Raw genomic sequence first — 66,420 nt, 5'->3', positions numbered from 1 at the left:
CTTGGTGTAGGAAAACAAAATGTTCCTCAAAATGTTGATAATCAATGTTAAATTTGTACATCTCCTAAATGGTTAAAAAATAAATGTTTTTCAAATGTGCGCCCAGAATAAAGTAAACAGATGGAAATATATATCTTATCAAAAAGTTGTACAGTGTGTTTGCACATATTTGAGATATTACAGTTGAAAATGTGAAAAAAATAACATTTTTTTCCAAAATTTCCCAATTTCGGCACTTTTAATAAATATTCACAAATTCTATCAGCCTATTTTCACCACCTAAATGAAGTACAACATGTGGTAAAAAAACAAGGTCAGAATTACTTGGATATGCAAAACCTTTACGGAGTTATTCTATGTTAAAGAGACATGTCAGATTTCCAAAATTTGGATCAGTCACTCAGCCGGAAACAGGCTTCATCACTAAGGGGTTAAGCTGTGCTTGAAGATTTTGTGCTGTGAGACATCAAACATGCAAACTGTTGACTCTCAAAAACTTGTCATCTGATTTTGTAACCTGTGGTCTGCCAGATCTCTTCCTGTTAGTTTCCTCCAGTTTCCAAATGCTTTTTGATGGTATAGGAAACAACACTGACTGCCACCTTGGCTTTCTTGGCAAGTTCTCTGTAGGACAGACCTACACCTATAGGGCTGGGTTCACACAGGGCGGATTTGCTGCGGAAATTCCGTGCAGAATCCAGGGGTTAGCCAGCCATGTGGACGAGATTTGTCAAAAATCTCGTCCACACGGGACGGCCAATCCATCGTGGCAAAGCCGGCGCTTTAGCGCGGATTCCCTGGCTGCAGCATGTCTAATTTTTTTTACGTTGCCACCGTGCTATCCTCTATGGGAGCACCGTCCGCAATGGACAAGCATGCAGCCAAGCCGCTCCAAAACCCGCGGCTAAGTGCCGTGGGTTTTGAAGCTGCATTATCCCAGTGGAAATCTTGTTGTTTTTCGCTGCGGCAAAACCGCAAGATTTCCAGCGAGATTCCACCCTGAGAGAACCCAGCCTGAGGGTTATAATTGTTCATCTGTCCTCTTTAGTTAATTGCCTGTTTCTTTACTTTATGATAGAAATGTGCTCTATCCTGAAGAGCAAAACTGTCCAAATCCTGCCCTATGGCCACCTGCAGACGGCCGGGTCGGATTCTCGCAGCGGGATCTGACCCGCGCCCCTGCAGTGAGGCTCACCTTCTTCTTCTCTGTGATGTGCCAGCTGCCGCCCAGCTGGCGCGTCGGGGGTGACATTTCTGAATTCAGAAATAGAACATGCCGCGATTTGTTTTCCACGTGTGATTTCACGCGGACAAATCACGGCCGTCTGCATAGGATTGCATTTTGCAATGCAATCCTATGCAGGTGGGCACGGGTGGAAATTCTGCGGGAAATCGTGCTGCGGAATTTCCGCCCATGTGCAGGGGGCCTAAAGGTTATTGTACTGCAGTGTATTGCAACAGTGGTTATACAGAATCAGAGGGTTTGAAAATAATTTATAAAAGTTAAGACACCTGAAAGAATAGTTTGCATCCAATTTCAAACCATAATTTGCTTCATGTTCTTTCATGTTATTTACTGGACTTCAACTGTGTTAATGTCAAAAATAGCTGGAGAACTTCCAGGTTCGGGGCATCTAACACAAGCTCATTGAAGCTGGGCTCTTGCAGACAGCAACTGTTCCCGGTTACAGAGACTCACTGGACCAAGTATAACCGTAAGAGGACCCATGAGCAGAAGGCCCAGGAACTGGACTGCGCCAGGTTGAACTACAGGCGATGGTGTGCAGGCCACACCTCAAGGCTTTCAGATTATGAAGAAGCAGCAGAGCATTTGGGCCATAGTTCTGGGTCCCTGGAAAAGCTTTCTCAGCCGCAGCTAATAACTGAATGCTGGAGAAACAGTGAAATCCCAGGGCACATCTCCACCCCCAAAAAATCTTCTTCAGCTGCCCTTCTGTGTGATAGTGCTGTCTTGTTAACTACACACCACACAGAGCACGTGCTTTGGAGAGTGCAGTAGCCACAATCACCACTAGATCGTGACCCTGCCACATAGTTATCCCAAGGGACATTTTAGATGGCAATGGCACAGTGGGTACAGTAACTTCTTTGCCCAGATACTGTGCCTTGCTATTACCTCCTGTATCACTGCCCCTGAGCCAAGTTAACAGCTGATTGTTACATCCTACCTCCACTGTGAACTTTGCTATTACTAAAATTAGCTTAGCATATCACTCCTCATATCCAAAGCTCTTATATTTTTTTGTCTCCTAGCTCTTTAACAAAGACATTTATTTCACTGAATAGAAAACTTAAAGGGTTAATATTTTGTAAAGCTCTTTTTTTGCTTTGTCAGAGCCGTTGATTTCTATATACAGAGGGTACTAATGCCATAAAAGTGCCTCTCTCATAAGGTCAATATAACCTCTCTTGCTGTTTACACTTATCCACCTCCGTGGAACACTATGCCTAATTCTTGAGATGGGAGTAATATAATTAAAAGGGGCACAACTCCCATTGTATACTTTACTGTTGAGAGGTTATTCAAAAATAACTGGAAAAATTGAGGTGTTCTAAAACTTTTGACCAATAATGTCTAATTCTGACCGGTAGGGGACCAAGTTTTTATAGGACGCCTGAGTTCTATATACAGTACGCCCCTGACTATAGTAGTTTATATATGGTGGATGCATTTCTGAGATTTTGACTTTTCTTTAACGGGTTTGTCTAGTTGTAAAACTATTGATGAACTATCTTCAGAATATCCCATCACAAGTAGATTGGCAAGGATCAGTCATCCAGGACCCCCGCTATTCAGCTGTTCTCTGGGTCAGTGCACTCATACACTCAGCTGATTTCCACAGAAAGCAGACAGCTCCGTTCCCACCACAGGTGATATGTTTCCACCAAAAAGAATTGGTGTAATACCAAGTCTGGCCACTGCAGTGGGAATAGAGCTGTCTGCTACCTGCATAAATCAGCTCAGTGCATGTGCACACCAGCCCAGAGAACAGCCAAATGTTAGGGGCCCCTTGCAACAGACCCGCCAGTGACCTACTATTGATGACCTATCGTGAGGATAACCCATCTATGGTTTACAAGTGGACAACCCTTTTAACACACACAAACGTGAATGTAGACATGGGTGGTATGTATGAACTCCTCACATCTAACAGTTTTTTGCAGAGTATTTTATGTTTGCATATGGGACCTGCTTGAATCAGGGGTGAGCTGGGCAGGGGGGAGCAGGGCAGGGGGGAGCATGAGCTCCCCAGTAAGTGTCGCGTGACTTTGTAGCTCTACAAAATTGTGATATTGCCTATGGAAAATGCAGTTATGTCGCACGGACTGGCGATGCAATAATACTGCAATTTTCTCGTGGCGATGCCATGTTGCCCGTGTGAAGGAGGCCTTAAGCATTATTCACACGCGATTTTGTAGTACTAAAAAAAATTGCATGTATGTGAAGCCCATGGTCTCCAATGGGTTCATTCACATAAGAGATGTTTTGTAGCCTGAAAGAACCCATTGGAACCCATGGGCTTCACTGTATTATTGTACCTTGATGCCACCGGAAGCTAGGGGTTTGACAGGGAAAATGCCCCTGTCACACCCCTAGCTCCCTATTGGCCGAATAGGTAAAGGTCCTCCAACCTGCAGGAATGGCTGTTACCCCTGTTACCTGGCTTCATGTCACTGTTCTGCTGCTGTAGCCTTTCGTCCCTCCGGGAGCCGCAGTGCATCTGGCAGTCCCCCGACGACGTTAGGTCCCTTGTGTGCAGCACTGTCATCGGTGCTGTGGTCCTGGACGCTCCGGCCGGCGGCAGAGAGTGTCTGTGGTGGCGGCCCTGTCACCTCCCTGCAGCATCGGCAATTACAAAGTTTGCTCCAGGAGTGTGCGGCCGGCGGCTCTCAGAGTCTGTCCCTCCGGTCATGTGGCCTGCCTGCAGCAGTGCCAATGTTAAAGGTGTGGGACTGGAGCGGTGGCCGCTTGTTTGCCGACTCCGCCGTGTGGTCCCGCAATGTGCGGCTGCTGGCTCCCAGTGGGACTGCCGCTGGGCCTGTGGGCTCCCTGCACCAGGCTGAAAGTCACATTGCCTGAGAGAGGGAAGGGGGGAAATCTTGTGGGGCAGCGGCCCAGGAGTAGGCGCTTCATACTCGGGGGTTCCAGCTTTTGGGTCCCTAGCGAAGAAGACCCTTGGACCTGCTGCTGCGGGGGATGCTCAATGTGCTTTTCAGCTACTTTTAGTGGCCTTCCAGGACCTACAACCCAGCCTGCTGTCCATCCAATCAGGTACAGGGGGCGTCACCCCCTGTCAATCTTGGCTCCACCAGGACTTCCTGGTGGCATCAAGATACAATAATTACAGGCTTTACATACATGCGGGTTTTTTTAGCGCTACAAAGTCGTGCGATTTTGTAGCCTGTGTGAATAAGGCCTGAGTCACAAATGTAACCCTCTGCAGTCCAATTTTGGATTCAGATTTTCCTAGGAGATGTTCTCTTTCTGCCACTATACAATGACACCATTGGCTGACTAGAGCTAGTACTGCGGTATGGGACATGCTGGAGAGGCCCCGACAACAGAGCAGCCAGTAATATACAGTAAGATTACCCTGCCGGACGTCTTCCAACATCGGAGCTGTACAGCCTTCAATCAGAATGTCTAAAGATGTCGGACAGTGGATTGGAAAGGGTAAAACTTTGTTCAATTTTCACTTATAATCACTGTTTGATGCAAAATTGAATGAAGATCGTTGTGTGTATAATTGATTAAATTGTGTTTTTCTACATGGCATAATGTGCCCTTACAAATAATGTAGATTTTGGTAGCCTAGTAGCTGTTTGCATTGTGCAGTATACTCTATATTTTCAACATGAAACGTCACTCACCCACCGCCGGTCTGCGCATGCGCGGCAGCCGGCACATCAAACAGCCGGAGCCGCGGGCACGGGTAAGTACGCGCCGCTCTCTGCAGGCGCTTGGGTCGGGTCGAGAATGCTCGCCGCCGGATCCGACCCGCCCGTCTGCAGGCGGCCATAATTTTACATTGCGTTTGAGTGTATGCCTCTGCTTGTCTGTACGTTTTACGTGCAAATGCATTGTCAAAACCTGCTAATAAACTGCAATCGTCAAGATGTCAGCTTTTAGGAAATATTTAAGGTTTAGGGGTACATTTACTCTTCAAGTCGTATATATGAACTCTCTACACATCTTGAGCTTTAGTTTTTAGTACTGTAGGTGTGGTGAATTTACCTTTCTGCTTGGCTCACATTTTTAGCCACTGATTTCAATTTGTATGCATTTTTTATGAATAAAAATACTATGATGCAAATTTGCATGAAGAAGCCTGTGTGTATAAAGCAGTGGTGGCGAACCTATGGCACGCGTGCCAGAGGCGGCACACAGAGCCCTCCCTGCTGGCACACGCCGCCATCGGACGCTCACCACATTAGTGAATACTGGCAGAGGACGGCATTCACTCAAAAGCGCTGATCCCGGTGCACACTGTGACGTCAGTGTGCAGCCGGGATCCTCCTCCCCCCTCCCCTGATGTCTCCTACTTGGTAGAGGAGGGGGTAAAGTATATGGGTCTCGGGAGGGCAGGGGGGGGGGGGGTGCTATTACTGCTGGGCCACTGTGGGGTGCCACTATTACTACTGGGGGCCAGTGTGGGATGTCATTATTACTACTGGGGGCCAGTGTGGGATGTCATTATTACTACTGGGGGCCAGTGTGGGATGTCATTATTACTACTGGGGGCCGCTGTGGGATGTCATTATTACTACTGGGGGCCGCTGTGGGATGTCACTATTACTACTGGGGGCCGCTGTGGGATGTCACTATTACTACTGGGGGCCGCTGTGGGATGTCACTATTACTACTGGGGGCGCTGAGGGATGTCACTATTACTACTGGGGGCGCTGAGGGATGTCACTATTACTACTGGGGGCGCTGAGGGATGTCACTATTACTACTGGGGGCGCTGAGGGATGTCACTATTACTACTTGGGCCACTGTGGGATGTCACTATTACTGCTAAATGTGTGCACCCGGTCTATTTTGAAACAGCCTTGTCCTTTTAAGAACGACAGAGGTAGAAGTCATACATTGTGATAAGCCCCGCCCCCTGACATGTTGGCACTTTGCGGTAAATAAGTGGGTTTTGGGTTACAGTTTGGGCACTCGGTCTCTATAAGGTTCACCATCACTGGTATAAAGTAATGAGTGGCATTTTGGCAATGTGCCGGGTGCCTACTTTCACAAAGTATATGCATTTGTAGTTTAGGGCAGGAGTGTAACTATAGGGGATGCAGAGAATGTGGTTTCACCCAGGACCAGTAGTCTAAAGCCCCATTTACACGGGACGACTGTCAGGCAAACGATGCCCGACACTCGTCCCCGTATGTACTCGCTCCCATGCTGTTGCACAGGAGCGAGTATCATTGGCTCGCAGCAGGGCAGCTGGAGGAGATTTCACTCCTCGCTCTACCTTTTTTTGAAATTTCCTACCTGATTCCAAGACCTGGATCATCAACCCTGCTGGTAATTTAATGTCTATATACTGTAACGTCATAGCTCTCTAGAAAGGCATCTAGTCCTCTCGCGCCGGCCAGGACATCTGCAGGGTATTAGTGCAGTATGTCTCCACTGGAAGTATATGGGTTGGCCGGGCTTAGCTAAAGGTAACACCCAAAGCTCCCAATTGGCTCCTGCACACACACACCTTTGTAGAGGTTACAGCCACGCCCACCTCGGAGCTTCCAACCCGAGCTTCCGAGTGGCGAGCAGAGCAGCCGGTGGAGACAATACTACACTAATACTGGAGGACTGAGCATTATGGGAGGACTACAAGTACCAGCAGTCCTTCCCATGCCGGCAGAAGCAGACTGCAGAGCAGCACACCACCGCGCTCTGCCGCCCGAGCAGACATTTCCCTGCGTGTAGAGCCGCGCACCCCAACACCGATGTGTGAGCTGTAGCCGCCATCGCCGTTGTACTGCTTCTGCCCATCACCTCCACCGCCGTGCAAGGTACAGGCTGAGCCCAAGAACTGGCGGTCCATGCACTGGCACATTGTAACGGGCGGGAGGAGTGGTGCATACAGTTGTTATGTGTACCCCTCTGGGTATTAGTGCATCATCTCCACAAGCTGCGAGAGCCAATCGGGAGCTTGGGGTGTAACCTGGGTGTTACTTCTAGCTAAGACCAGCCCACCCATACTTTTGGTGGAGACATACTGCAATAATACCCATCCACAGCACAGATTATGAAGACTGCGGACAGGTACGCGGGATTGCCGGCAGGGCACAGGGTTGGATTCCGCTGCTGGATCTTGCATGCGGAATCCAACTCGGCCGTGTGCAGGCAACCAAAGGGCTGTTCTAGGGAGTTATATAAAGGGGGTCTGTATTAAGGAGGAGTTTTATCTGGGGTCTGTATTGTGGAAGGGTCTAGTCTGGGTTTTGTTTATGGGGAGTCTGGTCTGAGGTCCGTATTTATTTTTGCGGTCTGTATATGTTTAGCAGGTCTGGCAAGTGGGTTGTATTAATTTTTGTGAATGCTGAACAGGATTACATTTACTATTTGTGAATCAAGTGCTGCAGCCTGGGAACCTTTCCTATATAAATGGGCTTAGCATAAAGCTCAAATGTTTTTTGTGCCACTTTTTTGTTTTTGTCTTTGGAGAATTTCTGTTGAACATTAAAGGGGTTGTCCCGCGCCGAAACGGGTTTTTTTTTTTTTCAACCCCCCCCCCGTTCGGCGCGAGACAACCCCGATGCAGGGAGGTAAAGGAAGTTTACCGGAGCGCTTACCTTAATCCCCGCGCTCCGGTGACTTCAATACTTACCGCTGAAGATGGCCGCCGGGATCCTCTGTCTTCGTGGACCGCAGCTCTTCTGTGCGGTCCACTGCCGATTCCAGCCTCCTGATTGGCTGGAATCGGCACGTGACGGGGCGGAGCTACACGGAGCCGCTCTCTGGCACGAGCGGCTCCATAGAAGACTGCTGAAGACCCGGACTGCGCAAGCGCGGCTAATTTGGCCATCGGAGGCCAAAAATTAGTCGGCACCATGGAGACGAGGACGCTAGCAACGGAGCAGGTAAGTAAAAAACTTTTTATAACTTCTGTATGGCTCATAATTAATGCACAATGTATATTACAAAGTGCATTATTATGGCCATACAGAAGTGTATAGACCCACTTGCTGCCTCGGGACAACCCCTTTAATCCTTCTCAAGAGTCGGCAAGTATGAAAATGTTATTTGCTTCTCATACATTTTACATACATCCTTAAACATGAATAGTAGAATTAATAATAAATGACACTCAAAATAACGTGAAGACCCTCAGCTGCCATGCAAAGAGAGTTTTACATAGAGAGTTCAGTGTTTATTACGATGGGTCAGGGTGCAGCCTTGTAGGGGAAGGATCACATGACACCTGTAATTACGCAGTGACCTTCAAGATGTCCTTGAGGAAGCATAGAAAGGAATTCACAAACAAAGAAAGGCAAAATGAGAAGAAGGAATCCATGTATCGATGTGAGCAGCAGCATATGTGGTTTGATTTGTAATTGGGCTGTGATGTTTTGTAACTAGAAATCGGAATTACAAGAGTTAAATGTTGTTCTGCAGAGCTATGATGTTACACTGGCACATGTGAGATTACTTCAGTCCTGGCCACTGGCAGCAGAGGGATAATCTAACACAGGAGAGGCAGGATTGCTTTATGGAACATTTATGGCTTCAGTTTGAAGATGTCAGTTTTGTCTTCCTTTTTCCATGCAAGTCTATGATTGATCCCAATCAGGGATTTCTAAACTGACTGAAACAACTACATGAATCAAAATGCATTGAAGAACTAGTTAGGAGTCACAAATAAAGAACTTGTGTTGTAATTGGAATTCAGAATAAGAAGGACTAAAGGTGACAAAGAATCTTCATGGTCCTTGCTGCATGAAGTCATTTTAAACAACTAAGAAAACAAGAAGTGGACTAGTTTAATATAATAATAATCTTTATTTATATAGCGTCAACAAATTTCGCAATGCTTTTCAAATTGGGGGAAACCTACAAAAAATAGGTCATAACATCCAATAATAAACCAATGCGCAGAGCTTACAGACTACAAGGAAGTATACGTATAGGATGCTATACATATATAAATAGGGGCATACCTAAAGGCTCAGGGGCCCAGGTGCAAAAGTTCAGCGTGGGCCCCCTACCTCGTACCCATACCTAAACCGTGCTGCATACAGCTGTAAAACAAATTTACATACATGATCTAGCCCAGTGGTGGTGAGCCTATGGCACGCATGCCAGAAGCGGCACTCAGAGCCTTCCCAGCTGGCACTCGCCGCCGTCGGCCGCTCACCACATTAGTAAATACCGGCAGGGGTGCCGCAGCTCCCCTGCTGGTATGCACTCAGCAGCACTGCTAGAGGCGCTGATCCTGGCGCACACTGATGTTAGTGTGCAGCCGGGATCCTCCTCCACCCTCCTCTGACATCTCCTACTTGGTTCTGCGAGAGCAGGGAAGGGAGGTGGTGTCCGGCAGCACGTCACAGTGTGCTTCTGGGATAAGTGACAGCAACAGCGCCAAGCAGAAGAGGGGTGCGTGTGTATGTGTGTGTGTGTGGGGGGGGGGGGGGGGGATTTGGGTCTCAGAGGGTGGTGGGGGCGCTATTACTACAGGGGCCACTGTGGGATGTCACTATTACTACTGGGGATACTGTGAAGTGTCACTACTACTACTGGGGACCACTGTGGGGTGTCACTATTACCGCTGGGGCTGTTGTGGGATGTCACTATTACTACTGGGGGCTGCTGTGGGATGTCACTATTACTACTGGGGGCTGCTGTGGGATGTCACTATTACTACTGGGGGCTGCTGTGGGATGTCACTATTACTACTGGGGGCTGCTGTGGGATGTCACTATTACCACTGGGGGGCCACGATGCGGTGTCACTATTACTGCTGGGGCTGCTGTGCAGAGTCACCATAACCAGGAAAGCCGCTTTGGGGGGGTCAATATAAGCGCGGGGGCTGCTCTGGGGTTGTCACCCGTACTGCTGAGGCCGCTCTGCGGGAGGGGGGGGGGGGTCAGTATCACTGCTGGGATATGTTTACATGAGGTGGAAATGCTGCAGAATGTCCTCAGTGGAAATTTCCGTAGCAAATTCCACAGCATTTCCGCATTCAAAAGAAGTCAAAATCTGCACCCAGTCTATTTTGAAACAGCCGTGTCCTTTTAAGAACGACGGAGGTAAAAATCATACGTCGTGATAAGCCCCGCCCCCTGACATGTTGGCACTTTACAATAAATAAGTGGGTTTTGAGTTGCAGTTTGGGCACTTGGTCTCTAAAACGTTCGCCATCACTGATCTAGCCCCTTGACGTAATCTTTGCAAGCATGACTCATTTACTGCACTACATGAAAATTTGCTTGTAGCCCCATAGGCCACTCTCATACACACACCACTTTTTACCACTATTAGCACGGTACCTTGAGCACTGTGCTAACCGCGGTACAACGCTATTATTGATTTTAATGGGGTTACTCATACCTGTGCTCGAACGCAGTGTTTCTAATGCTGCGATTTTCGAGAGCTGTCTGTTCTATTTTTGATTTTTCAAGTTTTTTAAACACACCTCCTCACCCAACATAATGATGGGGTGCATTAAAAAGCGCTGTCAAAGTCTGTACCATGTGTTCAAAACCGCTGTTATGAATACATGAATACGAGTCTCACACAGACTTCCAGGGATGTGCTTCATCTTATGGAGACGCATACTCTCTGTGATCCTTGGCAAGTTACATATACGGACTCTAGGGAATATACTCAGCAGCCCATCAGAGTTTTTCCAGAATAGATTGTTTTCTTCTGAGTTATTTTTTGAAAAACTCACAGACCCCTCCATTCTCCCAATTGAGGTGTCAGACCATGCACCAATCACCTTGTCCTTCCAAGGTAAAGAAACACAGAGGAAAACTAGAATGTGGTGCTTCCCAGCATATCTCTACCACTCAGAGGATTTCGGCAATTATTTGAAAATACATTGGGCAAATTATCTTGATGATAACATTGAACATGTCATAAACACAAGCCTCTTCTGGGCAGCTTCAAAGGCGGTCATGGGGGGCCATATAATAAATTACACCTCAAACAAACGAAAGCAAATCAGACAACAATTTGTTTACAGCACAAAAAGCCTACGCTCAACTCCCATCCAGAATAAGGACATATATAACCACACAAGAAACATTTTAGAGTCTTATGTCCAAAGTCAGGCCCTATGGCTCACAAAAATGGATCAAAATAAATATTACCGGCAGGCTAACAGACTGGGTCACTTATCGGCCCACTTAACAAAAGCACAGACTAAAAACAAACCTATCTTGTCCCTCACTGATCCAATAACAAATACCACAACCTCAAACCAGGAGAAACTGGAAAATATCTTACTAGACTACTTTGAAGACCTATATAGAGCGCCCCCCATGGACATGGCCAAAATGCAGGAGTGGCAAGACTCCCTTACAGTGCCTAAACTCACAGATGTACAAACAGCTCTTCTAGAGGAACCATTTTCCGAAACACAGGTGAGAGAAGGGATCATGGCATCCCCAAACAACAAAACCCCTGGCCTGGATGGCTATGGTAATGAATATTATAAACTGCTGCAGCTGGACATAGTCCTAACCAGGTTATATGATGAGATTTATGCTCAGAACATACAAGTAGACATACTACTAGATTCAAGAACGATCCTGATACTAAAGCCAAATAAAAATCCAACTCAATCACAATCATACCATCCAATCTCCCTATTAAACAGTGACTATAAGTTCCTGACAAAACTAATAGCTAACTGACTACAAACCCTATGTCCACAACTTCTCCACCCCTCCCAGAGAGGATTTACGAATAATAGACATTCTACCAGAAACGTCAGAGTGGCGATAGCCGCAACGATCGAGGCCAAACACCCACAAGCCCTGCAAACACTATTGCTGAGCCTGGATGCGGAAAAAGCATTTGACAAAGTGTCCTGGCCCTTCCTACAGCTATCCCTACAAAAAAGACACTGTGGCTCAAACTTCTGTAATTTTATTGATTATATACACAATAATACCTCGACCACCCTGACGATAAATGGACACAATGTACAACTGATAGATATGTTCAGGGGCACTAGACAGGGCTGCCCTCTCTCGCCCCTTCTCTTTAACCTCTCTCTGGATCCCTTACTGTACCATTTTCAACCATTTCCCCCTGATATATCGTCCCGCCCACACCATCCTAATATATCTATAACTGCTTTTGCGGATGATGTGCTCCTATGCATCAAGGACCCAGCCCATACGCTCCCGGAAATTCTCCAAGACCTCCAAAATCTAGGCCCACTCTCAGGATATACTCTCAACTTAGGAAAAACTGAGGCTTTATTAACAAAAGGTTCGCAAAGGCCATGCTGGACCCATCAATACCCTTTTCAATGGTGAACACGCTTCATCACCTATTTGGGGATTCGTATACCGAAAAACCCACGTGAAATATACAATGTGAATATCAAACCATATATAAGAGCCCTAGAGCAGACTCTATTGAAGTGGAGAAGACTCCCACTCTCATATGTAGGCAGATGCCATCTGTTTAAGATGGTCGAATTTCCTTGTCTTCTATACATATTCCACACCCTCCCAGTGTACCTCACCCCTGTAGACAAAAAAAGAATAAACTACCTCATGAGAACATTCATCTGGAGGGGAGGCAGGTGTAGGATCCCCTTTAATATCCTTAGACAACCGCGGTCTAATGGAGGGCTGAATCTTCCTAATATAAGAACATACAATATAGCGGCACTAACCAGAATAATAATAGATTGGGTGCAACAGACATCGCTCTTCGCAGAAATTCAGGCAGAACAGAAACTTGTGCCCCAAATAGCCCTCCCCAACATCCTACATTTAACATTCCAAATGATCCCAGATGAGCACAGAGAAAACCCCATTGTAATGTCAATGTGGAAAGCATGGCAGAAATCCGCAAAATAACCTCACTACACCCGAATTTCTCACCTTATCCAACATTACTAAATAATCCGTATTTCCAGGCCAATTTCTCACATGGCGAATTCCGTCACTGGCATGACGGGGAATAGTCAATATCGAATCTTTATTACACCAAAACACACATAAAATGCTGTCACTGGGAGATCTGCAGGCTAAATACCCACAAATTCACTTCACCTTCTCCCCATACCTACAGGCCAAAAGCTATATAGGCAGAGTATTGCTCAAAATACCTGTAAATCAGTGGCTGGGACTGAACCAGTTGCAACTGAGGCATCCCCCTGGAGCGAGACGCCACATAACCAGAACCTACCAATTTCTAAATATCCTGATAGACCATGATATTTCAAAAACAGCGCTTTCTAAGTGGTCCATAGACATACCTGAACTAATAGTACCGCTGCTCTTAAAAGCTTTGCGGTATAGTATAGTCTCCCTCCTATCGAGTAGATATATAGAGATGACTCTGCAACTATATCACAGAGCGTATATCACCCCCCAGTGTGGCTACAAGATTGGATTATATAATGATGACAGATGCTTCAGATGCAGGGAACTGGGGGCAGGCCTCCGTCACTGTCTGTGGGACTGCGTGGTGGTCCGGGGTTTCTGGAACAGAGTATACCGCTTCACCATAACTAACCTGACTTCTGCAGCCCCACTGGACCTGGTCTGGGCAATCTTCGGGTATATAAACCCAGATAAACAAAGATGTACCCCAGCAAGCCGTAAGCTTTTGTTAATGGTAGCCATGGCAGGAAACGATCTTAGACATGGATTGACGTGAGCCCCCCCCCCTCCCCCCCCTCTCCTCTTCAAACTCTTATTGGAGGAGCTCTCCTTTATTATGCGTATGGACTGGGTGGAAGCCTCTTTCCAAAAGGAGACGCAGGTAGAGGGATTTTTCGAGATATGGGAAAGTTTTATTGATATCCTACCGCACAGAGTAAAAAGAGCAATACATGAGTCTTTCAGAACGACTGCATTGTACATGACGAGGTCTGACTGAAGACCCCCCAATTGGTGGAGTGTAACTGACATGGGGGTGCGCTGAGGGTCAACATGCGCCGCAGTGCTTATTCGTATCCAGCACGGAGAACATGGTTTTTGTTCAGAATTATATGGAGGAGGAGAGACACAATTAAAAAAGAAATAATGGTGTCAACTTGGTCCATGGTTGGTTAGGTTGTCAAAATATGTTGAAGGTTTGTTTGTTTTTTTTGTATCCCACAATGTGACCCCATGTCCACGCCCCCCCCCCCCCCCCCCCGGCTAAATTAGCATTTTGTAAATTAAAATTTATTAGCATATTTAAATTAATGATTCAAACTAGGCATACATGCATGCAGTAATAAATGGCTCTAAATAATTTGATTTGAGAGCATGAGCAAATGAAATTTAAACTTTAAACACTCCTTTACTCCTCCTCCTGCACATCACTTGAACATTATAATGTTACTGAACATAATACATTTTATTATGCAGGGGGAATAAACTTTACAGTCTTTTTTCTTTAGGGGCTTAACGGGGGTAAACAGTTGAATGTCTCTGGTATATAGAGTCTTTTCAGAACAGTTTTTAGAAAAAGAACTGAGTCCTTGGTCTCCGAATTATTTGTGAGACGTAAATCTCATCACTTTCAGAGTTTGTGGACCAGCCTGTGGGAGACGGCATACTTTCCCAGGAGCTGATTCCCAAGGATACCACAGGAGAGGGGCTATCCGAGTCCCTCATGCACCGGGTTACTGTCCTTGGCGGCGTGGCAGGGGAAAGTTCCTTCAACATAGCTGGCTTGGTAAAGGGAGGGCGCAACTCCCTCCATAGCATTAAAATAAACCTATTATCCCTGTGCACCACAATCCAGGGAAGCGGTAGTTCCTCTCTTCCACCTGGCCCCAGTCGCGGCGCTTGCCTGGGCTGCATAGTGTCCTCGGGTGGGACTGCTGTCCAGGAATTGGCAAAACCCACCACGTTGCCAGTCCGCCTAGGCCTAGCAGGCTGCAGTTTTCTTAGCTTTAGTCACCACTTCTTTTCTGACGGGGCCTCTGGCTTAGCCGGAGTGTCCTTGTCCTTCAATTCCTGAAGTCCCCCAGGATCACCCCAGAGAAATCAGAATCTGGGTGGCGGGTAGCCAGCCGCTGCTCCTTGCAACGTTTGGCCACTTGGGACAGCTCGAGAATGCATCCTAACTGCCGGTCTGTAAAAAGTGTTCTGAGCCCAGAGGTCTGCAATGGCAGATGACTCCTTCCCTTTTGGGTTTCTACAAGTCCATTTAATATATCTACAAGTCCATTTAGGAAGGGGTTCTCCACCCTACTTTGCTTCTGGCCAGAGTGTAGACCTTTTGGCGCCAAAAGCTTTTGCAGGAATTTCTTGGCGGGAGTGAGCAAGCTGGAAAGGAGCACTGTGAATTGTGCGCCATCTTGAATAGCCCCACACGCAAAAAAAAATGTAACACCAACATATACAGTCCATTAGACCTGAGTGGCACAGAGGTATTGATCCTGTTCCATGTGACGCCAGAATTTGGGGTTCTGCAGCGTCCCATAGAGAGACCCTGGACACCTAACATACGTGGGGAGCTGGGAGGGTAAAATGTTGGCTTGTCACGGCCGCACTTACCAGACTTCTTCCTGGTTGGACACGCAGCCAAGGCCAGAATATCACTGCAGGCCACCAGGGACACCCGTAGGATAGGGAGATGCCCACTAAACAGGAGAACTGGTTATAGTTGCCATGGGTGATGCCACCGTTCCTTCACACACCGATATGACACTTGGCGGAGAATAAATTCAGTCTCAGACAGTTTTTTTAGTACCATGGGTCTCTAGGAATGGTTAGAGCCCAGAAAACTTTACTTGAAAACTTTAAACAAGTAATACAAGGCAGTTCTATTAAAGACTTTACAGTGCAGGCAAATGACTTCTGAATGTAGTACCTTCACACGGCTCTTATAGGCTCAAAGACGCACATGAGTGAACAAAGCTTGTTAACCTCCACCCCGACGTGAAAATGCGTGGGTATGACAATTAAAGGGTGCACCTCTACGCGGTGATCCAGGCTCAGAGCGGCTGCGTAGGAAAACTTAGACGATTAGGTAGTACTTCTGCACTGGCCTTGAGAAAAAGTAATTACTTACAAATGCTTTCTCATTCTTGGCAGCTCACTCCACTATATCCAGAACACAAGCAGCATGGGAAATCTCTCCTCATCCTCCATCTTCATCACAGGAAGGCTGAAGGTGCCTTCATGTGGCTCTGTGTTAGATGGAACACAGGTTGAAGACCCTTTTCCTGCTCTTAGCACACCCATTTATACCTTCTCTCATACCACATGATTTGACAGACTTGATACATTTACATGCAAGCTCTGATTTTACAGACATTAACCCTTCTAGCGCTGCAGCTGTGCAACATACAGACTGAAAATAACAAGACAGATTTGCACAGTGCATCAACATAGGACAAACGTGTGACATTTATGGAGGAGACCAAGATGATGTACTGGGCCACTACATAATATGGCTATAATGGACGTTCTTAGGCCCTGCTGGTGTTTTACTATGCCAAAATTGAAGATATAGTAATACACACTAAACAGCCATAGCCACACATGCTGCAAATGACATTCAACTAAACCAGTTGCAGTGCTCATTAGGACTAAACTTCTAGAACTACTATTATTACTTCTACTCCTTCTACTATTAATACTTCTACTACTACTAACTAAACAAGTATGAAACAAGACAGACAACCACAATCCCAGCATCTCTTCCATGAAGCGGGTATATGGAGTTAACACACCATGTCAGCAGTAGGTAGCAGCAGAAAGATAGGAAGAGGATAAGTCCAGGCCACTTAGTGAAAAAGTTAAAAACAAAAAAAACTTTATTCTAGTATGTCAAGTTATCCAATTATATCTTGCAATATCCATAGTGTTTTGAGTCAGGTGTGGGATAAAGTGATGAAATGCCTAAGCAACAAATAACAGAATGCACTGCCATACACAATTTGCTTGGCATAAGTGCAGTGTCAGGCTAAAGTACCTTGGGCCCATTTGTGGAAATGATTCTGAAAGTTTACCTTCCTGCTTTACAGAACTGTAGAACAAGGGCATGTCACTATTATTTGTATTGTAAATTTAACTGTTAACACTGTACATAAAGAAAATCTGATTAATAAATACTAAGGCTAGGGTCACACAGGGCGGATTTTCGTCGGAAATCTCGCGGTTTGGCCGCTGCAAAAACCGCGAGATTTCCGCTGGGAGAACCGCCGCGGTTTAAGCCGCGGCGGCTTTGAAGCAGCCCGGCCGCGCTGAGGCCGGCGCTCCCATAGAGGAGAGCGCGGCCGCAGCGAAGAATGGACATGCTGCTTCTTTTGAAACCGCGGCTGCGGCCGCCGCAGCCGCGGTTTCAACCGGATTTACCGCAGCGGATTAGCCGTCCCGTGTGGACGATATTTCTGAGAAATCTCATCCACATGGCTGGCTAATCCCGGGATTAACGGCCGCGGGCGGTTTTGCCGCGGGCGGATCTGCTGCGGCAAAACCGCAGCAAATCCGCCCTGTGTGACCCTAGCCTAATTGTTACAATCAGCAGGAATTCTCCAGATGTTTCATTTTTTCCTGTTTTCTAGTTTGTTGTTAAGAAAGTGGCTATCCAAATATCCAGTATTATTGTATCTTGTCACCACCAGAAGCTAGGGGTTTGACGGCCCTTACATGGAGGAACGCCCCTGGCTCCCGATTGGCCGGACGGAAAGATACTTGTTCGGGCGTGGAAGATACACCTCGCCGCTGCTGCCAACACTGTCCTCCCCCATACTGTAGTGCTGAGATGACCCAGACGCCGCCGGCCACACTGTTCTCCCCCATGCTGTAGCCATGATGCGGCCGCTGAGGGCTACTCCACTCCGCATCTGCCTCTGGCAGTGCTAGCTGCTGAAGGAAGAGGAGGCAAGGCAGCAGTGTAGCCATCAACAACGCTGTAGGCTGGCAGCCCTGCCACTCTCCTCCCCGCTCCGTTGCTGTGCTCGCACCTCTGCTCACCGCTGTCATCCTCAAGCCCTCCGCGGTCTGTCCCTCCATGGTACAGCCGACAGTGAGACAGGGCGTGTGGCAGTGGCAGCCACAGTGACAGCGGGGACGGTAGCACAGGGAGCGCTGAGGGCAGGGGTAGCGGCTACACTGACACTGCGGTCAGGAGCAAGCAGAACAGCAGGGGATCTCCTGTCTCAAGGTCTGTAGATGGGAGGCAATCACTCACTTCCACGCCGAGGAGACGGAGAACTGCAGCACATCGCCGATAGGATAGCAGCGCCGGCACAGACACACAAATACCAGGGCAGGTTCAGGGACAGTGAGCAACTGCATCAGCCTGGGGGTGTCACCAGCCTGTCAAGCAGCCTAAATCTTGTCTCCACCCCTACTTCCAGTGGTGACAAGATACAATAGTACCCAACTATCCTCCAGCTAATCCATTAGAGAAGGTAAGCTGATCACACTGCCGCAGCTCAGACTCATTTTCAAAGGGGATCCTGATTAGTTAACCTCTCTTTAACTATTCCTGCCTCTTCAGTGAGTTGCTGCTTATAGCTTTGCGATGTACATTTAGGTCCAGTTTTCTTGAATGTTTAACTAGGAACAGTAGTGTCTGGTGTTAGGATCAATGCCAGGGATAGATAAGGGGACAATTTAGGGGTTAGAGTTAGGCTCATCTATTGTCAGTTTGTTATCATCTATTTCTCATCACTCCATTTTCTGACTACCATCATCTGATTACCATCACTATTCCGTTCCTGTTAATTAGCGATGAGTTCTTATTGTATTTTTGTTACCTACTAGTTTTGATACATGCTTTATATTATTAGTGATTTAACTGTTTAGTTGTACATAATTTGGCCCTACTGTAAGTCCTGAGAGTATCTTAATACTGTGAATAAGGGAGATGGAATAAATCCTCCACAGTGCCACCTACTGAAAGGCAGCATTCCTTCGAGTCAAAGTGGGACTTTTTATACAAGTCTTGCTACAATGACTGGGAATCAAAAGCAAAGCCAGACCCCATGTACATACAGCTGTTTCCGGGTTATTGCCCATCATCAGTGTACAGTAGGAGTCTGGCTTTTGCTAGTGAGAGGCCAGGGACAGGGGTCAGAAACGCTCTTTTCTCCTTAGGGAGAGCAACTATATACTATAAATAAGTGAGGAGACTCAAATGGCCACGCACGCTCCTCTGGGTATGAGGAGCGTGCGTGGCCATTTGAGTCTCCTCACTTATTTATAGTATATAGTTGCTCTCCCTAAGGAGAAAAGACCCTTAATACTGTGAGGCATCTATAATATCTGGAAAAGTAACTGGTGTAGATGAAGTACAGTCCTGCCATCTTGTGTCCAGATGACATTGTTACACTGATAGGTCATTTATAAAATAACCCCCCAAAATAGTGAAATCCCGAGTGCTGTGGGCAGGTCATATTAAATCATGGTAGTCATTTCCCTTAGGCCTTTATCACACGGGCGACAGCTATCCATTGATTGGTTGAGCAAAGTTTATAGGTTTTTTTTTTTTGGTTTTTTTTTTTTGCTGTACTACTTTTAAAAAAATATCTTTCGAAAAAATAAGATTATTTTCTAAAGCCATAACTTCTTTTTTTTTTTAATCGAAATAGTTGGGCGAGGGCTCATTTTTGATGGGACATCCTGTAGTGTCTATTGGAACACATATGACTTTTTGATCGCCGTTTGTTACATTTTTCTTGGAGACGGAGTGACCAAACAACGCAATCCTGACATTATCTTCTTTTTCTGACGACATTCGCTGTACGAGGTAAATAATGCGTTACTTAATAGATCTAGCTTTCATGGATGCAATAATTCCAAATATGTTTGGGTATTTTTTGTTTAGATTTTTTATTCTAAATATGGTGTTTTTTTTATTTTATTTTATTTTTTTATATCAATAAAACATTTTAAAACTGAGTTTTACTTATTTTTTTATTGTCCCCAGAGGGGACATGAACTTGCGATGGTTTGATCACTCCTGCAGTATGATGTAATATCTGTCATTATAATCTTGCCTGTGATGATTAGATGACTGCTGAACAGTGATTTGTACACAGCAGGAAGCAGACCATTTTTATGCTTAGTGTTTTCCCATTCTCTATCGCTTGGTGCCATTCAGTTGTGTTTATAAAGGCCCTTTTTCACACAAAGATAATCTTTCAAACAAATGAAAGATTTAGTGATCTCTTTGCATAAAGTGTTAATGGTTTAAAAGTCCATTACCATTTTATCATATTCATTTGCATGTAAAAGGACCTCTAGATGTTGTTTGCAGAGCCCAGCATGTGCTTAAACACACACCCAGCTGTGCAGAACACATTCCATTATTCTCCTCCAGCCTGCCAGTAAATTGTATTGTTCTCCTCTCCGCTAGTTTAAATATGCCACCGGTAAAACATCCTGCAATCTTTTGAAAGATGAGTGAAATACATTCAAATAGAATGTATGTCCACAGTCTTTCAGCGGCTGAACGATGGATTTTAAGTGAACTAAGATTCATCGTTCAAACAAAAAGAGCACGATGCACATGTTTACATGTAACGACTATCGCTCATTTTTGGCCATTTGGACATGTAAAAGAGCCTTAAGAATGCAATGTGTGTACACTAATGCAATGTCAAAGCAAAGACTTTGTTTGTATTTGGACTGAGATAGTGAATAGAAAGGACTAAAGGACCATTTATACAATTATCATTGAAACGAACGAAAATGAGCGATAATCGTCCCGCGTAAATGCAAAAAAATCGTTTACTATTCGTTCACTTCTTATCGCTGACTTTCAGTCAGCATAAAAAAAGCTCACTAGATGGCGGGCTTCTCGTTCCGTATAAACACTCCCTGCTCAGCGCTGTACATAGAATGTTCTCTGCCTATCTAAATGCTCTGCACGAGCGCTAACAACCTTCTGTTTCAATGGGACATAAGTAAATGGAAAATAAAGCATAGGTCACCCTCACTTATCCTGAGAACAGTTAGTTTTAGTCTCTTGTACACGAGCAACAGGGTGATTCCTGCTATCCTGCAGGCCATCCAATAAGAATAGGTGCATTAGAAATGGCTTCTCAGTATCACGGAACACATGGGTGGAGGTTCTGAGAAAGGAGTTAAAAGAACAGCAGTGGTATAACAGCATGATGTAAACACAGGATAAAAAAGTTCCAATTAACAAAATGTAATATTTACATGTTTAATTCAATCATGAGACAGCCCCTTTAAGAATTTATAGCATATAGATATAAATATAAGCGTCATTAACATTTTACAGTATATGTTGTAGGAAAAAATCATATGTCACAACTGGTCTCCTGCTTTTGCTACCTTTTTATTATTATATTAGACCATGAACCATACAGGCATTTTATTCCTGAAGAAGACCCCAACACAGAGCCAAAACGTGTTGCCTATGTTGGAGAATAAAGCTTGCTCTTTGTGAAGTAAGCCTAATGTTATAAATGCTAACGTCTCCTAAGCAGCGTCTATTCACTGGTCATGTTCTGTATGCCTCATGGTATCACCCTGTTGTGAATTCCAAGGGAAGGACATTCGCCAGTAGGACCAGAACAAGGCTTGCAGCTCTACCACTTGGTTTATATTACCAACCCCAGTGTGATGTTATGTGGTTGCACTCATCATTAGCACAACCAGACCAGATAAGAGCCATTACCTATCTGTTTCATCTTTTTATTTCCTGGATAATCTTTCTGTCTCTTCTGCAAGATTCATCTGATTATATAAGACGCAACTGTGTGACAAAACAATATTCTTCATTATCCTGCAGACTGTGTCTTCTCTGTCGATGTTCAAGGTCACACCAGTCAAATGTATTCATTAGCCAGATTTAATGATGTGAAACTGAATGAGTTGCCCTTGAATAGAGGTGTTTTCACTTCTGCGTCTTACACTTTGATCAAGAAATATCTTCAGTATACCCTTGGTATTATGTTTGTTATGCATACATCATTTTTTTGCTATAACGAAGAAACCTTTTTTCCCGGTAATCATTCTGCTCTGTAGGATACAGTTGTGGGAAAGGGCCCCAAAGCAATGATTAAAGTTGGCCCCAAACAGTTGGTCATGGGCTTTGCATTTTACCAATCATGGTACCATCTCATTGGAATAAAATGTGTCAATTACTACTCCATTTTTTTGTTAACATTAGCCCCATAACATTGCAGAGACTACCATTGGGTTGTATATGTCCCTGTAAAGTGGGGTACAACAATAATGTGACCGTGTAAACTTCCATTCAAGTTTTAAGGTGTATGCATGTATCAGTACTTGTACAACGCTACAACTTCAGCTATCAGATGAGCACATTTACAGAGGAATACACTAAAATGTGAATTACACAATCACAGAGTTGTTGGTATGAGAGAGGACAATTAGGGAGAGGCAAGGGGAAAGCTGCGGGGGTGTCATATGTTCTGAAAATAGCACCACAATGGTGGCAATGCCCAAAGGTATGTAGAATTTGGATCTGCATTTATCAGTTACATAACTCACAGAAATAAAAGCCAAATATGCATCACCTAATTTTGCAGGCCCAATCACCATGTTCCCTGATAGCATGCAGACAGACAAATTGCAATATGAGAGAGCTAAATGTTCATTGCTGACTCATGTGCAGCCACTCACCTCAACCCAAGATAAGGGGAGGGGTGACTGCAGATGACATAGTCTGCCCATATGAACTGATATCAAGGATGCCAGCCATAGATAAGTGAAACACACCAAACAGGAATGCAACCCCTACTGGCAAAGAAGTGGATTGCCCTGTATAACCACAGTGAGCTAGGAATTAATCTCTTAAAAGACCCGACACAGGCACTATTGAATGTGACAATCCCAGGTACCCCCAAAAGTGCTAGGAAATTAATGTACTTAATTTTTTAAACTGCTAACATGGCCATTGCACATGTAGTGGCCCAGAGTTAGTAGGGCCCCTCCATAATGTTACAGGTCTGTCTCGTGCCATTGTCTTGTTTGTGGAATGCATCAGATTTATGTGGATTAAATGGTTGCAGGACTGAAAGGGTTAAGGTCCGGTATATCTAGTCCGGTCTGGAAAATGTAACGGTTTGTGTGTATCATTTGTGGTCATGTGATCATGCTATGTATATGTGTTTGCTAGAATGCAAGGCAGTCAGTCTAACCTAAGTTAGTCAGTAAGTGAGTGAGCCACACAGGCACCGGACAGATCGGTCTGTGTGGAGAAATATGGAGGAAGCCGGGCGACTTCTTTGCGCTCAGCCTAGGCCTGTTCTACCCAGGAGACCTCAGTGCTGCCACTGAGCGCTGAGAGAATGACAAGCCGCTTCACAGCGAGAAGAAGAAACGAGAGTGACTGTTGACCGGTAGAGAGAGAGAGTTGCCAGGAGCAGGATTATACAGATAACTTGGACTGTGGATTAGCTGAATACCCCGAGAATCCTCCCTGTTGCACCACTCTAGCTTGTTGTATGTGTACCATCACTGTTTGTTTGGATTTGAGTTCAAGAATTTACAGTAAACGGACAAAACCGACCGTCCCCGGTTATTGTTCAGAAAGGTGCCCTGTGTGTGGACTACTTTATTACATCTGGGAGATCCGCCGCAGAGGACGGAATGGTGGCGTCACAAGTGACAATTGGACTTAACGTAACTCCTGGTTACAACCCATGTGATCTCCCCCAGCAGTAACGTGGTCGTGTCCTGAGCTTCCCCCAGGGGAGGAGATGGTAGATCCCCGCGACAAGGCCTTTCTCTACCCTGCCATCTCCTCGACTGTGAGCCCGCTCCTCGGACACTGCACACACAGTTGTAAAACTGGCTCATATCTTTAGAATTGGTTAAAATCAAATTGGGTTGGATCACGGACAATGACCGTCTGTCAAGCATGCTGAATGACGCACAAATTATTCTTGATTGTATGTGCTCTTCAAGACATGAGTTTTTATTGTTCTGGAGAATTTAATAAAAATTGTTGTGCACTCACTTTCCCAGGCTCCTCACCACTAATCTCCTCCTCCATTTCATGTATATTTACAGTCTGTTACGCTATTTGCCATCTGCTGGTGAACAGTGAACATTACATGAGAGATATTCTGCTTTCACCTGCAGATGGCAGTCAAATTGGAGAGGAAAGATAGGGAAGAAAATTTCAGCTCCATCTGCTCATCACTGCCCACTGGATCAGCCATCCAGCTGTGTCCACACCCATCTGTCAGAGAAGTCCAGCAAAGAAGATAAGGGTCCTTTTTTAAAGAACCGATTAACATTTGAACGAGCCAGTTCGTCACCGCCAGCTCGTCCGCTCTCGTGCAGCCTGTTTAGAGAGGCAGATACATTGTTGGCTTGTTCAAATGAGAATTGTCCAGTCTTTCACATTCGCTGTATACGTGAATGTAAAAGACTGAGTGACTGCTGTTTCTTCTCAATAATCTTTATTGGGTTTTATAATAAACAGAGAGTAAAAGAAAGTTGACATTTGTTGCATTAGAATATAATTTCTGTATTGTGACATAAATATTTTAAACATGCAATGTGTTGTTGGATAGTAATGAAGCTAATGTTCCTTCTTACAAAAGAAAATACTTGCCAGGTTAACCCTTTGTAATCCAATTTTTGATTCAGGGTTTCCTATGGGGGTTTCTCTTTCTGCCATTATACAATGGCGCCATCTGCTGGCTAAAGCCAGTACTTCAGTATAGGATATGCTGGAGGGGTCCCCGACAACAAAGCAGCCAGTAATTTGCAGTAAGAATACCCTGCTGGACTCTTCCAACATCGGAGCTGTACAGGCTTTAATCAGAATGTCTTCAGATGTCAGACAGTGGATTGGAAAGGGGTAATGTAGTGCGTCACTTGAGTACTAGATAGAAACTTATTTGTACCACTTGAAGGCTTTTATCTTATGGCAAAAGGATCTGTTAGGGAAAGGAGGGGGGCATGGAAATATAGGAAGGGTGGTATGTGAAGGGAAATTTTTTATGCTAACTAATTGAGGGATGATTTGTCAGCCAAATGTTTCATTTGGATATAAAGGGATCGAATGTTCCATTTTGGACTGCCAGCATTTTTTCATAGGTGCAGTTAGATGAGATTATAGAAGCTATTTCTTTTATGGAAGAACACCTTTTTCCATAGGGTGGAGATTAGGAGGCAACTCCGAAAATATGGAGCAGTGACCCACTTTGTCCGCAGTTTGTCCGACATTTATGGGATGCGCTGCTATAGATGTATGAGAGTTTTAATGGCGTATAGTACCATCTGACCAATAATATATAGTACTGTTCATGGTGGGATGCGCATGCTGTAGATTTTACTACCTATTTTAGGATGGTTTGCCATTCTTGTAGGGAGATTTGACTTGAGAGGTCTGTTTCCCATTTAAGGAACTGTACTGTTTTCTTTAGAAAAATATCATCAGATAAAAATTTGTACATTTGTTTTGTACGATTCTTGTATTGATTAAGGGTGTATTCAGACGAGTGTGTTTATGTGCATACATACGTGCGCACATAACCACGCATCTATTAGAAACATTGGTTACCTATGGTGTGTTCACATGTCTGTGTTTTACAGGCATGCAAACGTACGTACCTGAAAAATCTGGGACATGCGTGCACCGTAGGTCCGTGGTGCGTGTCAATATTCCCCGTGTGGAGTCCCCTCATTACTGAACACTGTGACAGCACTGTCACAGTGTTCAATGACAAGGGGACTCCCTGTGGGGAATAAAGAATCCCCTGCCACAGCTGTGGCAGAGGATTGCAAAGCTCTCCCATTGTTTTTAATGGGGCTGCCACTGCTGGCCTCCATTGACAGCAATAGGATGCTGGCACCCCCGCAGTGATTTTCGGGGAAGGGCTTTAAATATAAGCCCTTCTCTGAAAATTATTCCTGTCTGGTGTAAAATATAAAAAAATATATATACTCACCTCTCCGCCGCTGATGGAGCTCAGACGCATCTAGCCGCTTGGGTCCCATCACTGTAATGAAGTTCTTTCAGCAGATGGAGATTTAAAATCCACGCTTGCTGAAGTGGCTGCATCTGATTGGCTGAGCGCTCAGCCAATCACAGGCACCGCTTAGCCATTCATTGAATGACAGCTGAGCGCTGCCTGTGATTGGTCACAGCGCTCAGTTAATCACAGGCAGCGCTTGGCCATTCAATGAATCCGCTGTCCGGATTCTTCTTTATCCGTACTGCGGGAGCACAGGCGATGATGCGAATCCTGCGACCCTTTTCAGTGCTCACTGCGGAAGGGCCGTGGGACGGATGGCTTCCATTGACTTCAATGGAAGCCGTGGGTGCGGAAAACCACACAGAATGTTTTTACGCACATGCGAGGCGTTTTTATGGCAAAAACGCCTCTCATCACTTCTATGCAGTAGTTGGTGCGGCTTTCATGCGCAACACACCCAACTCAAGCAAGATTCTCGGCCATGTGAAACTGCCCTGGGAAAGATTCCTAATATAAACCCTATGAACCCTTCAGCAGAGGTTGCATACTGTTAACATACGTTACTGAATATACTGTACGCACTCATTAACCCCTTAAGGACCAAGCACGGTGAATTTACGGAGTCTGGTCCTGGGCTTTAATTCCTGCTGATAGTAAAAATAGGGCATAGGATTAAAGCTCCTGTTCCTGCAATCTATCAGGAGCAGGTTGGGTCCTTGGCAGTTAGTCACAGCTAAGGACCAGAGAAAAAACAAAAAGCATTTTTAAACTTCTTCTGCCTTCTCCTTTACAGTGAAGAGAGAGGAGAAAAAAAGACCATGTGAATGACCCCCAGAGGTTTTATATGCCGCATTGGGGGAACATGGATAGTAAAAAAAATTGTAACAAAAATAAGTAATAAAATGACAGAATAAAATAAAAATATAAATATATAAAAAAAGAAAATGACCCAGCGCCAACCAAAACCATCGCCATTCACGCACTGTAATCCGAGACTATTCAAATTATATATCAAACATCGGAAACAAAATGAGGAACTCGTTTCTGTACTTTATTTTAGCGTAAATATACTGATTTTAAAAATAAAGCTAAAAAATTGAAAAAAAGTAAGTGAAAAAAGATATACAAATAGCCCTATATGTCACAGAAAAAAAAACTGCAAAAATAATTTTGGTAGCTGAAGAAAAAAAAATAGGGCAGTAAAAACACCACATGGGTAAAATCTCTAAAAAAAAGTGTCTGGTTCTTTTGGACCAAAACACCCTGGTCTTTAAGGGGTTAAAAGAAAAAGTATAGAAAGGAAAAGAGATTACAAAGTTACATGGAAAATATAGACTGCACTACCCAGCTGTAAAATGGAAACTTTAAAAGCTCTTATACAAGTGGTACAGGAGGACAAGTAGACAAACAGTCTTGAATGGGTGCGATTGCAGAAGTATGGCAGAGGTCAGTATCCTTCTGATCTCCTATCTATGGGACAGGAGTTAAAGTGGCACTTGAAAGTTTCTGAACCCTTCAGAATTTTCCATATATCTGCTAATATTTGACCTAAAACTACAGCAGAAAACTTTCACACAAGTCCTAAAAGTAGATAAAGAGACCCAAATCAAACAAACAAGTCAAAACTACTAGAATTAAGTCCTTTATTGAGAAAAATGATCCAATATCACATGTCTGAGTGGCAAAAGTATGTGAACCTCTTTTTTTCAGTATTTGGTGTGACCACCTTGTGCAGCAATGATGATGATTATCTGTTCAGTCGAGGCTAACTTTCGATCACTTTATGCAACATCGTTCCCCATGCTTTCCTATCCTTGATTGCTTTTTTCAGTATTAACTAGAGATGAGCGAGCGTACTCGGAAAAGCACTACTCGCTCGAGTAATTTGCTTTATCTGAGTATCGCTGTGCTCAGGTCTGAAGATTCGGGTGCCGGCACGGAGCGGGGAGCTGCAGGGGAGAGCGGGGAGGAACGGAGGGGAGATCTTTCTCTCCCTCTCTCCCGCCCGCTCTCCCCTGCTCCCCGCTGCGACTCACCGGTCAGCCGCAGCGGCACCCGAATCTTCAGACCCGAGCACAGCGATACTCGGATAAAGCACATTACTCGAGCGAGTAGTGCTTTTCCGAGTACGCTCGCTCATCTCTAGTATTAACTGAATCGGAAATCACAGAAAAGGAAAATATAAACGGACAACAAAAATCACAGAAAGTGGCCACATACTTACTGACATACTGAAACAAGAGGGCAGGTAAATGCATCCCATCCCTCAACATACAGACAGCCAAACTGCTAAATGGAGGAGCCATTTGCACAGGTGCAAGGTACGGATGAACAGCCACCCACGCATCATCTTTGTAAGTGGCTATTCATTGGTACCTTGTACCTCTGCAACTGGCTTCTTCAGTTAGTAGGTTGGCTGGCTGCATGTTTGGGATGCGGTGTTTGTTTTTGTTTTTCTCAGTAATAACTGCATCTAAAGAGTTCCGGTTATTGTTGATTAGCCCTGCACATTGGCGTGGAGGAATTTTAGCCCATTCCTACATACAAAACAGTTTCAACTTTTCATGTTATTGGGTTTCCTCCCATGATTTGCTTGCTTTAGGTCCTTCCACAACATTTCTATAGGATTAAGGTCAGGACTTTGACTTGGCCGCTCCAAAACGTTCACTTTATTCTTCTTTAACCATTCTTTTGTAGAATGACTTGTGTGCTGTGGATCGTTGTCTTGCAGCATAACCCATGTTCTCTTGAGATTCAGCCTGTGGACAGATGTGCTGACATTTTATTTTATAATTTGCAGGTATAATTCAGAATTCATTATTCCATTGTTGATGGCAAACTGTCCAGGCCCAGATACAGGAAAACAGGCCCACACCATGATACTTTCATTACAGATGGTATGAAGTTTTTATACTGTAATACAATGTTTTTCTTTATCCAAACAAAGTGCTTCTCATTTAATACAAAAAGCTCTATTGTGGCTTGCCCAGGTGACCTTTTGCAAACTGCAGATTGGCAGCAGTGTTCTTTTTAGAGTGCAGCCATTTTCTCCTTTAAATCCTGCCATGCACACCATTGCTGTTCAGCGTTCTCTTGATGGTAAACCCATGAACATTAACATTAGCTGATGTGAGAAAGATCTTTATGTTGCTTAGAGGTTATCTTGGGTTCATTTGTGACCTCATTGACAGCACTAATGTAGTATGTCTCCACCTGACGTATGGGTGGAGACATGGTTTGGCCGAGCTGAGGTCCTGGGAACACCCACAGTTGCTGATTGGTTGGTGGAGCGATGGACCAGTAACTCAATATGGTGGAGTGGTGATCCAGTAGCTCACGGGCACAGCAGCTCCTCCAGCAGCCGCTGCTGCCTCAGCGCTCCCTCCCTCCCTGAAGGGAAACTGACTCACGGGCACAGCAGCTCCTCCAGCAGCTGCTGCTGCCTCTGGCTCAGCACTCCCTCCCTCCTTAAAGGGCAACCAGAGCCGCTTCCAGGAGCTGGCCTGCCAGAAACAGGATCTGCTGCCGCACTACTGTTGGAGCCGTTTATAGGAGCTGCCCTTTCAGAAGCTGGAGCACTCGCAGTGGCAGTCGTAGCGCTGCTTCCATGAACTCACCGGCCAGGAACAGTAGCGTCCGGTACAGGACTGCCGGAGCCACTTGTAAGCTGGCCATCAGCTGGATGACAGGACCAGTAGTGGCCGCTAATGGACTGCCAGAGCCAGCCACCCTTGAGCTTCATGCCTTCCTTGCCGGCGATACCATCATTGACTACTATACACCTTGCTTTTGGCGTGATCTTTGTTGGTTGACCACTCCTAGGGAGAGTAATAATGGTCTGGAATTTCTTCCGTTTGTATACAATCTATGTGACTATGGACTATTGGTGTCCAAACTCTTTAGAGATGGTTTTGTAGCCTTTTCCATCCTGATGAGCATCAAGCACCCTGCTCTGAGGTTTGCAGCAATCTCCTTTATTCGTACCATGTTACACTTCCACAAACTTGTTGCGAAGATCAAACTGTGATAGATCCTTGTTCAAAACAGGTCACCCACTCACAAATGATGGTCATCCCATTGATTGAAAACACCCGGCTTTAATTTCACCTTCGAATTATCTGTTTATCCTAAAGGTTCACATACTTTTGTCACTCACAGACCCTATATTGTATAATTTTCTACAATAAATAAATGACTAAGTCTAATATGTTTTACTCATTTGTTTGATTTGGTTCTCTTTATCTACTTTTAGGACTTGCGTGAAAATCTGCTGTTGTTTTAGGTCAAATATAAGCAGAACTATGGAAAATTCTGAAGGGTTCATAAACTTTGAAACACTACTGTAGCTTGCTCAGTTTCCATTGCAGAGGGCAGTCTAAATCTCATCCTTTTCATAAAACCTCTTGAAGGGGAGAAAAAGGGAAAACCGAATGGACGCTAATTATTTTTCATCCTTTGGATTGTAATATAGGGACTGGACAGGGTGAAGAAAAAGGAGGAGCTTTTTTGTGTAATTGTTATATCTCTTTTTTTTGTTTTCTCTCAATCTGTCCAAGTAGTTTTGTTTGCCAGCAGGAGCTCCGCTTGTGTTTTTAATGCAATAACCCATTCAATATTCTAAGATGGAGATAGCAAGGGTACCTGAGGACAAGTTGAGTAAGTCTGGAATAGCGGAGATCATTAGGTAGACATTCAGAAATTGATCAGGTGATGAAAAAAGATGTAAAAAGAGTCAGGGGAAAGAATACCTGGAAAGATGCCATCATTTATTCATTTATTACGTTGCAGGGAGGGAACTAATGGAAGACAGAGCAGTGCCTGCAGCAACGATTGTTTCTAGGTTAGAAATTGCAAAGTATTGGTCCAGTCTTGGCAGCACATAAGATGAACAGCATTTAATCTGCAACCACACAGACAGCCCATTAAACCTCTTTATTGTAAGGCCATTTATTAATCACATTTACCTCTCCCACCCACATGTATCAGATGCACAAGCCAATCAGACTACTAAGATCATAGTGACTGCTCATTCATATACAAAAAAGCGATCTGATGATATTTAGAAGATGGGATTATACTTTTAGTCAATTAGAGCAGTGTATTACTGAGAACTGGCATTCTTTGACATGCTGAGAAGGATAAGTGTGATATAACCACAAGTGAAATTATACTCCGTGGTCACAAGTCATGTAAATAAATTGGCACCACCATGACCACACTTGTTTGTGTGAAGGCTCTTGCATAGCTCTTTGTACTGGTGAACGTAGAAAATTATCATGTCATGTTGAAAACTGCCAATTAAAATATTCTGGACACTGTGTATAAAACCAGTTAAGTGACTAATGTTACAGCTATTAGAGACATCAGTCAGCCTGTAGGATTCATGGTCAATGGATGGTTTGGCAGTGAAGTGATGGGAGGGGAGTGGCACTTTGGTAGTGTTACTATTTATTAAAGCAAAGTTGTAAGATTAAGGTACATTCTCTGCTACCCGCTTTCCCCCTTATCCCGATTCCGTGGAGTTGGGAGGGTCTCTCTCCTACCACCTCTACCTCCTGTTCTCTTCTTCCTTTTGCTTCTTGGTACTTTTCCCCTCACGCCCTTTTCATCTGTCTCCCCTTCTCCCAGGCCTACCTCACTCTGAGTATCTGAAGATTCATCAATGAAAGCCATATTTTCTCCCCACTCCATGATTCGTATTGCAGGATCCTCTGCTCTGAAAGGAGGAGTAAGTGGTGGTGTCTGTGGTGCAATGGTAGGAAGTAAAGTTGGAAGTGTTTGAGGCTCTTCATTTTCTTCGTCTTCATCTTCGGTTCTCTCCACTTGTCCCCCTCCCTCATTTTCCATCTCCACATCTACGTCGTCTTCATCTTTTTGCTGTCCATCTGAATTTTGGAAACCGCCTTTCTGTCGTACCATTCGTTCTTGAAAGTTAAGGCTTAGCCCCCTGTGAGGAAGCTTCATATCAGCAGTCATGCTTGCTGTCCAGTTTGCTGCATGAGCTGTTAGACCACCCATCTGTAAAGAGGACAAGAAAAGTTGTTTTATAACTTCTCAGCTATATTGTTTGACACATTCCGTGCAATCTACTTACTTCTTATGTCCAGGGTTACCAGCCTGATTTATAGAATGCGAATGTAGACCAAAGAGCTCTCATTCACTCACAGGAATCATATTTCTTGAAAATATGAGGAATTAGAATATAATATAAAAGTTCTGTAACTTTTTATTTATGCAGCATTTAAGCTATTTTTATATAACACCAAAACCTCCTCAAGCTGGATCTGTTTCCTTCAGTTCATAATGTTTTAATTTCTGATGTATATTTTATTTTCACTTACTTTTTTTATTTAAAAATATTTTATATTTTTTAAGTAATAGATGGAAATTAATTTATTTCAAACTCCCTCATTAATATTTTTTAACCAAGCTTGGGATATACATCTTGTCCCAAATATTATGGTTGCATTTCACATAATTATGCCGTTGGAATGAAACACGACAGACACATAAAACAAGTGACAAATGAAAGACCATGTCTCCACGTTTTTTATCTCGAGGTTAATGGGAGTGTTTTATCCATGGTCACCAGTACACAAGATGGGGATGGTTCAAAGGAAAAAGCAAAATTGAATCTGTGACTCCTGTGCAATGGGAGTACCGTTGTCTAATTAATGGAGAACCACCTGTCAAAAATAACATTCGGCATTGGAATAGACAACTGACAGATATGGGAAGCGCACTGGATGAACATTATTCAGGAAGAGCATTCATTAATGACGAGTTTGCTGAAGACATTTAAAAAAGTTACATCCACAATCCAAGGAAATGAGTCCCTCAATGTGTTCAATAATTAAAGGGGTTGTCCCGCGCCGAAACGGGTTTTTTTTTATTCAATAGGCGTGAGACAAACCCAATGCATGTGTTAAAAAAAAAACCCGTTTAGTACTTACCCGAATCCCCGCGCTGCGGCGACTTCTTCCTTACCTTACTAAGATGGCCGCCGGGATCTTCACCCACCATGCACCGCGGGTCTTCTCCCATGGTGCACCGTGGGCTCTGTGCGGTCCATTGCCGATTCCAGCCTCCTGATTGGCTGGAATCGGCACACGTGACGGGGCGGAGCTACGAGGACCAGCTCTCCGGCACGAGCGGCCCCATTCATCAGGGAGAAGACCGGACTGCGCAAGCGCGTCTAATCGGGCGATTAGACGCTGAAATTAGACGGCACCATGGAGACGAGGACGCTAGCAACGGAACAGGTAAGTGAATAACTTCTGTATGGCTCATAATTAATGCACAATGTATATTACAAAGTGCATTAATATGGCCATACAGAAGTGTATAACCCCACTTGCTTTCGCGGGACAACCCCTTTAAGCATTAAAAAAATGACTGTTAACAGAATTTTGAAAAAAAAACCCATCTGGTTATAAACTCCAGTTGCCACTGTATATGCAATCCACCTAGGTGATTTTAGCAAAAGACACATTTGGTGGGAATATTGTTAATAAAGTTAACAATGACAAGCATTTTAACATTTGTGTATTGTCCAGTGATAAGGCCTTTTTTCATGTTTTGGGACAGGCTCATCAGCACAACCTAAAGGTGGCCTCACATGAGCGTGTGCGTACATATGTGCGCACCCCTGTACGCGCAAAAACACGCGTGTATGGAGGTCCGTCATTGTCTTCACCGGCGGCTCCCTTGAAGGCAATGGTCTGCCGGCACCCCTGAATTGTTTTTCAGGGCAGAGCTTTAAATATAAGCTCTTCCCTGAAAAACAAACTTTTTTTTAGTGTAAAAGAAAAAAAAAATAATTTATACTTACCTGCCCGCCGCTGCTGTGTTCCCCGTGTGACAGATGCGGCAAAGGAATTCTAAATCCCTGCGGTGAATAAAGAATTCCCTACCACAGCTGTCACAGATGACAACTGCGGTAGGGGATCCAGCTGCCGGCATCCTGTACTTGTTTTTCAGGGAAGGGTTTTAGGCATAAGCCCGTCCCAGGAAAAACAAGACAACGTAGTGTAAAAAATAATAAACACCACATACTCACCTTCCTTCAGCTGCCGGGGCTCAGCCGCGTCCTCTCAGCGCTGTCCCCGGCTCTCCAATGCAGTTCTTTCAGCAGGCAGGGATTTAAAATCCCCGCCTGCTGAAAGAGCTGCTTGTGATTCACTGAGGCGCTCAGCCTATCACAGGCAGCTCTCACCTGTCATTCATTCAGCGAGAGCTGCCTGTGATTGGATGAGGTGCTCAGCCAATCAGAAGCAGCTGTCTGTGATCTGTGAGCGCCTCAGCCAATCACAAGCAGCTCTTTCAGCAGGCGCGGATTTTCAATCCCCGCCTACTCAAAGAACTGCATTACAGAGCCGGGGACAGCGCTGAGAGGACACGGCTGAGCCCCAGCAGCTTTGCCTTGTTTTTCAGGGAAGGGCTTATACCTGAAACCCTTCCCTGAAAAACCATTACTGGGTGCTGGCAGCTGGAATTCTTTATTCTCTGCGGGGATAAAGAATTCCTTTGCTGCATCTGTCACATCTGTGACAGGTGCCGCAGGGAATTCTTCATTCCCGCGGGGATTTAGAATTCCTTTGCCGCATCTGTCACAGATGAGATAGATGCAGCAGGGAATTTTTTCCCGCGGGGAACATGGCTGCGGCAGACAGGTAAATACATATTTTTTTTACAATAAAATGTTTGCTTTTCAAGGAAGAGCTTATATTTAAAGCTCTTCTCTGAAAAGCAATTACGGGGTGCCGGCAGACAAGTGTCTTTAATGCAGCCGCGGCTCCATTGAAGACAATGCGTGCAATCCTTATGGTGCATGCATGTATTATCTTTGCAGGCGCACGCCTGTAAAGCACAGATATATGAACACACCATAGGGAATGCATTGCTTGTAATAGACGCGTGTTTTTGTGCACGCGTATGCACGCAGAAAAACACGCTCATGTGAAGCCACCCTAAGAGTATGAGCTAACAAACGCCTTCATAAAGTTGTTGAACATGGACTATAACAGCCTCAAAAGTAACGTGTTGTATGCTCTTGCCTGTGATTATATAATTGGTCCATTTTTCTTTGCGGAAGGCACTGTGACATCACACCGTTACCTAATATGTTGGAACTCTTTGCAGTAACTGAATTTGATGAGGGTACTGCAAAGATGGCACTCCTTTGCCCAAGGGTTGTTGCAGAATTCTTTGAGGAGACATTTACACAGGCAGATAGAAGCAATGGCCCCACGCTTTCTGTACCTGACACGTCTGGATTGCTATTTCTAGTGGTTGTGAAGTGAACAGTGTTTTAATTGCTAAATATTTTATATACAAACAGCAAATCAGGTAAACGGTTTAATCTGTCACACCTGATCTTCTTGGGCAACTATGGCAGGAAGTGGAATATTGCGTAGGTGTTTGTAAAGACACCAATGGAGCCCACATAGAACTTTGATAAACATGGAAAAATCTATTGAGTTGTTCTATAATTTAATTAATGTTTCATAATATATACTCTATATGTTCTGTAAAATAAAACCTAAACTTTGGAACCCCACCATGACTTTTGGGACACAAACCTTTGGAGATTTTATTTTTCATTTCACACCTGTTTCATGTGTTTGCCGTGTTTAATTTCAACTACATAATCATTTACAGTATATCCAGATATTTGGCCCACTGCTTAAAAGCAGAAATTCCAGACATATGTTTTCATGTCCGTCACTTATGTTCCTATGTTGAGGATTCGCTTCGGATTTTTAGCAGCGAGGAGTGAAATCTTTGATGGAAATCCTCAACTTAAATTGATATGCTACTGATTCAAAATCCACAGTGCAGGTCAATTTACACTAAATATTTCTCCACAGCCTGTACTATAAATACTGTGGATTATCAACATCTAATTATGCTGCGGACAATCCACAGCATTTTTTGCGCCATATGAACATGCCATAAAAATTAGGCTGCTGGTCCCAGAACTCAATTTAAGATTTCTTGGTGTTGTTTTGTTACTGTATTGGAGGCACTTCGGCTCTCATTGCTAGGATGTAATTTAACACAATGCCAAGAAAAAAAAGTGCGTCATCTGCAGTGATCTCAGAAATCCTTATCAGTCTTATAAAGCTGTTGTCATATCAACTGGAATTTATTAGAACAGTTAAGTTTTCTCAAAAGATATTAGTCATTGACAATTCAAAGAATTAATTATCAAGTACTGCAAGTCAATAGGAGGTGGTAAATGTATTGTGTAGCAAGACTAAATCATAGTGAATTAGGTTAACTGTACTTTATTTTTTTATACAGAATAATGCAAACCATGCTGTGATGAGGTTATTAAAGGCACCAGAAAGAAAATCGATGCAAATAATTTCTAAGTCACTGGATAACCTTTTAAACAGACAATGTAATAAGTAATTAAAAATGGAAAGAATATTGCAAATCTGCTTAAAACAGGTTTTCCTTAAAAGCTGAATGACTGCAAAAAGGGGGAAGCGTTAGGTATCTCACTACTAACCATTCTCTGGCCCGGCCAATCAAGTTGTGGGCATTGCTTGTGGGCAGGCAGCTTGCTTTCACCCATTTTTCCGGTGGAGACCAGATACAACAGTACCAAGAATATAAAAAAAAATTCTTTAAAAATATATTTCACAAAAAATGTGATTTATATAATAAGTCATTTTCTGATGACAGAAAAAGTAAAAAATGGCAGCTCACCTTCGTTTTCCTCAAATTCAAGCCCAGAGCACAGAAAGATATTTGTCAACACCTCCAAATTCAACCAATAAACAAAAACCCAGCTCACAAGATGATTTCATAAAAATCGTCTTTATTGAAAAACGTTCAAAACATGACAGAATTCACATAGACACAAAACTGCCAACACATTTTAAACGCACCTAAGAGTTCTTAGTCATGGCTAAAAATGCTTAGATGCGTTTGAAACTCGTTGGAATTATTGTTTTGTCCATGTAAATTCTGTCAAGTTTTTAACCCTTAACACTTCAGGATGTACAGTTACATCATGGAGATTTGGAGTTTGTATGGAGCTGGATTGAGAGCCGACCCTGCTCTATATTATGCAGGTATGGGCTGTTTCTTAAAGCTGACACTAGCCAGCAACAACCATGATCAGAGTGAATGCTGATCATGACTGTTAAGTCTGTAAATGCCCTAATTGGAGTTCAGGGGTCCCAAATGGCCCTTCCCTGATGAGATTGCGAGGTACCGGTTGGTTCCCAAAGCAAATAAGGGGCCTCCTAAAGACCCCCAGGCTGCCATTGCAGATTTCCTATCAAGCCATGCCTGTGACGTGGCTTAACAGACTGCCTTTCAGATCGGAGTATAACGTAAAACTATTGTATTACATTATACTGCAGGAGCTATCAAACGCTCAAGTACCCTATGGGGACTAAAGAGAAATGTAAAAATCAGTTTGAAAAAAATTCATTAATTAAAAGAAAAGGTAATAAAAAAAAAATCTTTTGCTGCATTTATAATTAAAAAAAATCAAACATATTTGGTATTGCTGCATCCATAAAAGTCCAGTAAATCAAAGTAACGCATTCTTTATACGGCACGGTGAACAAAAATAGAGAACATCAGAATTGCACTTTTTTGGTCACCCAGTCTCCAAGAAAAAAAATAAATAAAAGGCTTTCAAAAAGTCGTATGAACTCCAATAGAAACTAAAGGACGTTCAACAAAAAACGAGCCCTCACACCATTATGTCGACGGAACAAGACCACCCCGAAGATGATGGAATTGCATTTTGTTTCCATTTCACTCCACTTAAAATTTTGTTAAAGTTTTTCAGTACATTATGTGGTACATTTAAGAGTACCATTGAAAAATACAAGCCGTCATACAGATATGTTGATGGAAAAATAAACGAGTTAAGATTTTTTAATGGGGAGAGAAAAAACTGAAAGTGAAAAAAAAGGCTGTGTCCCTAAGGGAAGAAGTTTTTCCAATAAAGTGGAATTTTATAGAATCGTCTTCTTAGCTGGATTTTTGTTTTTTCCTTTTCTGTTGACACATTCCCTTTAACTCCTTGAAGACCAGTACCAATAAAAATCAGCAATACATATATATGAATGAGTATTCAATATCCCGGTTTATGAATGATCCACAAAACAATTGAAGAAGGGAAACTGCAGCACTCCAAAATGAATGGCGAATGAATGTCCTGATAAATAATCACTTCACATTTGGACTTTGTTTTGGAGTGCGGCTGTCTTCTATTTTTAAGATACCGATCTGTATTATGGACGTGTTTCAAAAGATATTACATCCATATGTCATAAATTTCTCATCTGCGTTTGCCTCCAATTTATTATTATGTTCTGTTCGGCAAATACTGATCCGTATTTTCGCAACAAAAGATAATACAAATACAGAGGCAGATACGCAAAAAATAGATCATGCTACATTTTCGAAAAACGGCTGTAAATAATGTGCCCATGTGACTAGCCTTATAGACTTTGTGGCAAGGGGGGTATTCTTGCCTGCGGGATCGCTGATTACTTGACCGGAATGGCCACCACACGTCCAGAAACACTTCATAAAACTTGGTTTCTCTTTAAGACTGGCGCCTGCCAACATTTATTCACAGCATGAACAAAAAATAGCGGACAGAGTCCCAAGATGCAGTCCTTCATAGAATAAAGTCCATCAGTCCATGTAAGCACCCCACCTGGGTGTTTGAGGTTAGGGGCGTCACCCTGTCAACCTTTCGCCTTTTCAGGCCACCAGCCTGCAGCACCTCACTCAGCTGCGCTGGTTCTCACTCTCTCTCTGCTGGTAGGAACTGGCCTTTTATCTTGTTCCTGCTCCACCCCTTGGTTAACCCTCGCAATAGAAGACCTGTCTCTGACCCTCTACAGGCCCTCCTGTGTACTGCACTACTACAACTTATAGTGTATGAGGTCCGTGTTGAGGAGACCGTAATATGGAGCTAATGTAAATCTATAGGGCTAATCACATGGTCCACTGTTTGAAAATGCAGCATGATCTGTGTTTTTTTTTTTTCATTTTTGCCTCCGTATTTGTATTACCTTTTCTAGTGGGCAAATACAGATCAGTATAATAAAAATATTGAGGCAAATATGGATAAAAAATTGATGACGTACAAATGTAATACGTAACATAATACGTAATACGTAAAAATACGTCCGTGATACAGAGCCGTAACACGGCTCATCTGAAACCTGCCTTATGATCCCCTCAACATAGACCTAATACAGAGCAAACGTTACTCATCTGAAAGCAGCCTAATTGTACTCGTTTGCCTCACAGCATTCTGATGCCCATAACTTTTTTCTTGTTTTTTTGAGGTACTATTTGCACTTTTTTGTTACTTAGGGCTCGGTCAGAGTGGTTTTTTTTGCGTGCCTATATGTGCAAAAAAAAATGCACTCCAAAGATGTGCAAAAAGCGCGTGACTAAAGATCCGTGCTGTTTTTTTACATGTGTGTGGAGCAGCTGTGCTTGTAGAAACGCAGCTGCTCCACGAAGGTCCCTTCATCACTGAACACCGTGACAGCACTGTCACGGTGTTCAGTGATGATAGGACTTCCCTGTGGGCACAAAACAATCCCCAGAGGACCGTGATGCTATCCCATTGCTTTTAATGAGGCCGGCAGAGCAATGGGATGAAGGCAAACCCTGCAGCGATTATTTTTAGGAAAGGGCTTCAAATATAAGCCCTAACCTGAAAATCATCCCTAGCTGTTAAAAAAAGAAAAGAAAAATGTAACTCATCTAGAAGCGCTGTCCGGCTCTTCTCCCCGTCCACAGCAGTCTTTATCTGTATTAATCCCAGTCTCCAGAAAGCACTGCCTCTGATTAGCTGAGCGCTGTGATCAATCAGAGGCAGTTCTCAGCTTTCATTTAATCCCTGTCCACCAGAATACAGAAGAAGACTGATGAGGACGGGGAGAAGAGACGGACAGTGCTTCAGGTGGATACATTTTTTTTCATTTTTTAACAGCTAGAGATGATTTTCAGGGTAGGGCTTATATTGCAAGCCTCCACCCGAAAATCATTGCTGCAGGGGTTGCCTTCATCCCATTGCCTTCAACAGGGTGGCAGCAGCCCCTGCCCCATTGACGGCAATGGGATAGCATCACGGTCTTCTGCCACAGCTGTGGCAGGGGATTCTTTCGTCCCCACTGCAGACCCCTCATCACTGAACACTGATAAGGGGCAAAAACCCTGAAACAGCTGTATGTACATGGAGTCTGGCTTTGCTTGTAATTCCCAGTCATTGTAACAAGGCTTGTATAAAAAGTCTGACTTTGGCTTGAAGGAATGCTGCCTTTCAATAGGTGGCACTGTGGAGGATTTATTCCATCTCCCTTATTTGCATATGACCCAGAGGAGCGTGCATGGCCAGTTGAGTCTCCTTACTTAGTTTATAGTTGCTCTCCCTAAGGAGAAAAGATAGCGTTTCTGACCGCCCGTCCCAGGCCTCTTCCTCCTCCTCCTCCTACTGCTGTTAATGCAACTCACCCTTCTCCATAATCGGCGACGGGTAATACACTAGTACAGTACAATACTGTACAACTGCACTCCAATATAACAGCACAGAGAACACAGTGATAACGCTGAGGACAGATAATGATGTCACCTTCAGTCCTACGTAACACCACAGAGAACACACAGTAACATGTTCAATAACAAGTTAAATGTTCATTTGTTCTTTACAGTAGTCTTTTATATTCATTATTGTTTTTGGTTTTAAAGACCATATTTATTCTCTATTAAATGTGGTTTGGTGTGTTTTTTGAAATATCTAGAACAAAATAATTTATTTTACATTGATTCCTATGGAAATAATTACCTTGAGTAGCAACGGTTTCAGGTAAAGTTGATTGCTTTTGGGCGGATTACCAACATTAGTAGAGGTTTTACTGTGATACCAAGTATGTGTATATTATATGGTGTTTTGAAACTAAGAAATGTGTTAATTGTAAAATTATTGTGTTTGCATGTTTCGTATAGTCATGGTTTTTTTCACAGTTTTTTTGTATATATTTTTATGAACAGTTTTTGAATCTCATAATGGGAAGGGGAAATTAATGGATTTGACCGACTTTGTTCTAATGTGCATGGGTACCTTAACTCCAAAGAGAGTCCAGGCATCTATACAAATGTGCCACGTAGAAAAAGAGCTATAATGAACATAAACCTATGAAACAGGCTGCCAAGGGTGCCTCTAGCAAATACTGACTAACTGAACACTTATGCTGTATCGCAATGAGGGCAGATCACTTTGTATACATTTTATTTTCCTTTTATGCTATTTTTCCACTATAGATTTTTTTTGGCACAGTGTCTAAATAAGACCATAATAGTTGTAATCTTGGTGATTCGCCACCCATCAATTTAACTTTTATGGCATATGTAAATTTTAAGAATATAAAGCCCCGTCCACTTCTCCTTGGACAGATCAGACAGTGTTATTCAACAAAAACAAAGTTCATGTGCATCTATCTAGATATAAACACGCACACTCTTAGAAAGACTCAAGAAACCATCATGCAGTCCCATTAATTGGTTTTTATGGCTTACCTCTGCTCGGGTTTTTCGTGACAGAACTCTCAGCCAGTTCCCTATCATTGTGAGAATAGAAGCAAAGTAGGCAAGGCCAAGCAATATCCAGAACCAGACCAGTGGTTTGTACCAGGTGTGTTCATTTCCAGCGCTATCACCTAGAAGACAGCATGAGTGATGAATACTCACAATGGGATATAATGGTGGAATAATAAGTAATGTACATCATATTTGTTTTATTATAACCATTTTAGTAACACATTGAAACTGAGAAAGAAAATATAAAATTATTTAACTAGAAAAGCAATCCCACAATAATAACCTTCACACCGGCCCGATGTCACACTTGCCATCGTGTGAAAGCCCCATGGATGCGAGGCATTTTCAGGTGAAAACAACCTCGCATCACTTCGGGAATAAAGGGAATCTCCGCCCCGGCTGTGACAGAGGATCGCAGAGTTCTCCCATTGCTGCCGCCAGCCCCATTGAAAACAATGGGAGATCTCATAGCTAGTTAGGACATGCTGAAATGTGTTTCCTGCGTAGCATTGCATCATGGTGCCATGCAGGAAAACATCACTAATGTGAATGAACCCATTCAAAAGAATGGGGTTCGTATTTGTGTGAGATTTGTGTCTCGCAACGCACAAATCTCATGCAATTTTCACGCCACTGTGAAGACAGCCGAAAAGGGGTATTTCAAGCGTGAAAATGAGTGGGAGATAATGGGTTAAAAGAATCAAAAAACTATATTTGCCTTTCTCATGGTCTCCCTTGTTGCGCAACGCTACTCTATCTAGGTGCAGCCAATGCGATTCGGGAAGAGACTGCAGCGATTGCATGCCATTCATCACTCTTGAATGGCACAGGCTGTTCATTAAGCCCATTTCCATAATGTTTACCATACCCACTCCCCCAGGTCTGTTTGCTCTGTTGTGGAGCCCCAATATTTCCTTTTTAGGCAGTAGGACGTTGAGTCTAAAATTTATAACTGATCTTTGGAGACAATCAGGCTCATTTATGGGTTTCATTGGACAACAATGTGGCTCAGTCCAAAAGCAGAGCAGCAAGAAGATGGACATCAATACAGCCAAGAGAAAGGAGAGTGGTGACTGGAAAGAAGCCACTGGTGGGACAAAGAAATCTATTGTGGCTCGGAGGCTAGTAGGCACTTAACAACAGCCCAGCAGAGACTAAGGGTGGCTCTAGGAAGAGCAGGAACAACCCATGATAGTCTGGTAAAAACCCAGCACAATCATACTGGCTAGTGGAAGCCTTCAATATTCAGTTTAGGGGAAAATACTTTAATACAACTGAGTTGTCTAGGGTAGTAGGGCTTGCTGGGACAACAATTTCGGAACTCCTGGCAAAGAGCAGAATTTGTCATATCTGTTGGTTTGAAGATTGTTCTTGCATTCTTGTACAAAAAAGCTAAATTCTTTAGAAACTGCCATGTGTTGTAATGCTAATGTTTTCTTCGGGGAGAAAAGAACTGTATGCCAAGCCACCAAGCCGCAAGCAAGGCTTCTGCTAATGCATTCTCTCTCTTATTTTATCTGCAGTGGTAAGATTGATAAAAGACAATAGTCTTCACGTTTCAGCCTATTCTGACCCCATAAATAGCCATCAAAATAAGTGCCGTTTAGGTGTATTCATTGATATAATACTTTATTAACCTCTTGGTGCTGTAGTCAGTGCTCCAGTTTAGGCGGTGATTTTTTTGTTTTTTCCATCCCAACCTTCAAAGAATCATAACTTTATTATTTTTCAATTGATATCGCTGTACGAGGGCTTGTTTTTGTCAAGGCAATTTGCATTTTCTAATGACCCGCAAAACAAATTCGTGGGGTAGAATGAAAAAAAAATCAGTCATAGTAAAACTGATTTGTTAGCCCTATTTTGGGGTTAGTTTAATTATAATGATACCACATTTATATAGTTCTTGTTGTTTTACTACGAAATGAAGAAAATAAAAATATTGTTTAATTTCGTCATATTCTGAGATCCATGACTTTTTTTTATTTTCCCGTTAGTAGAGCTGTTTTTTGGGTTTTTTTTCGTGGGGCTAGCTGTAGTCTTTATTGGTTCCATTCTGGGACAGCTAAGACTTTTTCATTACTTTATAACCCATGTTTTCTGGGAGAGATGTGATGACAAAACAGCAATTCTGGCATTTTCTTTTTTATGGTATTCAACATGCAAGATAAATAACCAACTATTTTAATATCTGGATTATTATGGGCGTGGAAATACCAATTACGTTTATAATTTTTAATGTCTATTTTTTTGTATAGTTAATGGGAAAATAGGTTTTTTAAGCTTTTAATATTTCAATACTTCTGTATTGCAGTGTATTGTGCTTGTCAGTGTTATCCTATTAAGCCCTGCTCTGCTTGGACCTAATAAAAGAAGTAAGATGGCAGATGGGGGAACTTTGGTTTAGTAGGTCTTCCGCTGCCATGACAACCTACTGGCACCTCATGATTGTGGGGAGGGAATTAGCACCAGAAGGGGTGCCCTCCCTTAAGGCCCATTTACACGCAATGATTATTGCTCAATATTTGTTCAAACGACCGAAAATGAGCGATAATTGTTACATGTAAATACGAGCATTGTGCAGTTTTAGCTTGAACAACGATTTTAAGATAAACTTAAAATCCATCGTTCAGCTAGTGAGAGATAAAGTAACTCTCAACAGACCGCACACTGTTATCTCCACTGGAGACGGCAGATAACATTGTAATCTTCCAGCAGCCGCGAAAAGAACAATGCAGCGGTGTGTACAGCTGGGCATGTGATTAACCACATGCTGGGCTCTTCAAAAAGCTCCTAGAGGCCTTTTTACATGCAAATGAAGATGATAAAGTGTTAATGGCCATTACAATCTTTAAATCTTTCAGTCGTTTAAAAGATTATCTTTGCGTGTAAATGGCCTTTACTCTAACTGTTTAAACGACAGATTCGCTTTTGATAACACCATTCCAAGCTATAGCAACTGGGTAGCAGCTAACACTCTGATGGAGTGGGTTCAACTTCCAAGCTTACTCCATACATTACCTGTTCTTACTGTTCTAAGTATACGGCTGATGGCGCCAAGGGGTTAGTAGACTACCATGCGACCAAAAAGCTGTTAAAATCATATTTATATACAATACTGATATGCATTTATATAATGGAATAAATAAAAAAAATATGAAAGCAATTCTCTTTGAAGTGTAAATCTACGTTAAAGATAGAAAATATCAATTCACTAATATACTTTAACTGCTTGGCATACTTCCTTGAGCAAAAGCAGTTTTTTTTTTGTTTTCTTTTAAAGCACCCAACAAATTCTTTGAGGAATTCAAAATCCTTTAGGAACCATTCACATAGTACGGAATATCACGCAACAGAGTTGCAGAACATGCCCTCCTGCGGAATATTCAGCCCCAAAATCTGCACTGCTAATGTGCAAATTTTGGTGTGGAGTTGAAAATAGCAGAATCCTGCCAGCAATTCTGCATGAAAATCTGCAGCTACCAGTGCAGATTTTGGTTTGAAATTCAGGAACGGCATATTCCACAACATCTTTATTTGTATAGCGCCAACTTATTCTGCAGCGTTTTCAAAGCACAGGGGAACACAAAACGAGATTACATGTCGTATACAATTTTTGGAGAGAGACAGGGTGGGGATGATTCAGGAGGTACAGGGACAAGAGATGGGGACAGAGGAACACAAACAGTACAAAAATTACATATGGTATTTAATTATTAGGAAACAGAACTGGGAGGTGATAAGGAGGTACGGGGCAGAAGATGTATACAATAAGCAAAGTGGAAGGTGTGGGGAGTAGAGATGAGCGAGTACCAAAATTCTCTTTCTCTCTCTCTCTGTCACATACTGCTGTGGACGTGTGCATTCTGGCGCGTCACTGCAGGAAGTGGTAATGCGGGGAGGGGTCGAACTCGGCGTGGTACTCGCTCGACTAACGAGCACCATCGAGTATGCTAATACTCGAACGAGCATCAAGCTTGGACCAGCATGTTCGCTCAACTCTAGTGGAGAGCCATTGGGAGGGGCAGGGGGCATGTTGTGGGGTGGTGTGGGCTGGGGAATTGGATCAGAACATTTCGTATGCCTCCCTGAAGAAGTGCATTTGAAAAAGCACATCTGAACTTCCGTGCGTGGGGGATTGTCTGGATGTTTTGGGGTAGTGCATTCGAGAGGAGCAGTGCTGCTTTAGAGAGGTCCTGGAGGATCGAATTAGAGGGACATTTAATCTGAATTTGTTGGCTGATCGGAGTGTGCGGGCTGAGTGGTGTATAGACAGAAGGGAGGCGATGTATGGTGGCGCGGTGCCGTGGAGAGCTTTGTGGGTGAGGGTGATGAGTTTGAATTTAGTGGATGGATAGCCAGTGCAGCGACTGGCATAGTGCAGAGACGCCTGAGAAGCGGCTGGATAGGAAAATTAGTCTAGCTGTCGCATTTTGTATGGATTGGAAAGGGGAGAGTCTGGTACGGGGAAGGTCAAATAGCAGCGAGTTACAGTAATCGAGTCGGGAATGGATGAGGGAGAAGGAGAGTGTCTTTAGGGTGTCCGTGGTGAGAAATGATCGGATTTTATACTAATAATTTCATATTTATATACACAGTAAATGTAGCAGTAATGCAATTCAATATTTATATGCTTAATGTTGGCATATTTATGGGCACTTGTACTGTTTGTATGTTTTGTCTTTGGGTAATTTCACACCTGCGTTGGGGAGCAGGAAAGGGGAATCCCCACAGCCGAACAATTCCATCTCTGGATGAAACTGAATAACACCAGATGGACTCCATTGAATATAACGGGGTCCGTATGGTTTCCACCCAGCTGTCAAGTATTTCGAGCCGGATCTATGATGGAAGCTCTGGCCGGAGATTCCAATGCAGATATAAATCTGGCCTTTGCAATATAGTTGCACATATTTATTTTACATTGTTTTGTTATCTCACCTCTTTTTATTTTGCACCTGTGATTAAAGAGGTATATGTGAAATAGGTATTTTCCACAATATTAACAAATTTCTACATGGTAAGCATGAATATTATATGAAGGAATTATGTTGAATATTTCTGTTGAAACGCCATACAATAAAATCATGATATACCTGCGACATAGTCACCAAAGCCAATTGTGGTAAGGGTGATGACTACAAAGTAAATGGCTTCTAGCAAGGTCCATGCCTCGATTTCTTGGAAGATTAAGGTAGGAATAAGGACGAAGAGTATGCAGCCAATAAGAATGAAAAGTACAGCTGAGATAATCCGTACAATGGTCGCTGAGACACGCCACTTCTGTGTATGGAAGAAAAGACAAGGATGACATATTTGAAATGACGGAGACTTGTTCATTCACAAATTGCAATCCATTGAACTGATCTTTTGTATGAACAGTGATTAGTTGTCAACTCTGTTTGATAATCTTCTTTACTATGTTGCACAAGAATCAATATCTATATGATCACTAAGAGCCTAAGTCAAAGGGTATTCAAGAGACTGGCCAAAATTTTCAACATTTCCGTAACGTTTCCACTTATTCGCATTATCCTAAATATCCATCTAAATTGTCAAATTGAACTTCAGTACAATTTGGCTTTCAGACAGCTTGATATTTCCACATTGTTATAAAAAATGGCTGCCAGGGAACGCAAAGATGACATCTCCCACAATACCCTGTTACCGGCGAGTGCGCAATCAAAACTTTAAAAAATGTGTCAGCATTGCAAGATGTGAGGGCACTGAGCATGCCTGACCAGTAAAACAGGAAAGCATACAGGTCATAACTAGAGATGAGCAAGCATACTCGCTAAGGCAAACTACTCGAGCGAGTAGTGCCTTTTGCGAGTACCTGCCCGCTCATCTCTAAAGATTCGGGTGCTGGCAGGGGAGAATGGTGAGTTGCGGGAGTGAGCAGGGGGGAGAGAGTGAGAGATCTCCCCGCTCTCCCCGCCTCCCGCCGGCACCCGAATCTTTAGAGACGAGCGGGCAGGTACTTGCAAAAGGCACTACTCGCTCGAGTAGTTTGTCTTAGCGAGTATGCTTGCTCATCTCTAGTAATAACCATTGGATACCAATGGAGAACTAAGTGGCGGAGAACTGAACCACAGGTAAAGCAGTATCTCTGCAGCTTTGTAAAACAAGGTATAACATTATATTGCAAACTTACGTGTTATCACCTCAGGAATGTTGCAGAATATGCCCTCCTGCAGGATGTTCAGCCCCAAAAGCTGCACTGCTAACGTGCGGATTTTGATGCGGAATTGAAAATGGCAGAATTCTGCCAGCAGTTCCACATGAAAATCCACAGTTATTTGTGTGAATTTTGGTAATTTCAGGACGGCCTATTCCGCAACACTATCGTGGAATATCCCATCCCGTGTGAAAACACCTTCATGAAGCATATACCTTAATACTTTTAATCACTAGACTATCCTTTTAACATTAACACATGACTAACAGTAGGGCCCCATCAGTAGTAGTCTTTATTAACCCCTTTTGGACACAATGTCCTGAATGTCTATTGCCAAATTCCTATTAATCACCATTATTGAAGAATAAAAGATTTGGAAGTACTATAGCCCCTCCTCCCCTTCTTTCGTACACAAATAGCCGCGCAAAACAATAGGAGTCAACGGAAAGTCCTGCACAGCACGCACCAAAGACAGGTCAGGTCCTATCTTTTCCCAACAGGACAGACCTTTAGATTTGTGCATAGCATTCGCATGCTCTATCTTTGTTAGGTGTGCGCAGTTTCACAAGCCTAACAATCATAGAAGCGTGTTCTGTGCACTAATAAATTACGTTAGTCTGAATGAGCCCTAAATCTGCAGCATGTCTATGCGGCAGAATTCAACCCTCGAAATCATAGGGTTAAATTCCTCAGCTGTTCCGCAAATAAAAATGTGTTCAAATCCGCACCTAGCCAACTCGGAATTCTTGTGAAATTGCTGCGAGCATTCTGTTGCGTAATGCCTCCAGTGATTTCACCATGTCAGAAGGCGTCCTAAGGGTTTACACGGGCACAGTGGCATGTCCATACTGTCGTTTCATGCGGGAAATTGCATTAGATTACATTACAGTCTGCACAATACACAGACATCTGTTAAAGCGTACCAAATATATGTCCTGGTACACATATGACCCTGCAGATCAAGAGGTTAAAGATCCAAATGAGCAGTAATTCAGCAGAATGAATCCGAGTCATTGAGGCTAATAAATATCGGAAGCTTGCTCTTCTTCTATCCTGATACTCATCAGGGCAAAACTATCCAGTCAGCCGAAGGACAGTACTTTAATGAAGGAAATTACAGATTTGTCCATGTGAGAAGAACACCAGCAAGATAAAATGTAAGACGACTGCATTGTACTAGCTTTATGAATAGATAGAAGTTTGGGTCATTAGAGCAATGATTGGATTGGTTAATAAGGGACATCGTAAGTCGTCGGTTTATGATGTTTACAATTGATCATTATAGGAATACTACTCTCTGCTGCCCTGTGAACAAAGCTCAGTAACTGACCTTGGCGGAACGGAATTGGTGGCCGAATTTCTTGCAGTTTTTTGCACGGACTTTAATTGCAAAATTACATCTCATCAAAAACAATTCCGGAAGATGTCCTTAATTCCACAGCAGAAAGCTTTTCCACTGCTGCGGTATTGAATCTTGCAGTCTTGAAGTAAAGATGTACGGATTTTAACAGGTGCGGAAGTCAAGCCCCACAGGGTGAGACCTCTCTCCCACGAGCGTATATAGGCCCAACGTTTTCACGGTCGGCCAATATACGCTGTGATCTGATGCATTGGATTCTAATGCATCAGATCACAGGGCAGTATTCCCGCTACATAAAAACGTCCAGTCGGGCAAATATAGCGGCAGGCGTTTTTACATCGGGCCCAAAGGATAGTCCTGGAACTATCTTTTGGGCTGGAATACGTCAGTCGCTGCATGGGCTCCTATTGGCACCAATGACAGCGGCCAGAGAAAGGAGGTGGGAGGGAGTTTAGCAGCATGACTGCTAAACTCCCTCCCTCTTCTCTCCTCCCCTCTGGCTGATTCCAATGGGAGGGAGCGGGACAGAGGCGGAGCTAAGCATGGCCCCGTCCCGCCTCCTCCCATTGCTGGCTGTGGACAAGGAACAGGGCAGAGCTAGCTTGCAGCCAGCAATTGGAGGAGGCGTGACAGGGTGGCACTTAGCTCCGCCCCCTCCCATTGGAATCAGCCAGAGGGAAGGAGACAAGAGGTGAGCCGGCAAGGGGGAGGGAAGGCTCAATGGCATGGCAGCTTCGGTGTATATGCGCCGAGGCCCATGCCGTGTGAACGGACGCACAAACGTTAGATTTATGCGCACGTTCATGAGCTTTAACGCCGCAGATGTTAGTGTATATCGGCCGGCCGTGAAAAAGGAGGCTGATATACGCTCATGGGAATAAAGCCTGAACGTTCTATCCTGTGTGAAAGGTCCCTCTGCCGGCCAGCATCCATTGCTTCTTATGACGGGAGTGGCAGCACTGGAATTTAACCACAGAATGATTTTTTTAAAATAACATTTTGAACTTCTAGAAAAAACTAGTCTCACACAAGGCATTTAAGTATTTCAGTTTTTGGTTAATAAAATAAGTAATCTTGTTTCAAAGTAAAAGAATGTATGAGGGAGTATAGTACCTAACAAAACACTTTCCACCTGCATTATTAAATAGACGCTAACAACTAACATAGCAGCCTAGATTTCCAGAACCTTGCTTTGCTCTGAGACTATTTTTCATCATGCAACTGATTGCAGTTTATGGTGGCAGAAGCTTCAGAAAACTGTCAATCACTAAGAGTCACTTAAGATCATCTTTGGCAGAGGAGAGGCTGAATCATCTATCTATGCTGTCAATATGATATAAAGTGGCATCCAACATCAGTTTCTCTGCTGTCAGAGAAGATTTAGTGAAAAGTTAAAAAAGCCTCCAGTCTACAAGAATGTAATATGACATATCTAATTAGAAAGCTTCCATACAGCTATTATTCCTTTATTGGGAAGAGTAGAGCATTTACAGTATTTGGTTGGAGCTCAAAAGTGCTGAAAGTGGCAGGACCACCTTAATAATAAGATAGATCTGAGGAAGTTATCCAGACTGGGGCAAGCTAACACCATGGTAATGGGAATTACAGAAAACTAAGGCTTCTGTGGCACAACTCAACAAAACCGAGAAAAGATTTAACCCCTTAAGGACGTAGCCCTTTTTTTTAACTAATTTTCAGGGCATGCCTTGATAGGCAATCTGCAATGGCAGCCCTGGGGCCTTTCAAAAGGCTCTCAGCTGCAATAGCAACCACATGGCACCCCACGATCTCATCTTGGTCGGCAGTAAGGGGCCCCTGAACTTCAGGGCATTTAAAGGGTTAACAGCTTCGATCATACAAACCCCTAACCTCCAGGATGTAAATGTATGTCCTGTAGCGTTAAGGGCTTAAAAAAGCATTGCCCAGTCTTATAAATGTGTACTTCTACATAATCCAATGTCTCTGGGCAACGGTATTCAGGAAGGACATATCAGAGCTTGAGCGGGTACAAATATTGGCAACTAAAATAATAAACAGAATGGATGAACTACAATACCCAGAGAGGTTATCAAAACTGGGGGGGTATGTAGCTTAGAAAAAAAAGAGGTCTGAGGGGGCGCTCTAATGACTGTGTATAGATATATCAGGGGACAATACAGAGATCTCTCCCATCATCTGTTTATACCCAGGACTGTGACTGTAACAAGGGGCCGCCCTCTACATCTAGAGGAAAGAAGGTTTCATCACCAACATAGAAGTGGGTTCTTTACTGTAAGAGCTGTGAGACTATGGAACTCTCTGCCGGAGGACGTGGCAATGTTATATGTTATAGTCACTGATTACTTCTGAGGGGTTCGGTGATTTAAAGATTATTCCGAATGCTAGATAGGAGTCGGGAAAGATTTTTTTCCCTTTAGTGGGGAAAATTGGCTTCTACCTCATGAAGTTGTTTTGCCTTTCTCTGGATCAACATTAGGGGTTAATAGGCTGAACTGCATTGATATATGTCTTTTTTTGGCCTTACGTACGATGTTCCTATGTTTTGCATAGTAAACAAATTTCAATCCCATAGAGGGCTTTTGCCATGTAGTGTAATGAAAGATTTACAGCTTGAGGGCTCATTCACCTGAGGGAATTGGCGCAGCTAACTTACACGCGCAAAAGAAACAATGGTTTCCTATGGAAACATTCAGATGAAGGAATTTTAGCCACAAAAAAATAAATAAATAACTGCAGTTAAAAAGATAGGATATCAGCGACTGAAATTGCCTGCTGCGCGAAAATTTAGGTTTTTGAAATATCTTTGTTGCGCAAAATGCACGAGTGTCCATAGACTCCTATGGGAGCTGGGAAAAAAAGAAAAGGAGTGAGTTCTGCCTTGCCACTAAACACAAAAGAACTGATTTCATGCGGGCATGAAGGGAATCCCCATGGCAGGGGACTCCCTTTGTGCCTGTGGGGAATTCCCTTCATTGTGGGGATGAAGAGAAGCCCCAGGGGTTCCCTTCATATCCCCAGGGGTTCTCTTCATCTCCTAGGAGGCCCCTTAATTTCCCTGGGCTTCCCTCCATCATCCACAGAGGATGAAAGGAGTCCTTGGCAAGGATGAAGGGAATCCCCGGTAGGGACTCCCTTCATCACTGAGGGGACTCCCTTCTTCCTCCCGGAGACTAACAGGAGCTTATAGCGGGGCATTTAAAAGTGAAAACTTGCCGTTCAGCCAAACGAGGGACTTCAAGGCTGCTGCTGTGATCTCTCTCTTGTTGGTGGTACTGGCTCTACCTGGTCATGTAATGTTGTGCTTATACATCATGGTATTAATAGCACAGCACAGAAGAAGAGAAAGCAGGGAGAAATAGAAAAAAAATCAAGATGGTGTCTGATACATATCAGACAGGAGCCTGCACTGCATGGAAGTGACTGCACTGCATTGGAAATGTCCAGAGTGTGACCGATAATCAGGTTAGGGATGTAGGAAAAGTGTGTTTTTGCTAGAGTGGTTATGTGTTATGTGTCTGTCCTACAATCTATAACGTACACTGAGGTTGAATTCACACGACACTTGATGTACCGAAAAAAATTCCCAACATGTCCAAAGATGTTAAAATGGACTTGTATATGCCGGGATCCCATAGCCTGAGAGCTCATATGCACATGAGCATAGTCCTTTTCGGATATGGAAGTGCCATAATAGGGCTTTTATAGAGGTTCATAACCCCTATACTGTTTTTCTCTGCCGGATTCCATACAGATCTGATTATATGTAGGAGCATCCCTGAGCCTGTTTCCGGTAGTGCTCGCAGGCTGTATCACTCCGTACTAAAAAACAACATCCTAATTATTCTTCTCTGCCCCAACTTTACATAAATGAGCAAAATAAGCTTTCTCCTGCTGTATCTCTTTCAATAGCCTATACGGCTCTGGTCAGTTAATATACTAACAGACTACTTGCACTTCGTCTCATGTGATTTTCTGTCTGCACAGAGTCCTAAACTCAAATCAAAATCTAATTTCAAAAGCACAAAAAATTGAATTCCAGAGCACAAATCGATAAATGAGTTCTTTCTGAGACAAGGTTGAGTTAATGTATCTCTATAGAACTACCCCAAGAGACAACGGGAGGTGGGAGGGGTGTACAAACAATACTACACACATACCTACACCTTGAGTCAGGTGTTCTGTATCACTAAATCAAGAGATTTACTGGCAGAGTATGTGGTGGAGAGATGCTCAAAAATGTCTCAGACGGAAAAATCGATTGCAAGACCAGTAAGTGATGTCGCAAATATGGGATCGTGCTTATAAACAAATAAGGATCTTGGTGTAAAAAGTGTTTGGCATGAGCCAAGTGGACAAATGGACTGTCTGGGCTGTCTTTATTTTACACATTACTTTTATTGTTTACAGATGAAGCAGAGTTAAAATTTGTTATTTTGGCTCGATTGACAACATCTTTAGTAATTTATCAAGAAATTAAGTTAAGACATTGCAATACATTTTTTAATTAAGAAAATGTCACAAGTTAACCTGTCAAAAGCTGGTCATACGTGTGATATCAAGGGCAGATATAACTCTCAGGGCTCATTCATACGGGCAATACGCACAGAATAGAGCCCATTGATTTCAGTGTCACCATATAGGCCAACTAAGCCTCTGTTCATATCTGTATCAGAGACTTTGTTGGCTTGCCTATTGCAGATCCTTTGCAAAATCACAGACAAAATATCATAGCATGCTGTATTGTTTTGTCCGGTAAAATGACGAGGGGCATGATAGAAGCCTGATGAGCCACATGATAGTCAGTGGGATCTGACAGGCCTTTCCTGTGACGTCGTGTCTACAGGCTGCGGCAGCCTATTTTCGAGACATCACAGGCTGCTGCAGCCAATGACAAAACTCAGTGCTGAGCTCTGCGCTTGGTTGCTTGTGATGCCCATATACAGGCTGGTTGTAAACAAACACCGAGCAGTTCGGGTGATGCCGGGAGAAGTGAGAAAATAACAGTTTGTAAATTTTGTGCATGAGGAACATGGTTTTCCATGAAAAAAAAACATCACAGACAACCCCTTTAAGGGTTTGGTCCAGAATTGTTATGTTTGTTGTTCAGCTCATGTGACAAGCTGAACAACAGAAATTAAGAGTGCAAGTTGTGAACCCAGCTTAAAGTGCTGGTATCTACAATATACCAGTAAAAAGTTAGAGTATTTCCAGTTTCATGTAAATAAAGCTTAATCATCAGATTGTAATGTACAATAGTACTTTGTATTAGGATCTCTGTTTTCTGTCGGTGAATGGAAATATTTTTGTAGTTATATCTGGGATATATATATATAGTATAGGAGATACGTAACCTTACCAAGAATATCATTTCCACCTTCCCGATGCCTTTGCGGAGAGCAGATCCCAAATGGTCGCCCACTCCAGCCAACAGGATACCAAAAAGAGGAATGCCAAAAAGTGCATAGAAAATACAGAAGATCCTTCCGCCTTCTGTCTTCGGAGCGTTATTACCAAATCCTGTGATACATCATATAGTGAGAAGAATATAGTTTAATGAGAATGAATGGTACCGCAATTATGTTATTGCACATATTCTACACTGTAGGTTCTTCTTGCTCTGAACATAAGATATATTAAAGCCTGCATGTTTATACATATCTTGTGAGCACCGTCTAACATTTGCCTGCGTTGTCCTGCTGAATTCCTGCACATAGCTCCACAGATTGCACTCAAAGAAAGTGACATAGATTTAGCAATGCATAATGCCAGTACTCTGGGGTAAATATATTGAATAATGTAGCATTTGGATGGACCACCATATGTATGAAGCTCTTGTGCTACTGAACAATGTGTGAAAGAACAGATGGGTTGGACTTTCGAGTGCAGGTGCTCTGGCTCCCGCTCTACATCAACCATTCAAAACCACACACTATGGCTCCCCTTACTGATTAGGAGGTGTTGGAGAGCAAACGAGCACTTAGACCAGTCTGTGGACAAATTTATCCAGGTGATGGGGAAAAGGAGACTGCAAAGTAACATTTCACTGCCGATGGTTCAAGGTAACGCATCTCCTAGGAAGCTAGAGCTCTGTACACCGCCAGATAAGGGAGGTGAATCGGATGGGGATGTGGGCAACACTGATTCCCAAATTGGTTATAAGAATCTAGGCATGGAAGTTTGAATGTGCATATCTTCAGACATTCAGAATACGCAGGCAACTACACTGCAGAGCTTGGCCAAATAGGACTTTCAACATAAGCCAAAAGTATGTGAAGTCCAACTGCACCAGTATTTAACAGAGAGATGAATTATTACTACCCTCTTGTGAAGTATGTGCTGAAGAAAGACAGAAAACATATTTTTTTGCTCTGTTTGTGCATACTTCTGATTTAGTTGGAGGGGGGGGGGGGGGGGTCGGTTCTGTGGATACCTAGATATGTAGTTGTATTAAGTTTCTGAGCTGCTATTATGTGGGGCATAAAGGGGTTAAAAAACGCATCACGAGCATATCATGGTATTAAGGCACTAGAGACACATTTAGTGGAAAAGGATTTTATATGTATGCAAGGATTGTGGGTTGCAAAGGCTTATGGCTCCTCTATAGATGGTTCCTGATGGCAGTGGGGGAATCTACGTTAAGCTACTTGCACATGGACAACTAAAAAGTTGCACCCAAGTGGCCTGTAGTGAGCATAGTGCCGCTGGTCTGGTAATGCGGAAGTGGCTCATGGATTCTGCTTTGCTCTTTGTCATGGGAAATGAAAAATTAAATCCTTGCTGGGAACAGATCTGACCTATGATGAAACCAAACTGTGCCATCGACCCAAATCATTGACTATAATGGGGTCCACCAACTTTCGTCCCCCTTTGTGGTACTTTCCCAGTTGAAATAGCCCAGCATGCTGAGCCATTTCGTCGAGGATTGTGGTATAAATCTGTGCTGGAGGCTCCAAATGGAACTTCCGATGCCGATATGAACAGAGCCTAAAGGACTTAAAGGAACATATTAAAATGCAGCTTACGGGGCATGAGAATAACATGAAGTAACAACTAAATACAATTGCTAATAAACGTGAAAACCAAATGATTCATCCAATACAGCAAGAGACCTAGAAAAAGTATCTAATAAAAAATAACTTCTGTATGACACCAGAGACATTCAGAGATAGATAGATAGATAGATATGAGAAAGAGATAGATAGATATGAGAGAGAGATAGATAGATGATAGATATGAGATAGATAGCTAGATAGATATGAGAGATAGATAGATAGATAGATAGATATGAGAAAGAGATAGATAGATGATAGATAGATATAGGGTACATAGATATGAGATAGATAGATAGATTGATATGAGGTAGATTGATATGAGATAGATAGATGTGTAGATAGATGTGAGATAGCTAGCTAGATAGATAGATATGAGATAGATAGATATGAGATAGATAGATGTGTAGATAGATAGATGTGTAGATAGATAGATATGAGATAGATAGATAGATATGAGATAGATATGAGATAGATAGATGTGTAGATAGATAGATGTGTAGATAGATAGATATGAGATAGATAGATGTGTAGATAGATGTGAGATAGCTAGCTAGCTAGATGGATATGAGAGAGATAGATAGATAGATAGATATGAGATAGATAGATGTGTAGATAGATGTGAGCTAGATAGATAGATATATAGATAGATATGGGATAGATAGATAGATAGATATGAGAAAGAGATAGATAGATATGAGAGAGAGATAGATAGATGATAGATATGAGATAGATAGCTAGATAGATAGATATGAGAGATAGATAGATAGATATGAGAAAGAGATAGATAGATGATAGATAGATATAGGGTACATAGATATGAGATAGATAGATAGATAGATAGATTGATATGAGGTAGATTGATATGAGATAGATAGATGTGTAGATAGATGTGAGATAGCTAGCTAGATAGATAGATATGAGATAGATAGATATGAGATAGATAGATGTGTAGATAGATAGATGTGTAGATAGATAGATATGAGATAGATAGATAGATAGATATGAGATAGATATGAGATAGATAGATGTGTAGATAGATAGATATGAGATAGATAGATGTGTAGATAGATGTGAGATAGCTAGCTAGCTAGATGGATATGAGATAGATAGATAGATATGAGATAGATAGATGTGTAGATAGATGTGAGCTAGATAGATAGATATATAGATAGATATGGGATAGATAGATAGATAGATAGATATGAGAAAGAGATAGATAGATATGAGAGAGAGATAGATAGATGATAGATATGAGATAGATAGCTAGATAGATAGATAGATAGATAGATATGAGAGATAGATAGATAGATAGATATGAGAAAGAGATAGATAGATTAAAGATAGATATAGGGTACATAGATATGAGATAGATAGATAGATTGATATGAGGTAGATTGATATGAGATAGATAGATATGAGATAGATATGAGATAGATAGATGTGTAGATAGATAGATATGAGATAGATAGATGTGTAGATAGATGTGAGATAGCTAGCTAGCTAGATGGATATGAGATAGATAGATAGATATGAGATAGATAAATGTGTAGATAGATGTGAGCTAGATAGATAGATATATAGATAGATATGGGATAGATAGATAGATGTGAGATAGATATGAGATAGATAGAAAGATTGATGTGAGATAGATAGATAGATAGATATAGATATGAGATAGATAGATAGATGTGACTGGTAATGATGTGGTTATATGATCTTCTATATCACTTTTCTATATCCACCCATTTAGAACTGTAAATGGAATTCTATATCTGTCTTTATAATAAAAAATTCAAGAGACGATTACCGATTGTAGTGATGACCGTTCCTGCAAAGAAAAAACAACTCCCGATGTCCCAGTGTGTGGAAACATTGGTGCCATTTGCTGCAATATCAGCTCCGGAACCCAACGCATCTTTCACCTGCTGCAAGGCCAAAGATTCAGTTAAATTGCATCCTTCCTTGTTATTCATTATCCCTTAATCAGGTTTGTAAGCTGAACAAAAGAAAGTTCTGCTATATCAGGCACTACCAATAACAGAGCAATATCAGGAAAATGGAACTAAAGCTTTATTCACACGGGGGTTTTATCGCTGTGATTCTGCGCGATAAAACGCCGTCTGAAAATCGCACCCATCTGAAGCTTTGGATTCCTATGCATTTGTTCAGATGGGCGATTTTTTTTGGGGGGCGTAAAATCGTCTGGCCAGAAAAAATAGTGCACACACTACACTTTCTGGCTGGCCACTTTTACGCTGACTGGAAAAGATAGGTCTAGACCTATCTTTGGCTGGAATATGGAGGTAAGTCCCATAGACTCCGATGGGAGCTGCCGGAAAATGGAGGTGGGAGGGAGTTTAACAGTGGCTGTGCTAAACTCCCACCTCCTCCCCTTGCCGGCTTCTGGCAAAGGGAGGTGGGACGGTACAAGAGATTAGCACACTAGCTCCTGCTTCGTCCCATCCCCTACTCTTGCCGGCAGATGGCAAGGGCCGGAGAGGGGGTGGGAGTTTAACATGCTAGCTCCCGTCCCGCCCCTCCCTTTGCCGTCAAAAATATGGCATCTTTTGTTTCTTTTTTTTTAACTCTCTCTAATAGCAGCCTTAAAGTGGTTTTCCACCTAAGCAAAACATTATATATCATTCGGATATGTCATCACTTGTTGATAAAGGAAAATCTCTTTACGCTGCTTATACACCGGGATTTACCGTAAAATATAATCACTTCTAATGAGAATCTTATCATGTAAAATGCTGTCTGAAATGGACGCAATATAGCTGGGGGCAAAAAAACTAACAAAGTGCATCCCTCATGCTGGCAAACTTAGTTTAGCCAGTGATTGCGGAAAATCTATGGCTAGCAGCAAACTGTCTTGGCGATATCTGCTTATTGCCAGGGGGTTAGATGCCGGACCTGCAGGAATAAACTTATTGGAGGTCCATCTTTGTTACAAAACATGTTTCTCTAGATAACCCAATAGGATCATTGCTGCTGGCAAGTATATCATTGTTGTGTAAATAGTTGTATAATGATGGCTCACAAAAACAAGTGCAGTAAGTTAGGTTTAGTGGTTTATATATATCATCCAGCAATAATTATTCTTTTCACTGACGGGATATTGTGATGAGATCAAGAACAGTTGCTGCAGAGCTCATAGCTGTTGAGGAGATTTTGGGGGTGTTTTATCCTTAAAGGGAACCTGTCATCATTTTTTTCTGAATTAAATAGACGCCATCTATAATAAATGGCTCCTTTCTCCCTATAATTTCACCATACCCTGGTAAATTAACTGAAAATGACGACAATGTCCTTAGCAGGTTCAATGGCAATCAATGGCAGCATTGCCGCGATCTAATTCCTTTTGGAATCAGAGTTTTCTCGTCCATTCACATGAGCACATCTCGTGAATGGATTCTGCAGCAGCAGTCGGCAGAATGGCTGTATTTAGCTTTATTAGCTAAATAGAAGCCAGTTGTCTTCTGCAACGAGCGTCGCAGCAGGAAAACTCCCTCCCCATCCCTTTTTTTCAGCTCCCATAGCAATCTATGGGAGCTCCCTGCTATTTCCTTTAACAGATAGCACGACCTATATTTTGACACTGCGAGGAAAAATCGCCCATGTAAATAAATGCGTTGGAATCCAATGCTTTACACTGTAGCGATTTTCGGATGACATTTTCTCGCAGCTGCAAGAAAACGTTTGTCTGCATAAGGCCTAAATAGGTAAAAAAAAACATAGCAACACCAAGTACAAAGATACTTTATGAAATTCATCACCACAAAATGTTGGAGCTGATAAAAGTTAGAGGTACACTTTAAAGGAATTTCCTAGTTCTATGTAAGTTACGCTTAACGGATATTCTCATTCTAGACATTTATGGCATTTACATAAAATATGCCATAAATGTCTGCTACGTGTATTTAGTTCCCAAATCATTCCCTAGACTGGATACAATTGTATTTACTTGTAAGCTAAGAGCAGAACAAGGTAGGGTGTTCTCATTCACGAAAACCATGAAGAATTGGAGCACAAAGTATGTAAAAAGTTCTAGAACTTTTCATGTTGTGATTAAGCATTATTTGCATAACATCAGAAAGGTCCTTTATAGGGAAGTAATCAACAGCTTCTTGCTGTCTGAACCATGGGTATGATGTCCGGACACCTTACAGGGAGGTATGTTTTATTCTGACAATTGAGCATTTCACAGAAAACATACTTTACCAAATAGTTGGAAGTGGGGGCAGCTTCATAATGCCTTCTTTCCACCTGGATAAGCCAGACTGACAGGTCTCTCCCTATACACAAGTAGGGACAAGTCAGTTCTTGGCTGCTTTTTAAGTAGGTTTTCTCCTAAACCCTGCAGTGTTTCAGAATATATACCTGCCTTTTGTTGTGGGTGGCTGTACGGACTTCATGCTTCCCATAGTGCAGGCTGCATGAAGCTACTGACAAGGTTCCCTTAAACTCTATGACAGTGTAAAGGGAAGCCAGGCATTTATAAAGATACATTTTGTAATTCTGACAAGTCCATTCTCTTTAGCCTATTCTTCTGCAATATTGATCTGGAAGAAGCCACAAAACTCTAGGAAATCAGTGTTACTTAACTGAGGGGGAAACTTTCTAGATGACTGTATGAGAAGAAGTCACCAGATCAGCATTTCAAGTTTTCTCTTTATTTCATTCATTCCATGACATTCATAAAAAATGTTTTCTGCAATCTTTGTGTGTTTGACATAAAAAACTGATGTCCAAACAGAATGGGTTTGACTAATAATCTCATGTCAATGGGGACAGTTGGATCATCAGTGAGTCGTTTCCACCTCTTTCTATTAAAATAAAAGGCGCATTTTGCCAAATGGAACATGTGAGTGAGGGAGTCAGAGAAGATAGTCGTAGCTAAATTATCTCTTGGCCAACATGGATTTTATGGATGTTTGTAATGTAATAGACTCATAAATAAGGGCTCATTTAACTCTATTCTGGTGGCTTTACCTCCAGCACAGGTCCATAATAAGATGCTGGATGGAATAGCACAGCATACTGTACTGTTTCAACCAGGAAAATGCAGATGGGCATGCAGGAAACCAGATGGAGGGCATTGTAGTGCATGGGGGGCCCATCTGGCACCGTTTGGATCTGGCACTTCCGTATTTTCCCTTGTTCAGCTCCTAGGCTGGAGCCAAACAATGGAAGCCGAAAGCACTGATGCGAAGGAGATCTAATGTGTACAATTCTATTTATATTTATATCTTATGTATCTGTATATGGTGAATGATGTATCTATTATGGCTACAACTCAGGCTGGCTAAATATTCTTATAGTTGAGTGTTTTGCACTATTGTGTCCTAAGATAAGGGCTATTAGCTAGCAAAGAAATGGAGAAACAAGACCATGGTTGTCTTGTCCTGAGATGGAGGGGTGGCTCGTCACAAACATCAGTATGGGTGTGCCAATGTGATTTTTGCTTCTGGGCCATATTTCTACATGTTATGCATATATAATTATGTTTAAAGAGCCACTCCAGAGAAAACACATTTTTCTTTCCCTACACCTCTCCCCTCATTGCCTATTACAGTCTGGATGTCTCCTACGAATATAGCAGTCACTTCTATGCAGTCTCCAGCCTGATGCTTATCAGGCACCATCTTGATGCTGAGGTATCTCCCTGCTTTCTTTTTCATTATTCTGTGCTATCAATCCCATTATGCATCAGCACAGCATCACATGCTACAGCTTGTATTATCTCTGCCTGCTGTGGGGACACTGCCATTACCATCTGTATTCACCTAAATAAACTACAGACCATAAGTATACAGTCAGGTGGATGGGCTGTGATCTCCTCTATTTTAACTTTGTGACAGGAGCTGTGTGAGCATCATCAATAACTGTGATAGAAGTGTCTGTGTCTCCCTCTGAAGAGCAATATGTGGTACACTTCATGTAATATCATCACACAGGAATTATGCTGACTGAGAAACTGACTAGTTTGAGAACAGATGAACCCAAGTAAATCTCAGCTGGTCAAAATTGAGATTGAATGATCACCTTAGGAGAAAGAGGCCAGGAGTCTCAGATAGAAAGGAATAACTAACCAGCCAACATATATAATGGAGAGTAGTTACATAATGAATAAAAGGATAGAATTAGCTGGAGTGGCACTTTAACCAATATATGAGAATCATAAGGAGATGAGTACGTATCAGCCTTCACCCTGAGACAATACTGTAAAAAAAGTAATGATATCTCATTAAAGAGACAGTCCTTTACTTACTAAATGAGAATAAATATTTTGGATACGATTGCTAAGGTCCCCGCCCTGCATAACACCACATATTTTCCATTGCTTTCTTAGCATTTCAGGACAGAAATATGAATGGTCTCTGTGTAAATATAATCCACTTTTCTTTCCCCGTTGTGTATTGTGGTTTATTATTCTGTTTAGCTGTTCATAGTGATATCTGTTTCTGTGAATCTGGGTGACAACAAATATGGCCACTATAATAACTTTCATGGTGGTTGTCACAAAGCTTCCAAGACTCTTAAAGGGGTTGTCTAGTTATAAACTGTTCATCGCCTTTCCTCAAGATACGTCATCAGTAGCAGATCAGTGAGGGCCTGTCGCCATGGGACCCCTGCCAATCATCTGTTTTCTGGGCCAATGCATTGATCTGATTTCTACAGGAAGCAGACAGCCCCGTTCCTGCTGCAGTGGCTGGGCTCAGCATTGCAAGCAGTATTACCATTGAACTGAAGTTTGCCTGTAAAATACCAAGCCTGGCTCCTGCAGTGGGAACAGAGCTGTCTGCTTCCTGCGGAAATAAGCTCATTGCATAAGCGCACCAACCCAGCAAACAGTTGATCAGCAAAGGGTAGGCTAACAATAGTTTAGAACTGGACAAGCCCTTTAAACAACAAATCTTCCTAGTTGAACAGTGAGAGAGGAGTGCAATAAATATACTTGTATTAATAGGCACATATACCCTTCATAGTTCCAGCCAGCTTGGGTGACAACACCAGTGGGAGCTGTAATGACAGCCATACTGATTACCCAACTTTCCCAACATCATGTGGCTAAGAGAAAATACCTGTACAGATTCTTTTTTTACATCTTCACAGATGAAGAGGAGCTGAGGACTTGTTTTTCTGTCTTGGGAATATTTCTTAATGTGATTAGGAAAAACTACCATACTATTATATATATGAAACTCATAGTATGTCTTAAAACCTATAATTTTCTATACTCTCACCAGCACAAAGCTGTCCAGAATATCCTCCTGCACACAAATGTTTTCCTCAAGGAACTTTCTTCGGTGTTCCATGAGAAGATTCTGTTGCTGAGTTTCATAGGGTTGTTCAAGCATCTGAAAGACCACTGCCCCTGTCACCAGGTACCCAAGGACTACACCAAGCAAGGCCAAGACAGTCTTCTTCTTCATGACGTTTTTAGTCTCTGCTACCTCCTGTTCAACCTGAATGTGGTCTCCAAGTAGTATAGAATCTTGGGATGTGCAAGTCAATGGGTACAGGAAGCCTCCGGGAAGACCACCTACCGTAGTATGGCAAGACACTGTAGAGGAGGAGAAAACAAAAAAAAGCTTCTAGTACTAAAAGTGTACAGTGGTCAGTATCCGAACAATGCTAATGCCAAATCATTCTGCACAACAAACTGGGTCTGCAGTCCTTTATCCCAAAGTGACAAATACTACTAATGTTGGTTCGGAAAGACGTCACAGCCAGGAGTGACTGCAGTTTTCCCCAAGGTCCATTGCTCCCAAATAATTAGACCTAACATCTCCACTCAATTAAGAACTGGTGGTACCTAAGGGGTCATGGTTGTATTCAACCCATCTACATATATAGTGGCACTATGGATTTAAGGTGCCATAGATGGGTCTTTGACTTTTTAGTGCCACTATTTTGTCAGTTAAGTAAGAAAGAAATCGCCAGCGACCACCATTTGTCCAGTATGAGGACCCCACTAAACTATAACCCATATCTCTGGACCCCTGTTGTATAACATGGGGGCTTTGTAGATTACTGTAGTCACTCCTGAATTTCCAAATTAGGTTTTCATCCAGTGAATAACACCTATTTTTTCCAAACTTCATGTCTTAAAGGAAAACACTGACGATGCAATAATTTTCTGGCTTGGAAGAAGGATATGACACAAACCATTGGTATTAATTAGTATAACCCAGGGAACAATCATTTTAGCACATATCACCTTCTGTAATGCTATAGCTTAATTTACCTTAACATATTTATAAGCTGACTTGTAAAATCAAGCTCTTAATGAAGCTTGGGATAGAAAGGATCCAACTTCACAAACAGCCTCACTGATATTGATTTTCAGTTATTTACAGGGGCAATTAAATTGAAGCAATTGTAAATATTGGTTATTTGCATTATGGAAAACAGCCCAGTACATCTGCATATGAAGAATCATTGTTAGCCCAGTTTATTAACTTTATGTTCCATTCTATATTAATATTTTTCAACAAAGGTCCACAATTCTCATGTATATCACGCCAAGATATGTTCACTGAGTAGCAATAGATCATTTCTAGATATATGGATATTTCACAATGGATATTTCACAATATCTAACTACATACACATTCATCAAGACATGTAAACAGTAATGTCAGCAGAAGTGAGCGGAGTGTCGGTCCTATCACTTACCGGGACAGTAGGCGGTGGAGGCATCAGCTCACAGAGTGATGTGCAATAATAGATGATATAATAGTCACACACTCAGACAGGTACGCGCCTTCACCAGCAGGGCCTGCAGATCACCTCTTGTATCTGATGCCCAAAGGAGAGTGATACCCACACGGAATACTCCCTCCTATCCACACACTGCATGGGTGTGGAAAGAGGGAGTGAATAAGAGAATGAGGGTCAGGAGTGAAATAAGATGTAGAGATTAAGACATAAGGAGAAGGAGATGAAGACAGAGGATGCTTGAGCTGTAGAAAGAACTGCACTATGGGAGGGGTGAAGATGGAACAATAAAGAGTCAGATAGATATGCAGCATATGCACAGGACCTATGGAGGAGAATGCGGGAAGGAATGATAAAGCTCTAAAAGCAGACAAAGATAATGCAATGGACACAATTAGCCAATATGCCGCCAATGCTCAGCAAATGTAACTTACCCGTCACAATCTTGAAGATCTTCGCTCACCCTGTACTTGTAGTGAACGCATTTGATTAACCCTTCCAACATTTAATTCACTGCCATAGCCATATAAAGCCACCATAACTCTAGGTCTGACAGAATACTAATTAGCAATTTTGCCATTCTGCCCAATGAGAATGTAAGGCAAGAAATATCAATTCACTCAGTACAAAGCACTAAATATAACCCCTCTGCCCTGGCAGGAGCCAGACTGGGCAGCAGTTACCCTCTGTCTGCCAGCCATGCATTCATAAAGCACTCCCCTGGTAAAACTTGCCCAACTGAGCCCCTCTTAACTCTTTCCTTCCAAGCAACATAGCATTATATAAAATATGTACACTGCAAAGCATCACCCACTTGCCTGCTAGAACCATGCAGCATTGCATAATAACCCCACCCTCCTTGCCAAAATGCAGGGAAGCATCCTTAAAGCTCCCTGCTGTTACAGACCTGCAGTGTCACTTAACCCCTCCCACTCTGGCTGCCAGAGAGTTAATGCTTCATTGTACCCTCTGTCAGCACACATAAATGATGATGACAATCAATAGAGTTCATTCCCAGTATTACCTGCCACTTAACCTTACTACTTAACCCCTTCATGGCATGGGCATCCAAAAACACTATCATGTATCAGCTTCGGAGTTGCAGCAGAATATGTTTCATGCTTTTATTGCAGCATGCCATCAATGTAACTGTAGACAAGATCAATATTCATCCCCCCATTAATGTATGTTTTGGCCGGTGTACATAGTGGTCTTAGTGAGATCTTGCAACTGAACATATGTTTTTTTAAAGGGACAGTAAACGTAATTATAAAGCTTAAAATGCAGTTTTATTTTATTTTTTAAAAAGAGCTGATATTCCTTATCGATCTGTATGTAATTGTGTCTGCTGAAAATATATGAAATAATGTAGTGATAATATAGTAATTTGGAGGATTAGTCTTATCACGGTATGATATATAG

The 66,420-nt window shown here is 42.7% G+C and overlaps 1 protein-coding gene across 1 annotated transcript; it reads right to left on the bottom strand.

The window, feature by feature from the left end:
- Positions 1-30,862: 30,862 nt before the first annotated feature.
- Positions 30,863-63,838, bottom strand: KCNK4 (potassium two pore domain channel subfamily K member 4). Its single transcript, XM_066583998.1, has 6 exons — positions 63,522-63,838; positions 58,082-58,199; positions 54,579-54,739; positions 46,781-46,967; positions 41,667-41,806; positions 30,863-32,111 (listed from the first exon to the last, which is right to left on the bottom strand). The coding sequence occupies exons 1-6, from the start codon at positions 63,708-63,710 to the stop codon at positions 31,581-31,583; spliced, it is 1,326 nt and encodes a 441-aa protein (XP_066440095.1). The 5' UTR covers positions 63,711-63,838; the 3' UTR covers positions 30,863-31,580.
- Between the last annotated feature and the right edge of the window lie 2,582 nt (positions 63,839-66,420).

The sequence above is a fragment of the Eleutherodactylus coqui genome, chromosome 11 (genome assembly GCF_035609145.1).
Source record: "Eleutherodactylus coqui strain aEleCoq1 chromosome 11, aEleCoq1.hap1, whole genome shotgun sequence".
Lineage (NCBI taxonomy): Eukaryota > Metazoa > Chordata > Amphibia > Anura > Eleutherodactylidae > Eleutherodactylus > Eleutherodactylus coqui.
Note: the sequence above shows the minus strand (reverse complement) of the source record. Positions and strands in the feature narration are given on the sequence as shown.

Coding starts and splice junctions, on each gene's coding strand:
- KCNK4 (XM_066583998.1), bottom strand. CDS start 63,710: ATGAAGAAGAAGACTGTCTTGGCCTTGCTTGGTGTAGTCCTTGGGTAC. Junction 58,200..63,521: donor TTCTGGACAGCTTTGTGCTG/GTGAGAGTATAG, acceptor TTGGCCTTGCAG/CAGGTGAAAGATGCGTTGGG. Junction 41,807..46,780: donor CTTTGGTGACTATGTCGCAG/GTATATCATGAT, acceptor GCTGTCTTCTAG/GTGATAGCGCTGGAAATGAA.